Consider the following 72,089-nt stretch of genomic DNA (forward strand, 5'->3'; position numbering starts at 1 on the left):
TTTGTCTTGGAACAGTCGGCTGGTCCCGGTTGAATACTCTCCATTAAACTACGGTTGGAATTATTTAATTTCGGGAGGTCAGTATCAACGTAACTTTGTTCTCTAGAAATAGAGTTCTTCGGGACCATTATCAAGATTAATTACCACCGTTCAATCACGTATTAACGGGTGCTACATGCAGTGAATCTCAGTGTAAGGATGTCTTCTCCGTGACGTGTGAGAATAGAAACAAGTGAACACCAATTCAACATAACATGCAAGAATATGTGCGGTTCGCCACATTGAGATATACGACTTGAGTGAAAGGACATTTGCATGCCACGTGTGATCAGTAAAGACGTCTGTACGAGTTAGTAACACGTAAATCATATAAAGATATCGAGTATGTGCAGAAGCTGGACCTATGTAATTTGAGAACATTTATTCTTTATAACGATACTGTAGTAATTACATGTAGTGTAATATAAAATTAAATAAATATTTAATAAATTATTCTTCGTGTGACAACATATATATTTCCACAATGAAAGTTTCAGTAGCATTATATTTAAGTGATAAGTGATTGGTGTACTTGCAATTACTGAAAGTATGTGTCCAGTAAAATATCCTTGTAAAAAAATTAAATTTGTTATGAAAGTGAAGCCCAGAATATAATATACTTCTTAAGGTGAAGGAATCGAATTTTTGAGTGTTTAATAATTTACAATTAAGCATATCGAGCTCAAGATGCCCACACATGCGCACGTCATACGACTGCACAGCGCAACAACGTCTGCGCAGGTGCCTCACTAACCTAACCAAACCTAACCCAAACCAACAAAAACGGTGTAGTCCGGATCAGTGCAAAATAGTTTCCTGCGCACGAATTTTGGAAGAAACGTATCGATGCTAAGAAATTATTGAAATTTTGTATGGACGTCATGCCACAGGTACGTTAATGATATTCATACTCTATTATGTCTTATTGCTTTTTAGAAATTCGCACGAAGCCATCAAAGTCGTGAGGTGGGGGATGCGCAAAGTCGGCCACGACCACTTATCAATAATGATAATACGCGCTCACACAATCCCCATGTAACACAAATAGTGCTTATATGCGTGTAATACATCATAACACGTCTAAAATTACATAATGTTTTCACAAGAATTATTTCTTGCAAAACTGATGCAGTGTAGATGTTGACGCAAATACGTAGCAGATTCATGCGTAACGATGACCCAATCTAATTAACTATAAATAAGTATCATGTAACGAAAGAATTGGAATAAACATACGTGAATGATAGTACGTCATTAATTAATATAAAACGCCTCACAAAAAAATTGAATATATATCTCTGGTACATTAATTGCAATGCTTGGTGGGCACGGAATTCGTGGCGAACGTCAAACTTGTGGTAACATATTGGTGTCCTATGTCAAATGTCAAAAAATTATATCGATAATATTGCCTCACATTTACTCGAGGACACGACGTACAAACACAAAGACGCAGTCTATCGGAGAAATACGGAACCAAAGATATGACGTGCCATCTGTGATGTCTTCAATGGAAAGAAATCAATACTTTCGAATGGCATCGAGGACCAATCAGAAGTCAGTCAGTACCGATTTTGTCTTGGAACAGTCGGCTGGTCCCATTGGAATAGTCGCCATTAAACTACGGTTGGAATTATTTATTTCGGTCGGTCAGTATCAACGTAACTTTGTGCTCTACAAATAGAGTTCTTCGGGACCATTAACAACATTAATTACCACCGTTCAATCACGTATTAACGGGTGAAACATGCAGTGAATCTCAGTGTAAGGATGTCTTCTCCGTGACGTGTGAAAATAGAAACAAGTGAACACCAATCCAACATAACATGCAAGAATATGTGCGGTTCGCCATATTGAGATGTACGACTTCAGTGAAAGGACATTTGCATGCTTTGTGTGCTCAGTAAAGACGTTTGTACGAGTTAATAACATGTAAATCATATACAGATATCGTGTATGTGCAGAAGCTGGACCTATGTAATTTGAGAACATTTATTCTTTATAACGATACTGTAGTAATTACATGTAGTGTAATATAAAATTAAATAAATATTTAATAAATTATTCTTCGTGTGACAACATATATACTTCCAAAATGAAATGTTCAATAGGATCATATTTAAGTGATAAGTCATTGGTGTACTTTCAATTACTGAGAGTATGTGTCCAATAAAATATCCTTGTAAAAAAATTTAATTAGTTATGAAAGTGAAGCCCAGAATATATAGTACTTCTTAAAGTGACGGAATCGAAGTTTTTAGTGTTTAATAATTTACAATTAACCATATCGAGCTCAAGGTGCCTTCACTTGCGCACGTCATACGACTGCACTGCGCAACAACGTCTGCGCTGGTGCCTCACTAACATAACATAACCTAACCTAACCTAACCTAACCTAACCCAAACCAACCAAAACGGTGTAATCCGGATCAGTGCAAAATAGTTTGCTGCGCTCGAATTTTGGAAAAAACCAATGGATGCTCAGAAATTATTGAAAATTTGTATGGACGTCATGCCACAGGTAAGTTAATGATATTCATACTCTATTATGACTTATTGCTTTTTAGAAATTCGCACGAAGCCATCAAAGTCGTGAGGTGGGAAATGCGCAAAGTGGGCCACGACCACATATCAATAATGATATTACGCGCTCACACAATCCCCATATAACACAAATAGTGCTTATATGCGTGTAATACATCATAACACGTCTAAAATTACATAATGTTTCCACAAGAATTATTTCTTGGAAAACTGATGCAGTGTAGATTTTGACGCAAATACGTAGCAGATTCATGCGTAACTATGAGCCAATCTAACTCACTATAAATAAGTATCATGTAACGAAAGAATTGGAATAAACATACTTGAATGATAGTACGTCATTAATTAATATAAATCGTCTCACAAAAAAATTGAATATAAATCTCTTGTACATTAATTGCAATGCTTGGTGGGCGCGGAATTCGTGGCGCACGTCAAACTTGTGGTAACATATTGGTGTCCTATGTCAAATGTCAAAAAAATATATCGAAAATATTGCCTCACATTTACTCGAGGACACGACGTACAAACACAAAGACGCAGTCTATCGGAGAATTACGGAACCAAAGATATGACGTGCCATCTGTGATGACCTCAATGGAAAGAAATCAATACTTTCGAATGGCATCGAGGACCAATCAGAAGTCAGTCAGCACAGATTTTGTCTTGGAACAGTCGGCTGGTCCCGGTTGAATACTCTCCATTAAACTACGGTTGGAATTATTTGATTTCGGGAGGTCAGTATCAACGTAATTTAACGGTCCAAATTACATCTTCTTCTGAGGTAATTTGATCCTACCATTTAGTTCTTTTATTATTTTATTAGGCTGAATTTCTTTTTACTTTTCGTTTCAAAAATCTAACTTGTTGTTGTGTTTGGAGGGTAATACTGGGATGTTTACTTCTAGTTCATGGCATATACCTAACTGTTTACGACAAAGACGTCCGAGGACCTTCGGTTCCCAGGAGTCTTGTGTTTCTACACCAGGGCAATAAACTGTCGTGAATTGGTTGTAGTCCCAAGTGTCATATTATTATGGCGGAAATGTGTAGAAAGTTAGTTAGACTTGATGATTCATTGTGACTCAGCAGATAATGTTGTTGGACCTTATGCATCAAATAGGTTGAGAAAGGACTCTTCAACAAACTTTCGAGGTAGCCACACGCAAACCCAACAGTTCTGAGATCATCGTCTTGTGGCTAAAGCCAAGTATTATCATCTGCACATCTGTATTTATTCTAAAATAATTAAATTGTGTATAGATAAAGTATTATATTCAGCGATAAAGGAAGCTTCTCGTTGTCGGGAGTTACATACCGTTAACACCCCTGAAGAGAGTCAAGTGATTACCAAGGAGCGAAGCTCTTATTACTTAGCGGCTATAGCAAAAGTGGCATCCCAACGAGGGGCACGAAGTGGTAACGACGGCAACAGATCCAGAGGGCAGCCAGCTGAATATATTCAACAACACCATCACAAAGCAGACTACAGTTACAAACAACGACCACACCAGGAGTCGTACTGTAACACCAACAATGTTCAAGAAGGACAGAGCTGCAAGCTACGAGCGCTCCAGGAGTCCGCATTTAAGAAGATCATCAGATCATCAGCGTCATACGTAAAAGGTTAGTTGGTGAAGTGAGGGAAGAATGGCAACCCGCAGTGAATTAGAATTGTGTCGGGTTGAAGGGTCATTGAAGGAAAATGAAAGACTAGAAACGGGTTTAGGATCGGCTTTAGAATTAGTGGAACAGGAAGAAGTTGCATTAAGAATGAACGATGGGCAGCAGGCCTGTACTAGCATTCCACAGAGTGACTCGCATAGTTATTTCCAAGATATGTTTGCTAAATTAATGAGTGTTATGAAGGCAGACAAATTAGAAGTAATTTCTAGCGTAAAGGGGGAAATTTCTGATATAAGAAAGGAAATTTCAAGTGTATAAAATAAGATTGAGAGTTTACAAAGAAATGTAAATAACATACGAGAAGATGTCAGACTGGAAAACGAAAGGTTGATTAAAAGAGTTGAGAGAGAAAATTCGAAATTAAACAAAGAAATTTAAGATAAATTACATTCAGAATCTGTAAGATTTTCTTGCCAGATCAAACAAGTTAGAGAGGATAATGAAGGGGAGTTAAGAGCTGCTAAACGGAATATGCAGGAATTGTCAAATGATTTACATAATATTTAGACCATCACATCGTTGAGGTGAATTCGGTAACAGGAGAAATAACCAGTAGGGTTATCCAAAATGAGGAACATCTAGGACAAAAGCTAACGAAATTGACTGATGAAGTTCAGGACCTCAGAAATGTTATGGTAAAAGAACAAAAGAAACAAAGTCATCGGCAGGGGGAGCGTTTTGTAGAGATAAACAAGGAATTTGAAAGGGTTAACTGCGTTAACGACAGTAGGTTTGAGAAGTTGAACCTTGATATTAAACATTTAAAAGGTAAGTTGTCAGAATCGACTTCCGTTGTTTGCAATGGAAATTTCTCACGATCAGCTGATGGCAATGCAGCCAGTCAAAGCAGTTTCCACGGCGAGGCTGCTGAAAACTTGGGTAGTCAGGTGTCTGGGTCAATTGATATTTCAGGGAATGCGAGTGATGTGAATTGTAATGTGTGTATGAATGTACCTGTGAGTCATGATACCATGAATGTTCGCCATTACAATGCACATAACTATTTAAGTGCTGCTGATCTATCCCTACCCATGTTTGAAGACAGGGATAAGATCAACGCCATCTACCATTTAAACCAGCTTGATGAATTTATGAAGTTGAAGGGGGTACTAGAATCATTAAAATTGGCTATAGCATTGAAGTCAATATCAGACCCTGTTGCTAAACAGTGGATGTCAGCTGTGGCTCATACATTAAATGACTATGAGCAGTTTAAAGTCGCATTCACTAAAACGTTTTGGTCCAAGACGACACAGAGTCGAGTGAAATGTTCGATATATCAAGACAAATATGAAAAGCAATCAAATCTCTCAATGTCAGGGCACCTGATTAAATATGCTGTTTTGGCTTCATATCTAGGGATGAGTGATGCCTATTTTATTGACGCAATTAAGTTACACTACCCGGTGAACATACAGAGGTGTCTGGTGGGGGTTCCCTTGACTACAGTGCAGGAAGCCATAGACGTTTTGAAGCGCCTTGAAATGCTAGAGTTTAACGAAGCAGGTAGTAAAACAAATATAAGGTCTAATTATCACCAGAACTATAATCCCGATAAGAGGCAGAACCAGAATCATCAGTACGTGAGACAGACGTAAAATGACAGGAGGCAGAATTATTCTGGTTACAGCCACAGCAATAGAAATGGGAACAACAACGGTAGAGGTGCTTATTTTTCTAGAGACAGGGAAGATGACAACCGTAATAAACACGAAGTTTCTTCCTTAAACACTGGTGCCCCACCTTACCACAGTCCGACAAGGCAAACCGATAGGAAGGAACCGCAAGGACCATCCGAGCGTCCGGCGTTAAACTAATATCGAGCGGCGTTACAGATCGAACCCCGTTCGCATCAAAGGCAATAAAAACTTCAGATCCGGACCCAAAGCACAGTGTAGTTTGTGAGGTGGGAGATAAATTTAGAGATGTGATGATTTCCGGTAGTAATAATTATATGGATCCTTTGAATGAATTGGTGATATATTATATTAATGACAGCCATGTATTAAATTGTCCGCAGGTGTCAATTTCATTCGGTGATATCACTACCAATGCTATAATAGATTCAGGCAGCGAAGTTAACCTTTTGACCGAAAGTATTTATAAAGACTTAGTATCTGCAGGAGTGTCCACTTTAAGTTTACCCGTTGCCAACACAGTGTTAGTGACAGCTTTTGGCAATAAGACTCGGCGTATTAAAGATCAGATCTATGTGGAATTTAGTATTGGGGGCGATAGTTTTGAGAGTGTGTTTTTAGTGTCCCCACAACTGACTAGCTCAGTGATTTTAGGTTGCGATTATGCAAATGAGTATGGGATTGTTTTGGATTTCAAAAGGAAATGCTTCCGTTATGAGCTAGATGGAATTTAGAAAGTGCAATTGTTTAATCGAGGTGACCGGTTACGTGATGTGAGCAACGATGGACAGGAGTTGAAGGGAAGTTCTGCTTATAGCAATCATTTGATAGTTCAGGATTCCAACCTAGTTCGAGAAGGAGGAGGAAGTGAAGTTCTAGGGCGAAGGTCCTTGTTTATAGATGCCACAGAAGGTGATAATGTCTACAAGTTTGATAAAGATGAAGAGAATTATGGTAGCCGTTGGGAAGGCGAATTTTTCGACGTAGCAAATAGCCGTCGTTTTTATTGTGATAGTAGTGTGAGACGAGTTGGAGAGGAAGGTCTGATGTATCCAGTTTTGGTGCAGAATACTAGGATAGGTTCCCCTGATCCACGTTCTTTGCAAGCTGTGGACGTAACCGCTCTGATTAATGCAAATGCACACCTCAACAGTCTTCAGAAAGAGAGTTTAATTAAATTGTTGTTGAAGTACCAGGAGTATTTGACTTCGAAACCAGGTATGTGTCGCCGCTTTCAGTACGAGTTCGTACTAAGTGATCTTAAGCCAGTCACGGGTAGTTCAAGAGTGGTCCCTTTCGCTGTCAGGCCAATTATAAGAGAACAAATAGCTCAGATGTTGGATGACGATATTTTAGAGACATGCAAATCTCCGTTCATAAATCCTATCACTATTGTGTATAAAGAAGGGAGAAAACCACGCCTTTGCATAGATGCTAGGAAAATAAATTCTGTTATGGTTCCAGATCGTGAAAGAGTTTACCCTATAGGCGAGTTATTACAGCGTTTTAATGGAGTAAGGTACATGACATCACTAGATCTCACCAGTGCTTTTCTGCAAATTAGCCTTAAAGAAAGTTCACGCCGCTTTACAGCTTTCCTGTTTGATTCAACTGTGTACCAATTCAAACGTGTCCCTTATGGATTCAAAAACTCATTATCAGCATTTGTTAGGGCGTTGAAACTTGTGCTGGGTTCAGATAGTGAGGAGTTTGTTGTGTTTTATGTGGATGATTTATTGGTATTTTCGCGCAGCTTTGAAGACCACCTAAAGCATTTAAACATAGTGATCGGCAGGTTGACTGAGGCAGGATTCACCATAAACGCTGCAAAATGTCGGTTCTGTCAGACTGAAGTTATATTTTTGGGGCACATAATAAGTCAGACCGGTGTGTCTGCAGACCCTGAGCGAGTAGCCGCCATTTTGAAGTATCCTGCACCCCGTAACCAAAAGCACTTGAGGCAGTTCTTAGGGACTTGTAACTTTCATAATAGGTTTATTATCAATTATGCAGGCTACGTAGGCGCTCTCCTTCCATTGTTGAAAAAGGGAAGTAAATGGAAGTGGACAACAGAGATGCAATGTGCTTTTGAGGAACTACGTGCGAGGTTTGCACATACAATACATTTAGTACATCCCAATAATGACCTACCCTACGCCGTATACACTGACGCGTGCAAGTTTAGCATTAGCGCAGTTCTGATGCGGACAGACGAAGCGGGGGTTACCAACATTGTTTCTACAGCTTCAAGGGTGTTGTCATCCACTGAGATGAGGTTCACTACGTGTGAGCAGGAATTGTTAGCCGTGGTATATGCACTCAGAAAATTCAGACTTTATGTTTTTGGGCAAATGGTTACTTTGTGTTCAGATAATAAGGCTTTATCGTTCCTGAAGAAATGTGCTTTGACCTCCAACCGAATTACACGTTGGGTTTTAGAAATTCAAGAATATGACATTGACATCGTACATGTAAAGGGGTCAGACAACGTCCTTGCAGATGTTATGAGTAGAAATCCTGTGGGCTTAACTGAAGAAGAGATCAAGGGAATGGGAAAGCCACGAGGCATGTTAGTAGCAGCCATAAACTTGAATATCGATACCAAGTTAAAGGGGGAATTAAAGAATCTAGCGCATCACCAAGCCAGGGACCCGTACGTAGTTAAGGCCAGAGAGAGACTAGCTTCGGGGGCGGCAACCTATTTGGACAAGTACATGCTAAGAAATGAAGTCCTATACCAAAAAGGTATAAACTACCCGTATTGGAGGCCCGTTCTTCCTAGCAGCCTGGAAGATCGTGTGATCAACTTTGTACATACTTCATCGGGTCATCATGGTACTGATCGATGCATTGCACAAATAGCTCATACTTTTTACCTGAGAGATTTAGGCCGAAAGGTTCGCAAATACGTCGCACACTGCGACATCTGTCAGCGCGTAAAACATCCTAACAGGAGTTACGAGGTAGAATCTAGGTCACATATGCCATCTAAACCTGGTGAGCTAATGTCTTTGGACCTGTACGGCGCTCTGCCTACAGGACGTGGAGGAGTGAAGTACATTCTGGTATGTCTGGATGTATTTTCGAAACACGTGAAACTTTATCCGATTAAATCAGCGACTACGAGAGCTTGTTTGAATAAGTTGACTCATTATTTCCGTCAAGTAGTCCAGCCTAAATCAATCCTTTCCGACCATGGCACCCACTTTACCTCACCATCGTGGAAGAAAGCCCTTTCCAACATAAACATTTCCGTCAGATATTCTCCAATTAGCTATCCTCAGAGCAACCCCACAGAGAGAATAATGAGAGAATTAGCTAAATATTGCAGGATATATTGTAATATCACTCAGAGAAAATGGCCTGAATTAATTCCTCTTATCGAGAATTGGTTAAATTCATCCGTAAGTGGGACGACAGGTTACACACCAGTGGAACTAATGTTTGACGAGCCGAAGCCGGACATGTTCGAGAAAATTTTTGTTAAATCCCCAGATCAGAAGCCACCAGCGGAAAGTTTGGAAATTAAGGTTCTCCGGTCATACGTTAAAATGAAAGCAAAGGCACTGGAAAGAAAGAAAAAGAGGAAAATGGGAATCGCAAAGTGGAATCCTCAGCTGTCAGATAAAGTGCTTGTGCGTTGTCAACCTGTTTCAAACGCTGCACAAGGTGTTACGGGCAAGTTCATTCGTCCGTACGAAGGCCCGTACGTGATAACGAGAATCATTCCACCTTCGGTGTATGAAATCTCAGGGAATAATGGGAAAGTCAGAGGACAATTCAATAAACATTCATTGAAGCCAGATTTGGAGAAAATCAGCACTGACTGATTTGAATGCACGCGGTTGACTAAATTTCTTGGAAATCAGTAGTCACTGTTTGTAATAAATTTGGGCTCAATAATCATTTAACTATTGTAACAGCTGTAGTATGGAGTTTAATATTCAAAATTATACCAATATAAGTGCATTGTAAGAGCAGAACAATTGAATATTGTTGTCAAATCCTACCAGTAATATATTATTATTAGAAGTAACTCATAATTAACGCTTAAGAAATTGTTTAGTGAACGGATAACTGTTATGTTGTAATGATCAAGACAACTATGTGAAGGTCAAGTAACCTAAAGGATTTATATATGTATGACTACTATAATTGTTAAGTGTTCATTTCATTTTGTGTATGTATCAAGTAGTTATATTTTGTAATGTGTTTTATTTTTTTGGTTTTTTTCATGTAATATGGTGTAATTGAGATGAAGCTCTAGCGGCAAGAAGATATAATCTCGGACATTTCTGATAGAAAGTGACCAAAATTATACATGGGGAGGTTGTAACGGTCCAAATTACATCTTCTGCTGAGGTAATTTGAACCTACCATTTAGTTCTTTTATTATTTTATTAGGCTGAATTTCTTTTAACTTTTCGTTTCAAAATTCTAACTTGTTGTTGTGTTTGGAGGGTAATACTGGCATGTTGACTTCTAGATCATGGCATATACCTAACTGTTTAAGACAAAGACGTCCGAGGACCTTCGGTTCCCAGGAGTCTTGTGTTTCTACACCAGGGCAATAAACTGGTGTGAATTGGTTGTAGTCTCAAGTGTCATACTTCAACATTTATGGCATAAATGTGTAGAAAGTCAGTTAGACTTTATGATTCATTGTGACCCAGCAGATAATGTTGCTGGAACTTACGCATTAAATAGGTTGAGAGGGGACACTTCAACAAACTTTTGAGGCAGCCGCACGCAAACCCAACAGTTCTGAGATCATCGTCTTGTGGCTAAAGCCAAGTATTATCATATGCACATCTGCAATTATTCTTAAATAATTAAATTGTGTATAAATAAAGTATTATATTCAGCGATAAAGGAAGCTTCTAGTTGTCGGGAGTTACATACCGTTAACACCCCTGAAAAGAGTCAAGTGATTACCAAGGAGCGAAGCTCTTATTACTGAGCGGCTATACAATGTATGTCCAAGGGTTTGGAGGATAGAGACATTTTAATTTTTCGAGATTATTCGAAAGTCAATTTCTGAAAAGGCAAATATCTCCCGATCTGTAGGAATCTGAGAAACATAAATAATGTCACTTTGAGGGAACGTATATGTCATCGTCATGTCAGAGTCACGTCAATGTATGTCCAAGGGTTTGGAGGATAGAGACATTTTAATGTTTCGATATTATTCGAAAGTCAATTTTGAAAAGGCAAATATATCCCGATCTGTAGGAATCTGAGAGAAAAAGTTATGTCACTTTGAGGGAACGTATATGTCAACTTCATGTCAGAGTCACGTCAATGAATGTCCAAGGGTTTGGAGGATAGAGACATTTTAATTTTTAGATATTATTCGAAAGTCAATTCTTGAAAAGGCAAATATATCCCGATCTGTAGGTATCTGAGAGAAAAAGTTATGTCACTTTGAGGGAACGTATATGTCAACTTCATGTCAGAGTCACGTCAATGAATGTCCAAGGGTTTGGAGGATAGAGACATTTTAATTTTTCGATATTATTCGAAAGTCAATTCTTGAAAAGGCAAATATATCCCGATCTGTAGGAATCTGAGAGAAAAAGTTATGTCACTTTGAGGGAACGTATATGTCAACTTCATGTCAGAGTCACGTCAATGTATGTCCAAGGGTTTAAAGGATAAAGACATTTTAATTTTTCGAGATTATTCGAAAGTCAATTTTTGTAAAGGCAAATATTTCCCGATCTGTAGCAATCTGATACAAAACTTATGTCACTTTGAGGGAACGTATATGTCATAGTCATGTCAGAGTCACGTCAATGTATGTCCAACGGTTTCGAGGATAGAGACATTTTAATTTATCGAGATTATTCGAAAGACAATTTTTGAAAAGGCAAATATCTCCCGATCTGTAGGAATCTGAGAGATAAACCTTATGTCACTTTGAGGGAACGTGTATGTCAACTTCATGTCAGAGTCACGTCAATGTGTGCCCATGGGTTTGGAGGATAGAAACATTTAAATTTTTCGAGGTTACTCGAAAGACATTTTTTGAAAAGGCAAATATCTCCCGATCTGTAGGAATCTCCGAGACAAAACTTATGTCTCTTTGAGGGAACATATATGTCATCGTCATGTCAAGGTCACGTCAATGTATGTCCAAGGGTTTGGATGATAGAGACATATTAATTTTTTCGAGATTATTCCAAAGCCAATTTTTGAAAAGGCAAATATCTCCCGGTCTGTAGGAATCTGAGAGACAACCCTTATGTCACTTTTTAGGGAACGCATATGTAAACTTCATGTCAGAGTCACGTCAATGTATGTAAAAGGGTTTGGAGGATAGAGACATTTGAATTTTTCGAGATTATTCGAAAGTCAATTTTTAAAAGGCAAATATCTCCCGATCTGTAGGAATATGAGACAAAACTTATGCCACTTTGAGGGAACGTATATGTCAACTTCATGTCAGATTCTCGTCAATGTATGTCCAAGGGTTTGGAGGATAGAGACATTTTAATTTTTCGAGATTATTCGAAATTCAATTATTAAAAGGCAAATATCTCCCGATCAGTATTAATCTGAAAGACAAAGCTTTTGTCACTTTGAGGGAACGTATATGTCAACTTCCTGTCAGAGTCACGTCAATGTATGTCCAAGGGTTTGGAGGATAGAGACATTTGAATTTTTCGAGATTATTCGAAAGTCAATTTTTAAAAGGCAAATATCTCCCGATCTGTAGGAATCTGAATTACAAAACTTATATCACATTGAGGGAACTTATATGTCAAATTCCTGTCAGAGTCACGTCAATGTATGTCCAAGGGTTTGGAGGATAGAGACATTTAAATTTTTCGAGATTATTCGAAAGTCAATTATTAAAAGGCAAATATCTCCTGATCTGTAGGAATGTGAGAGACAAAACTTATGTCACATTGAGGGTACGTATATGTAAACTTCCAGTCAGAGTCACGTCGATGTATGTCCAACGGTTTGGAGGATAGAGACATTTTAATTTTTCGAGATTATTCGAAAGACAATTTTTGAAAAGGCAAATATCTCTCGATCTGTAGGAATCTGAAAGACAAAGCTTATGTCACTTTGAGGAAATGTATATGTCAGAGTCAAATCAGAGTCACGTCAATGTATGTCCAAGGGTTTGGAGGATAGAGACATTTTAAATTTTCGAGATTATTCGAAAGTCAATTTTTGAAGAGGCAAATATTTCTCGATCTGTAGGAATCTGAGACAAAACTTATGTCACTTTGAGGGAACGTATATGTCAACTTCATGACGCAGTCACGTCAATGTATGTCTAAGGGTTTGAAAGATAGAGACATTTTAATTTATCGAGATTATTGGAAAGTCAATTTTTGAAAAGGCAAATATCTTCCGATCTGTAGGAATCTCAGAAACAAAACTTATGTCACTTTGAGGGAACATATATGTCATCGTCATGTCAGAGTCACGTCAATGTATGTCCAAGGGTTTGGAGGATAGAGACATTTTAATTTTTCGAGATTATTCGAAATTCAATTTTTGAAAAGGCAAATATCTCCCGATCTGTAATAATCTGAGAGACAAAACTTATGTCGCTTTGAAGGAACGTATATGTCAACTACAATGTCAGAGTCACGTAAATGTATGTCCAAGGGTTTGGAGGATAGAGACATTTTAATTTTTCGAGATTATTCGAACGTCAATTTTTGAAAAGGCAAATATCTCTCGATCTGTAGGAATCTGAAAGACAAAACTTATGTCACTTTGAGGGAATGTATATGTCAGAGTCAAGTCAGAGTCACGTCAATGTATGTCCAAGGGTTTGGAGGATGGAGACATTTTAATTTTTTGAGATTATTCGAAAGTCAATTTTTGAAAAAGCAAATATCTCCCGATCTGTAGGAATCTGAGAGACAAACCTTATGTCACTTTGAGGGAATGTATATGTCAACTTCATGTCAGAGTCACGTAAATGTATGTCCAAGAGTTTGCAGGATAGAGACATCTTAATTTTTCGAGGTTATTCGAAAGTCAATTTTTGTGAAGGCAAATATCTCCCGATCTGTAGGAATCTAAGAGACAAAACTTATGTCACTTTGAGGGAAAGTATATGTCAACTTCATGTCAGAGTCACTTAAATGTATGTCCAACGGTTTGGAGGATAGAGACATTTAAATTTTTCGAGATTATTCGAAACTGAAATTTTTAAAAGGCAAATTTCTCCCGATATGTAAGAATCTGAGGGACAAAACTTATGTCACTTTGAGGTAACGTATATGTCAACTTCATGTCAGAGTCACGTAAATGTATGTCCAAGGGTTTGGAGGATAGAGACATTTTAATTTTTCGATATTATTCGAAAGTCAATCCTTGAAAAGGCAAATATTTCCCGATCTGTAGGAATCTGAGAGAAAAGTTATGTCACTTTGAGGGAACGTATATGTCAACTTCCTGTCAGAGTCACGTCAATGTATGTCCAAGGGTTTAAAGGATAAAGACATTTTAATTTTTCGAGATTATTCGAAAGTCAATATTTGTAAAGGCAAATATTTCCCGATCTGTAGCAATCTGATACAAAACTTATGTCACTTTGAGGGAACGTATATGTCAACTTCATGTCAGAGTCACGTCAATGTATGTCCAACGGTTTCGAGGATAGAGACATTTTAATTTATCGAGATTATTCGAAAGACAATTTTTGATAAGGCAAATATCTCCCGATCTGTAGGAATCTGAGAGATAAACCTTATGTCACTTTGAAGGAACGTGTATGTCAACTTCATGTCAGAGTCACGTCAATGTGTGCCCAAGTGTTTGGAGGATAGAAGCATTTAAATTTTTCGAGGTTACTCGAAAGTCAATTTTTGAAAAGGCAAATATCTCCCGATCTGTAGGAATCTCCGAGACAAAACTTATGTCTCTTTGAGGGAACATATATGTCATCGTCATGTCAAGGTCACGTCAATGTATGTCCAAGGGTTTGGAGGATAGAGACAAATTAATTTTTTCGAGATTATTCCAAAGTCAACTTTTGAAAAGGCAAATATCTCCCGATCTGTAGGAATCTGAGAGACAACCCTTATGTCACATTTTAGGGAACGCATATGTAAACTTCATGTCAGAGTCACGTCAATGTATGTCCAAGGGTTTGGAGGATAGAGACATTTGAATTTTTCGAGATTATTCGAAAGTCAATTTTTAAAAGGCAAATATCTCCCGATCTGTAGGAATCTGAATTACAAAACTTATATCGCTTTGAGGGAACTTATATGTCAAATTCCTGTCAGAGTCACGTCAATGTATGTCCAAGGGTTTGGAGGATAGAGACATTTAAATTTTTCGAGATTATTCGAAAGTCAATTTTTAAAAGGCAAATATCTCCCGATCTGTAGGAATCTGAATTACAAAACTTATATCACTTTGAGGGAACTTATATGTCAAATTCCTGTCAGAGTCACGTCAATGTATGTCCAAGGGTTTGGAGGATAGAGACATTTGAATTTTTCGAGATTATTCGAAAGTCAATTTTTGAAAAGGCAAATATCTCCCGATCTGTAGGAATCTGAGAGACAAAACTTATGTCACTTTGAGGGAACGTATATGTCAACTTCATGTCAGAGTCACGTCAATGTATGTCTAAGGGTTTGAAGGATAGAGACATTTTAATTTTTCGATATTATTCGAAAGTCAATTTTTGAAAAGGCAAATACCTTCCGATCTGTAGGAATCTCAGAAACAAAACTTATGTCACTTTGAGGGAACATATATGTCATCGTCATGTCAGGGTCACGTCAATGTATGTCCAAGGGTTTAGAGGATAGAGACATAGAAATTTTACGAGATTATTCGAAAGTCAATTTTTGAAAAGGCAAATATCTCCCGATCTGTAGGATTCTGAGAGACAAATCCTATGTCACTTTGAGGGAACGTATATGTCAATTTCATGTCAGAGTCACGTCAATGTATGTCCAACGGTTTGGAGGATAGAGACATTTTAATTTATCGAGATTATTCGAAAGACAATTTTTGAAAAGGCAAATATCTCCCGATCTGTAGGAATCTGAGAGATGAACCTTATGTCACTTTGAGGGAACGTGTATGTCAACTTCATGTCAGAGTCACGTCAATGTGTGCCCAAGGGTTTGGAGGATAGAAACATTTAAATTTTTCGAGGTTACTCGAAAGTCAATTTTTGAAAAGGCAAATATCTCCCGATCTGTAGGAATCTCCGAGACAAAACTTATGTCTCTTTGAGGGAACATATATGTCATCGTCATGTCAAGGTCTTGTCAATGTATGTCCAAGGGTTTGGAGGATAGAGACATATTAATTTTTTCGAGATTATTCCAAAGTCAATTTTTGAAAAGGCAAATATCTCCCGATCTGTAGGAATCTGAGAGACAACCCTTATGTCACTTTTTAGGGAACGCATATGTAAACTTCATGTCAGAGTCACGTCAATGTATGTAAAAGGGTTTGGAGGATAGAGACATTTTAATTTTTCGAGATTATTAGAAAGTCAATTTTTGAAAAGGCAAATATCTCCCGATTTGTAGGAATCTGAGAGACAAAACTTATGTCACTTTGAGGGAACGTATATGTCATCGTCATGTCAGGGTCACGTCAATGTATGTCCAAGGGTTTAGAGGATAGAGACATTTTAATTTTTCGAGATTATTCGAAAGTCGATTTTTGAAAAGGCAAATATCTCCCGATCTGTAATAATCTGAGAGATAAAACTTAAGTCACTTTAAGGGAACGTATATGTCAACTTCATGTCAGAGTCTCGTCAATGTAAGTCGAAGGGTTTGGAGGATAGAGACATCTCAATGTTTGGAGATTATTCGAAAGTCAATTTTTGAAAATGCAAATATCTCCCGATCTGACGGAATCTCAGCAACAAAACTTATATCACTTTAAGGGATCGTATATGTCAACTTCATGTCAGAGTCACGTCAATATATGTCCAAGGGTTTGGAGGATAGAGACATCTAAATGCTTGGAGATTATTCGAAAGTCAATTTCTGAAAATGCAAATATCTCCCGATCTGTAAGAATCTCAGCGACAAAACTTATATCACTTTAAGGGAACGTATATGTCAACTTCATGTCAGAGTCACGTCAATATATGTCCAAGGGTTTGGAGGATAGAGACATTTTAATTTTTCGAGATTATTCGAAAGTCAATTCTTGAAGAGGCAAATATCTCCCGATCTGTAGGAATCTGAGAGACAAAACTGATGTCACTTTGTGGGAACGCATATGTCATCGTCATGTCAGAGTCTTGTCAATGTATGTCCAAGGGTTTAGATGATAGAGACATCTTAATTTTTCGAGATTATTCGAAAGTCAATTTTTGAAAAGGCAAATATCTCCCGATCTGTAGGAATCTGAGACAAAACGTATGTACTTTGAGGGAATGTATATGTCGGAGTCAAGTCACAGTCACGTCAATGTATGTCCAAGGTTTTGGAGGATAGAGACATTTTAATTTTTCGAGATTTTCCGAAAGTCAATATTTGAAAAGGCAAATAATTCCCGATCTGTAGGAATCTGAGACAAAACTTATGTCACTTTGAGGGAACGTATATGTCAACTTTATGTCAGAGTCACGTCAATGTATGTCTAAGGGTTTGAAGGATAGAGACATTTTAATTTTTCGAGATTATTTGAAAGTCAATTTTTGAAGAGGTAAATATCTTCCGATCTGTAGGAATCTCAGAAACAAAACTTATGTCACGTTGAGGGAACATATATGTCATCGTCATGTCAGGGTCACGTCAATGTATGTCCAAGGGTTTAGACGATAGAGACAGAAATTTTACGAGATTATTCGAAAGTCAATTTTTGAAAAGGCAAATATCTCCCGATCTATAGGATTCTGAGAGACAAATCCTATGTCACTTTGAGGGAACGTAAATGTCAACTTCATGTCAGCGTCACGTCAATGTATGTCCAAGTGTTTGGAGGATAGAGACATTTTAATTTTTCGAGATTATTCGAAAGTCGATTTTTTAAAAGGCAAATATCTCCCGATCTGTAGGAATCTGAGACAAAACTTATGTCACTTTGAAGGAACGTATATGTCAACGTCAAGTCAGAGTCACGTCAATGTATGTCCAAGGGTTTGGAGGATAGAGACATTTTAATTTTTCGAGATTATTCGAAAGTCAATTTTTGAAAAGGCAAATATCTCCCGATCTGTAGGAATCTCAGCAACAAAACTTATATCACTTTAAGGGAACGTTTATGTGAACTTCATGTCAGAGTCACGTCAATATATGTCTAAGGGTTTGGAGGATAGAGACATTTAAATTTTTCGAGATTATTCCAAAGTCAATTATTGAAGAGGCAAATATCTCCCGATCTGTAGGAATCTGAGAGACAAAACTGATGTCACTTTGTGGGAAGGTATATGTCATCGTCATGTAAGAGTCTTGTCAATGTATGTCCATGGGTTTGGAGGATAGAGACATTTTAATTTTTCGAGATTATTCGAAAGTCAATTTTTGAAAAGGCAAATATCTCCCGATCTGTAGGAATCTGAGACAAAACTTATGTACTTTGAGGAAATGTATATGTCAGAGTCAAGTCAGAGTCACGTCAATGTATGTCCAAGGGTTTGGAGGATAGAGACATTTTAATTTTTCGATATTTTTCGAAAGTCAATTTTTGAAAAGGCAAATATCTCCCGATCTGTAGGAATCTGAGAGACAAAACTTATGTCACTTTGAGGGAACGTATATGTCAACTTTATGTCAGAGTCACGTCAATGTATGTCTAAGGGTTTGAAGGATAGAGACATTTTAATTTTTCGTGATTATTCGAAAGTCAATTTTTGAAAAGGTAAATATCTTCCGATCTGTAGGAATCTCAGAAAGAAAACTTATGTCACTTTGAGGGAACATATATGTCATCGTCATGTCAGGGTCACGTCAATGTATGTCCAAGGGTTTAGAGGATAGAGACATAGTAATTTTACGAAATTATTCGAAAGTCAATTTTTGAAAAGGCAAATATCTCCCGATCTGTAGGATTCTGAGAGACAAATCCTATGTCACTTTGAGGGAACGTATATGTCAACTTCATGTCAGAGACACGTCAATGTATGTCCAAGGGTTTGGAGGATAGAGACATTTAAATTTTTCGAGATTATTCGAAAGTCAATTTTTGAAAAGGCAAATATCTCTCGATCTGTAGCAATCCGAGAGACAAACCTTATGTCACTTTGAGGGAACGTATATGTCAACGTCATGTCAGAGTCACGTCAATGTATGTCCAAGGGTTTGGAGGATAGAGGCATTTTAATTTTTCGAGATTATTCGAAAGTCAATTTTTGAAAAGGCAAATATCTCCCGATCTGTAGGAATCTGAGAGACAAAACTTATGTCACTTTGAGGGAACGTATATGTCAACTTCATGTCAGAGTCTCGTCAATGTAAGTCGAAAGGTTTGGAGGATACAAATATCTTAATGTTTCGAGATTATTCTAAAGTCAATTTTTGAAAAGGCAAATATCTCCCGATCTGTAGGAATCTGAGAGACAACCCATATGTCACTTTTTAGGGAACGCATATGTAAACTTCATGTCAGAGTCACGTCTATGTATGTAAAAGGGTTTGGAGAATAGAGACATTTGAATTTTTCGAGATTATTCGAAAGTCAATTTTTAAAAGGCAAATATCTCCCGATCTGTAGGAATCTGAGACAAAACTTATGCCACTTTGAGGGAACGTATATGTCAACTTCATGTCAGATTCTCGTCAATGTATGTCCAAGGGTTTGGAGGATAGAGACATTTTAATTTTTCGAGATTATTCGAAATTCAATTTTTAAAAGGCAAATATCTCCCGATCAGTAGGAATCTGAAAGACAAAGCTTATGTCACTTTGAGGGAACGTATATGTCAACTTCCTGTCAGAGTCACGTCAATGTATGTCCAAGGGTTTGGAGGATAGAGACATTTGAATTTTTCGAGATTATTCGAAAGTCAAATTTTAAAAGGCAAATATCTCCCGATCTGAAGGAATCTGAGACAAAACTTATGCCACTTTGAGGGAACGTATATGTCAACTTCATGTCAGATTCTCGTCAATGTATGTCCAAGGGTTTGGAGGATGGAGACATTTGAATTTTTCGAGATTATTCGAAAGTCAATTTTTAAAAGGCAAATATCTCCCGATCTGTAGGAATCTGAATTACAAAACTTATATCACTTTGAGGGAACTTATATGTCAAATTCCTGTCAGAGTCACGTCAATGTATGTCCAAGGGTTTGGAGGATAGAGACATTTAAATTTTTCGAGATTATTCGAAAGTCAATTTTTAAAAGGCAAATATCTCCCGATCAGTAGGAATCTGAAAGACAAAGCTTATGTCACTTTGAGGGAACGTATATGTCAACTTCCTGTCAGAGTCACGTCAATGTATGTCCAAGGGTTTGGAAGATAGAGACATTTTAATTTTTCGAGATTATTCGAAAGTCAATTTTTGAAAAGGCAAATATCTATCGATCTGTAGGAATCTGAAAGACAAAGCTTATGTCACTTTGAGGAAATGTATATGTCAGAGTCAAATCAGAGTCACGTCAATGTATGTCCAAGGGTTTGGAGGATAGAGACATTTTAATTTTTCGAGATTATTCGAAAGTCAATTTTTGAAAAGGCAAATATTTCCCGATCTGTAGGAATCTGAGACAAAACTTATGTCACTTTGAGGGAACGTATATGTCAACGTCAAGGCAGAGTCACGTCAATGTATGTCCAAGGGTTTAATTTTTCGAGATTATTCGAAAGTCAATTTTTGAAAAGGCAAATATCTCCCGATCTGTAGGAATCTGAGAGACAAAAGTTATGTCACTTTGAGGGAACGTATATGTCAACTTCATGTCAGAGTCACGTCAATGTATGTCTAAGGGTTTGAAGGATAGAGACATTTTAATTTTTCGAGATTATTCGAAAGTCAATTTATGAAAAGGCAAATATCTTCCGATCTGTAGGAATCTTAGAAACAAAACTTATGTCACTTTTTAGGGAACGCATATGTAAACTTCATGTCAGAGTCACGTCAATGTATGTAAAAGGGTTTGGAGGATAGAGACATTTGAATTTTTCGAGATTATTCGAAAGTCAATTTTTAAAAGGCAAATATCTCCCGATCTGTAGGAATCTGAGACAAAACTTATGCCACTTTGAGGGAACGTATATGTCAACTTCATGTCAGATTCTCGTCAATGTATGTCCAAGGGTTTGGAGGATAGAGACATTTTAATTTTTCGAGAATATTCGAAATTCAATTTTTAAAGGCAAATATCTCCCGATCAGTAGGAATCTGAAAGACAAAGCTTATGTCACTTTGAGGGAACGTATATGTCAACTTCCTGTCAGAGTCACGTCAATGTATGTCCAAGGGTTTGGAGGATAGAGACATTTGAATTTTTCGAGATTATTCGAAAGTCAATTTTTAAAAGGCAAATATCTCCCGATCTGAAGGAATCTGAGACAAAACTTATGCCACTTTGAGGGAACGTATATGTCAACTTCATGTCAGATTCTCGTCAATGTATGTCCAAGGGTTTGGAGGATAGAGACATTTGAATTTTTCGAGATTATTCGAAAGTCAATTTTTAAAAGGCAAATATCTCCCGATCTGTAGGAATCTGAATTACAAAACTTATATCACTTTGAGGGAACTTATATGTCAAATTCCTGTCAGAGTCACGTCAATGTATGTCCAAGGGTTTGGAGGATAGAGACATTTAAATTTTTCGAGATTATTCGAAAGTCAATTTTTAAAAGGCAAATATCTCCCGATCAGTAGGAATCTGAAAGACAAAGCTTATGTCACTTTGAGGGAACGTATATGTCAACTTCCTGTCAGAGTCACGTCAATGTATGTCCAAGGGTTTGCAGGATAGAGACATTTTAATTTTTCGAGATTATTCGAAAGTCAATTTTTGAAAAGGCAAATATCTATCGATCTGTAGGAATCTGAAAGACAAAGCTTATGTCACTATGAGGAAATGTATATGTCAGAGTCAAATCAGAGTCACGTCAATGTATGTCCAAGGGTTTGGAGGATAGAGACATTTTAATTTTTCGAGATTATTCGAAAGTCAATTTTTGAAAAGGCAAATATTTCCCGATCTGTAGGAATCTGAGACAAAACTTATGTCACTTTGAGGGAACGTATATGTCAACGTCAAGGCAGAGTCACGTCAATGTATGTCCAAGGGTTTAATTTTTCGAGATTATTCGAAAGTCAATTTTTGAAAAGGCAAATATCTCCCGATCTGTAGGAATCTGAGAGACAAAAGTTATGTCACTTTGAGGGAACGTATATGTCAACTTCATGTCAGAGTCACGTCAATGTATGTCTAAGGGTTTGAAGGATAGAGACATTTTAATTTTTCGAGATTATTCGAAAGTCAATTTATGAAAAGGCAAATATCTTCCGATCTGTAGGAATCTTAGAAACAAAACTTATGTCACTTTTTAGGGAACGCATATGTAAACTTCATGTCAGAGTCACGTCAATGTATGTAAAAGGGTTTGGAGGATAGAGACATTTGAATTTTTCGAGATTATTCGAAAGTCAATTTTTAAAAGGCAAATATCTCCCGATCTGTAGGAATCTGAGACAAAACTTATGCCACTTTGAGGGAACGTATATGTCAACTTCATGTCAGATTCTCGTCAATGTATGTCCAAGGGTTTGGAGGATAGAGACATTTTAATTTTTCGAGAATATTCGAAATTCAATTTTTAAAGGCAAATATCTCCCGATCAGTAGGAATCTGAAAGACAAAGCTTATGTCACTTTGAGGGAACGTATATGTCAACTTCCTGTCAGAGTCACGTCAATGTATGTCCAAGGGTTTGGAGGATAGAGACATTTGAATTTTTCGAGATTATTCGAAAGTCAATTTTTAAAAGGCAAATATCTCCCGATCTGAAGGAATCTGAGACAAAACTTATGCCACTTTGAGGGAACGTATATGTCAACTTCATGTCAGATTCTCGTCAATGTATGTCCAAGGGTTTGGAGGATAGAGACATTTGAATTTTTCGAGATTATTCGAAAGTCAATTTTTAAAAGGCAAATATCTCCCGATCTGTAGGAATCTGAATTACAAAACTTATATCACTTTGAGGGAACTTATATGTCAAATTCCTGTCAGAGTCACGTCAATGTATGTCCAAGGGTTTGGAGGATAGAGACATTTAAATTTTTCGAGATTATTCGAAAGTCAATTTTTAAAAGGCAAATATCTCCCGATCAGTAGGAATCTGAAAGACAAAGCTTATGTCACTTTGAGGGAACGTATATGTCAACTTCCTGTCAGAGTCACGTCAATGTATGTCCAAGGGTTTGCAGGATAGAGACATTTTAATTTTTCGAGATTATTCGAAAGTCAATTTTTGAAAAGGCAAATATCTATCGATCTGTAGGAATCTGAAAGACAAAGCTTATGTCACTATGAGGAAATGTATATGTCAGAGTCAAATCAGAGTCACGTCAATGTATGTCCAAGGGTTTGGAGGATAGAGACATTTTAATTTTTCGAGATTATTCGAAAGTCAATTTTTGAAAAGGCAAATATTTCCCGATCTGTAGGAATCTGAGACAAAACTTATGTCACTTTGAGGGAACGTATATGTCAACGTCAAGGCAGAGTCACGTCAATGTATGTCCAAGGGTTTAATTTTTCGAGATTATTCGAAAGTCAATTTTTGAAAAGGCAAATATCTCCCGATCTGTAGGAATCTGAGAGACAAAAGTTATGTCACTTTGAGGGAACGTAAATGTCAACTTCATGTCAGAGTCACGTCAATGTGTGTCTAAGGGTTTGAAGGATAGAGACATTTTAATTTTTCGAGATTATTCGAAAGTCAATTTAAGAAAAGGCAAATATCTTCCGATCTGTAGGAATCTTAGAAACAAAACTTATGTCACTTTGAGGGAACATATATGTCATCGTCATGTCAGGGTCACGTCAATGTATGTCCAAGGGTTTAGAGGATAGAGACATAGTAATTTTACGAGATTATTCGAAAGTCATTTTTTGAAAAAACAAATATCTCCCGATCTGTAGGATTCTGAGAGACAAATCCTATGTCACTTTGAGGGAACGTATATGTCAACTTCATGTCAGAGTCACGTCAATGTATGTCCAAGGGTTTGGAGGATAGAGACATTTCAATTTTTCGAGATTATTCGAAATTCAATTTTTGAAAAAGCAAATATCTCCCGATCTCTAGGAATCTGAGAGACATAACTGATGTCGCTTTGAAGGAACGTATATGTCAACTTCAATGTCAGAGTCACGTAAATGTATGTCCAAGGGTTTGGAGGATAGAGGCATTTTAATTTTTCGAGATTATACGAACGTCAATTTTTGAAAAGGCAAATATCTCTCGATCTGTAGGAATCTGAAAGACAAAACTTATGTTTCTTTGAGGGAATGTATATGTCACAGTCAAGTCAGAGTCACGTCAAAGTATGTCCAAGGGTTTGGATGATAGAGACATTTTAATTTTTCGAGATTATTCGAAAGTCAATTTTTGAAAAAGCAAATATCTCCCGATCTGTAGGAATCTGATAGACAAAACTTATGTCACTTTGAGGGAAGGTATATGTCAACTTCATGTCAGAGACACTTAAATGTATGTCAAAGGGTTTGGAGGATAGAGACATCTTGATTTTTCGAGGTTATTCGAAAGTCAATTTTTGTGAAGGCAAATATCTCCCGATCTGTAGGAATCTAAGAGACAAACCTTATGTCACTTTGAGGGAACGTGTATGTCAACTTCATGTCAGAGTCACGTCAATGTGTGTCCAAGGGTTTGGAGGATAGAGACATTTAAATTTTTAGAGATTATTCGAAAGTCAATTTTTGAAAAGCAAATATCTCCCGATCTGTAGGAATCTGAGAGACAAAACTTATGTCACGTTGAGGGAACGTATATGACAACTTCATCTCAGAGTCACGTCAATGTATGTCTAAGGGTTTGAAGGATAGAGACATTTTAATTTTTCGAGATTATTCGAAAGTCGATTTTTGAAAAGGCAAATATCTCCCGATCTGTAGGAATCTGAGAGACAAAACTTATGTGACTTTAAGGGAACGTATATGTCAGAGTCAAGTCAGAGTCACGTCAATGTAAGTCGAAGGGTTTGGAGGATAGAGACATCTAAATGCTTGGAGATTATTCGAAAGCCAATTTGTGAAGAGGTAAATATCTTCCGATCTGTAGGAATCTCAGAAACAAAACTTATGTCACTTTGAGGGAACATATATGTCATCGTCATGTCGGGGTCACGTGAATGTATGTCCAAGGGTTTAGAGGATAGAGACATTTTAATTTTTCGAGATTATTCGAAAGTCGATTTTTGAAAAGGCAAATATCTCCCGATCTGTAATAATCTGAGAGATAAAACTTAAGTCACTTTAAGGGAACGTATATGTCAACGTCAAGTCAGAGTCACGTCAATGTATGTCCAAGGGTTTGGAGGATAGAGACATTTTAATTTTTCGAGATTATTCGAAAGTCAATTTTTGAAAAGGCAAATATATCCCGATCTGTAGGAATCTCAGCAACAAAACTTATATCACTTTAAGGGAACGTTTATGTCAACTTCATGTCAGAGTCACGTCAAAATATGTCTAAGGGTTTGGATGATAGAGACATTTTAATTTTTCGAGATTATTCCAAAGTCAATTATTGAAGAGGCAAATATCTCCCGATCTGTAGGAATCTGAGAGACAAAACTGATGTCACTTTGTGGGAAGGTATATGTCATCGTCATGTAAGAGTCTTGTCAATGTATGTCCATGGGTTTGGAGGATAGAGACATTTTAATTTTTCGAGATTATTCGAAAGTCAATTTTTGAAAAGGCAAATATCTCCCGATCTGTAGGAATCTGAGACAAAACTTATGTACTTTGAGGGAATGTATATGTCAGAGTCAAGTCAGAGTCACGTCAATGTATGTCCAAGGGTTTGGAGGATAGAGACATTTTAATTTTGCGAGATTTTTCGAAAGTCAATTTTTGAAAAGGCAAATATCTCCCGATCTGTAGGAATCTGAGAGACAAAACTTATGTCACTTTGAGGGAACGTATATGTCAACTTTATGTCAGAGTCACGTCAATGTATGTCTAAGGGTTTGAAGGATAGAGACATTTTAATTTTTCGAGATTATACGAAAGTCAATTTTTGAAAAGGTAAATATCTTCCGATCTGTAGGAATCTCAGAAAGAAAACTTATGTCACTTTGAGGGAACATATATGTCATCGTCATGTCAGGGTCACGTCAATGTATGTCCAAGGGTTTAGAGGATAGAGACATAGTAATTTTACGAAATTATTCGAAAGTCATTTTTTGAAAAGGCAAATAACTCCCGATCTGTAGGATTCTGAGAGACAAATCCTATGTCACTTTGAGGGAACGTATATGTCAACTTCATGTCAGAGTCACGTCAATGTATGTCCAAGGGTTTGGAGGATACAGACATTTAAATTTTTCGAGATTATTCGAAAGTCAATTTTTGAAAAGGCAAATATCTCCCGATCTGTAGCAATCCGAGAGACAAAACTTATGTCACTTTGAGGGAACGTATATGTCAACGTCATGTCAGAGTCACGTCAATGTATGTCCAAGGGTTTGGAGGGTAGAGGCATTTTAATTTTTCGAGATTATTCGAAAGTCAATTATTGAAAAGGCAAATATCTCCCGATCTGTAGGAATCTGAGAGACAAAACTTATGTCACTTTGAGGGAACGTATATGTCAACTTCATGTCAGAGTCTCGTCAATGTAAGTCGAAAGGTTTGGAGGATACAAACATCTTAATGTTTCGAGATTATTCTAAAGTCAATTTTTGAAAATGCAAATATCTCCCGATCTGTAGGAATCTCAGCGAAAAAACTAATGTCACTTTAAGGGAACGTATATGTCAACTTCATGTCAGAGTCACGTCAATATATGTCCAAGGGTTTGGAGGATAGAGACATTTTAATTTTTCGAGATTATTCGAAAGTCAATTCTTGAAGAGGCAAATATCTCCCGATCTGTAGGAATCTGAGAGACAAATCTCATGTCAGTTTGAGGGAACATATATGTCATCGTCATGTAAAAGTCACGTCAATATAAGTCCAAGGGTTTGCAGGATTGAGAACTTTTAATTTTTGAAGGGCATTCGAAAGTCAATTTTTCAAAGGCATATATCTGCCGATCTGCAGGAAACTCAGAGAGAAAACTTATATCAGTTTGAGGTATCATATATGTCATCGTCATGTCAAAGTCACTTCAATGTAAGTACAACGGTTTGCAGGATAGAGAACTTTTAATTTGTGAAGGTTATTCGGAAGTCAATTTTTCAAAGGCATATATCTCCCGATATGTAGGAAACTGAGAGACAACAATCATGTCAGTTTCAGGTAACGTAAATGTCATCGTCATATCAGAGTCACGTCAATGTAAGTCCAAGTGTTTGCAGGATAGAGAACTTTTAATTTTTCAGGGGTATACGAAACTCACTTTTTCAAAGGCATATATCTCCCGATATCTACGAAACTGAGAGACGCAACTCATGACAGTTTGAGGTTACGTATATATCATCGTCACGTCAGAGTCACGTCAATGTTAATCCAAGTGTTTGCAGGATAGAGAACTTTTAATTTTTGAAATTTATTCGAAAGTTAATTTTTCAAAGGCATATATCTCCCGATCTGTAGGAACCTGAAGGTCAAAACTGATGTCAGTTTAAGGTAACAGATATGTCATCTTCATTTCAAAGTGACGTCATTGTAATTCCAAGGGTTTGCAGGATAGAGAACTTTTAATTTTTGAAAGTTATCCGAAAGTCAATGTTTCAAAGGCATATTTTTTTTTTTTTTTTTTTAATATAATATAATATATTTGGTTTAGACTATATACAGAGATCTGTGGCCGCCTAACACCAGGTTTTCACGGCCACAGTCCTTACATACGTAGCACTATTAGCACTACTGCTTACTACAACTATTCACTAATGCTACTCTACATGACTATTCCTTAATCCCTAATACTATTTACATAACTCTTTCTTATTGTTCTCGTGCCTTCTATCTCAGTGGCAGTTCTAAATTCCTAATTTTGACCTGTCTTTTACATCTTACTTTGTACAGAAATTTCCCTACATCCCTGACCTCCGTGTCATTCGTAGTGCTTAAAATTTTCTTGAAGGCCAACTCTTCGCCAACGGTGAACCACTTGTTCCTCAGGAGCTGTTCCCTCCACCTCCCGGTTTCCGTACACTTTAATAGTATGTGAATCTCGCTTTCTGTCGCCCCACATAAAGGGCATATTTTCCCATCCATGCCCCCCCTCATCCCTCTCAGCTTCCAAATACCCGCTCTGAACCATGCCCATCCCTCTCTCTCCACCCTCGTACAGCAACCAATGTAGCCCTGTTTACCCCACCCTGATTTCATCTCCCCGTACAACGCCAGAGATCTCTTTTCTCTAATTTTAGCAAAAACGTTCTGTCTTTCTATGGCGTTGCACCTTTCCTTTAAAATTTCCCACGTCCTGCCCACACTTCTTCCTTGCGGATCCTGCCAAATATACCCCAACCCTAATTTATCTAATTCCTCTTTTACCCCCTTAGCCCATCCCCCAATTTTCAAGTTCAGTACCTGCCAGTCGTAGCATCTCCTTACTAAATCATCCCTGTCCATTTGCAAAATCCTTAACCAAAATTTTGTGACCAACCCTAAAACCTTGCTCCTCCTGCTGTCTCTCCCCAGTTCCACTTCGGCTACCCCATTTGCTCCGACCCTTGGTATCCCTAGGACCTTCTTACAAAATCTCCCGTGGATTACATCAACTTCTTTCCATCCCTCCTCTAATCCCCATATTTCCGCCCCATACATCATTCTCGATTCACATACCATCTCGTATACATTTTCTAAAATATTTATCCTCATATGTGGCATTCTGGCTAAGCACTTATCTATCGCCACTAAGGCCTGCTTCCCTTTCGCCACTACTTTAGCCTTTTGTTTAGCCCACCCTCCTGTGCTTTCCAGGGTCACACCCAGGTAGCATATTTCCTTCACTGTTTCTATTATTTTGCCATTCATAAACCACCTCTCATCCTTTCTCAATTTCCCTCCCCTCTTGCATACCAACACTTTCGTCTTCTCCAAGTTGCATTTCAAGTTCCATTCCTTGCAGTACTTCGCCACTTGGTTGATTCCCTTCTGCAAGCCGTTCACCGTAAACGACCCAAATGCTAAATCATCCGCAAACAACAACCCCGGAATTGATTCATCCCCTATCACAGGCGCGTGTATGTTTCCTTCCTGGATATAGTCGATAACATCATCAATAAAAATGTTAAACAAATAGGGGCTCAGACTGCACCCTTGCCTAACACCTCTACTTTGTTCAACCAGGTCCGTCACTTCGTTTTCTCCACACTTCACACAAAATTTGGTTCCCTCATACATTCTCTTGATACATTCAACCATTCCTCCACTCACTCCCTTCCGTCTCATTTTAAACCATAAGGCCTTCCTATCAATCGCGTCAAAGGCTTTTTCCAGGTCCACCAAACACCAGTATATACGGCCTCTTTTAACGCTTAGATACCTGTCAATTGCGGTTTTGATAATAAAGATATTATCTGTGGTTCTTTTCCCTTTTACGAATCCCGCTTGGTACCTTGACAGGATCTTATTACCTACTAGCCAGTCTCTCAGCCTACCAGCCAAGGCGCTAGAAAATATCTTGCTTATCACCGTCAGAAGCGAAATGCCTCTGTAACTATTAGGCTCATTCTTCTTACCCTTCCCTTTGTAAATTGGACTGATAACTGCAACTCCCCACTCTGCTGGGAAATCTTTCCCCTTCTTAATTTTATTAAACAAAGTTGTTAAAGTTTCAGTTCCTCCTTCCACGGTGCAAAACATTTTCCACATCTCGACTGGTATCCCATCGACGCCAGTGGCTTTCCCATTTTTCATTTTTGATATACTTTGCCTAATTTCTTCTGCCGTAAAGTCCCTATCCAGTTCCTCTATGTATTGGGAGCCCAGCAATTGCGTTGGGTAAACCAATCGCCCTTCAGCTGCCCTAGCGAACAGATCATGGAAGTGGTTCACCCACGCAGTTGGATTTACCTCATTCCTAAAAACTTTTTTCGCCACTATGTCCCTTATGGACTCCCATACTTTCTTTATCTCTTTATGCCTTACCAAATCGTTTATTCTTTCAGACTCCTTCTCTTGCCAAACCCGCTTCTTTTCCTTCATTATCTCCTCGTACATTTTTCTAGCTTCCCAATACCTTGCTCTACTCGCTTCGTCGTTTCTCGCCTTAAACTCTCTCAAGGCCCATCTGGCTAGTCGTTTGTTTTCCCTGCACTCCTCGTCGAACCAATGACTTCCCCCTCTATGCTTAACCCCTGTCCACCCCATTTTGATCCCCGCTCTCTTCACCATGGAGTACAACATATCTACCATCTTATTAACCTCCCCCTCCTGAGCCATGACCTGTATTTCATGCATGCATAAAACACTCCTATTATCCCTCAAAGCCTCCATGAAGTAATCTTTCCAGCTTTCCTTCCATTTGTATCTAACTATCTTTCGCTTCGGCCCTGCGACCTCTGTGTCCTTAACTACCTCTCCCTCTTCTTCGCGCCTAATTATTATGGTTAACGGCATATGACTACTAAGAATTTCCGTCCCTACTCTGAAATCCACCACTTCCCCCACCAACCCCTCCGACAACAGAGCATAGTCTATGACACTCTTCCCCAGCTGGCTGACATAAGTAAACTCCCCCTCCGTGTCCTCGCCGTATTTTCCATTCAGCATTTCTAGAAGGTTCCTTTCACAGAAATCGACGAGCTTCCTTCCTTCCTCATTACACATTCGGTCTTTACTCGATCTACCGCAAAACAGATTTTCATAGCCCTTGTCCACCTCATTAAAGCAGCCCCACGTGTGTGGCAGGTTTATCTGCTTTGTCCCCACCCGACTGTTCATGTCCCCCACTATTAAAAATTCCGTCTCCACGAACCGGTCCCTCAACATCTTCAAGTCCTCCTCCAACTCGGTTGTAAAATTGGGATTAAACCACCTTGAGCTTTGGGGCGCATTATACACAAAGCCCATACATATCTGGACCTGCACGCCATTGTGCCCTCTCACTCCTACCCATATTACCTCCTTCATGCCCGTCCTTATCTCAATCACCTTTCTGCTCATTCCCTCCCTTGTATAGATTACTAGTCCCCCCGGATTCCTACCGAATCTTGCGATTCTTCTTCTTTCTTTCCAAAAGCTGACAAACCCTTTAATTTCAAAAACCTCGCTTCCCGCCCAGCTCTCCGCAATCCCCACAATATCATGGCCACTCAGAAAATCTAAGAAATCCTTTGTGCCCATTTTACACTTAAGCCCCTCCACATTCCAGAATCCTACCCTTAACAAACCTGCCACACTAACGCGGGCCTATGTTGAGCCACTTCTAACCCTCGCTCCTCCACCTCCTCCTCCTCCCTCCCTGCCGGACACGTCACTCGGCTTCGTGAGCCAGCTCCTCAGGTTGTATTGCCTGCAGACTCTCTCACTCCGTGGTTCCGTTGTCAAGCCGTTGTCCTCCGCGCGGTCAGCTGGCCTCGCCCGCCTCGCAGAGGCTGCACCTCCCTGCGGCGTTAACTTTATAACTTGCGACGCGGTGTCCGTCCTCACCCTGCAGCCCAACCCAGCGTGCATAGTTTCGGTCGGTTTTTCCCGTGTAACGGTGCTCCTTTGCAGGGTATTGGCATCCGATCCACTGCTACCCGTTTTCCGAGGAGTCCTTCCCTCGGCGCTAGCCGACCTTCTGACCGCAGGGGTGTCCACCCCGCTGTCCCGCGTTTCCAATTGCATGTTCCTTGAAAGGTATTCCAGGGCGTAGGCCCGCCCGTCCACCACCAGTTTATCCTTCTTCAAAAAAGCTCTGTGCCCTCTCCTCTTAGCATCTCGTAAATAGGGAATCAGCTCCCTCCTACACTTTCTTATTTCTGGAGCAAAATCCTCGTCTACACTTAATGTGAAGCCACTCAGGTGCTTAGTGTTCCGGAGTACCTCTAGCTTAGAAGCGAACGTGGTAAATTTCACCAATATCGGGCGCTCACCTCTGCTTCGACCCAACCGGCCTACGTAATCGATGTTCCCTCTCGGGATCTCTAGTTTCATCGTTTCCTTGAGGAACTTGCATACCGTATCCAGCGTGTCGAAGTAGCCCTCCTCTCTTTTCTCCACCAACCCGAATATAAGGATATTGTTCTTCCGATTCCCTTCTTCCAGCTGCCTAGCTTTATCGTCCATCCTCTGCTGCCGTTCCTCCCACTCTTTCACTACCCGGGTTATCTTCTTGTAATCCCTGATCACTTCATTTATTGACGCGCTTAGCGTCTCCAATTTCGGTCCTAAGTCCTTCGTCCCATTCCTCAAGTCACCTATTTCCTGGTTGTGCTTCTCCAAAAGCTCCTTGATAGCTTTCGTCTCCCAAGCTTGGCTTTTAACATGGGATAATATCTGGTCGATCTTGTCCTGTTCGGTTGGCGGCCCCGGGTTTAGTTCCACTCCTCCAATCACCAGAAGAGTCGCTACTACCAGACCCAGGAACCACGTCTGTTGCCCTGCCAACTCAACTTTCCGGCTCCCTTCTGCGTGAATCCTCGCTTTCCTGGCTGCAAAAGCGCCAACTCTGGCCCTGTAACTTTCTAAGGTGACACCCATTGTTCCTTGAGCTGTAGAAACACGTCCGCTCGCCTCCGTAGCTAATGTAAGACTCTCAAAGGCATATATCTCCCGATCTGTAGGAAACTGAGATACACAACTCATGTCAGTTTGAGGTAACGTATATAACATCGTCATGTCAGAGTCACGTCCTTGTAAGTACAAGGGTTTGGAGGATAGTGACTTTTCAATGTTTCAAGGGTATTCGAAACTCACTTTTTCAAAGGCATATATCTCCCGATCTGTATGAATCTGAGAGACAAAACTTATGTCACTTTCGAGGTAACGTATATGTCATAGTCATGGCAGGGTCACGACAATGTAAGTACAAGGTGTTGGAAGATAGAGACCTTTTAATTCTTCAAGGGTATTCGAAAGTCAACTTAAAAAGGAATATATCTCCCGATCTGTAGGAATCTGAGAGACATAACTCATGTATTTTTTTTAAACTATATGTCATCGCCATGTCAGAGTCCTGTGAATGTAAGTCCAAGAGTTTGAAAATAGAGAACTTTTAATTTTTCAAGGTTATTCGAAATTCAATTTTTCATAGTCTTGACAAAGAATACTTTTAAATGGAGACTTTGCTGCATCATTTAATATCGGTCTATGTCCACTTTTGTGTCAGGTTTGTTTAGCTTTTTTTTCAACTTATATTATGTTTTCGTTGCGTCTGCTGATAAACAAGACTAATATTGCAACATTGAATATGTTCATGCCAAAATGACTCAAGTGCAAGGTTACCGTATTATAAAGTTTTTTCCGAAAAGAACTATTTTCAGCATTAAAAATAGTTTCGCAGATGAACTCCGAAGTCTAGCGGTCGGAATTGGCACTTATACTTTAACACCAAGAAACCAACGTAGTTATTAAGTTTCTTTCATGCAACTGCATTATACATCTTGAGCAAAAGTTACATTACAATTTAAAAGAATTAATGATGTTTTATTTAGGTAAAGTACTCGAAAACAAATTTCTCTACAACCTTGGGCAAAAATTCAAATTTCCCAACGTACTTCTGGAGTTTCCAGGCTTTTCCCTAAAAGACGTGCAGATCCTATGAATTATTATTGGCGGATTACAATCGTAGGAAGCGTGCTTTTTGCTGTTCTGTATATGATGAAACGCATTCATCGACCGCTGCAGAACGTCCTTACCAAATAAGATTTGAGGAGCAGTCTCCTAGCAGTGTATTCAATATTATGTGGCATTCGCAGTTCAAGAGGATGAAGAATTCTTCGGGAACATACCGTGTTTACTGAAGAAACTACGTTTCATGAAAGTGGTTAGTAAACATTTCTAACCATGCGGGGATCAGAATCGCCCGGGTTCGTAGTTGAACATGATCACCGCTTTCCGAAACTGAACAGCTATAAACAAAAACTTTGATGTTGGACCACTGTTGTAAAGCAATCTATTTTCCAATACGTGGTCTGAATAAAAACCTTTTAAATCTATACTGTAATTTGCAGTCGCCCTTCAACGTTCGTGCCGCTTGATTTCAACTTTAGTCAAACGCCGCACACAGTTTTTATTAAAAAGCTGTTTATCAATCTCCTACTCACCACTCCTACGAGATGACCTCGAAGATACTTGTCTTCTTAGCGCATGGAGACCGCACGCATAAGAACAAAGACTGCAGACCAACCAAGTCCTCACAATAGCAAATTATGAACGACACACGCAAAACAGTCAAACTGGGCACCAGAACAGCATTCAGCACAAGGCATACGTAAGAAACAGATGAGTCTTCACAGCCAATATGTCTTTTTAAGAAATGTAGACTATTTCACAAGAATAAAATGCACATCACTTGGCTTGTAAATCTTAATTTGTGGCAATGACATTAAAGAATCTATACACATCGCAGTATTGATCCCGAAGATTATAAATGTTACGAATAAAATCACAGATAATATCCAACTGACAACGAAATGACATAGTCAGCACATCATCAATATTATTAAATTAAAATTAAAACTGTTTTCGAAGGAATTGTGAATACCTTTCAGAAGTTTATTTGGCCATGTGTCGGACAGTTTCACTTGCAATGGTCAAATGAACATTAGTTCTTTCGTAACAGACCCTTTTATACATATCTGAAACTAAAGAAATTTTGTGATCTTGTTTCAGCTCAAAAGTTCCCTAACCAAACTCATGATTTTAATTTGGTTTTAATGCACGTTTACAATGAACCACGGTTAGCCCATGTTACATTTTGTGGCGACTTCAGTGGATACAAAACCAGTTACTTGTATCACCTAAACTGACAACAGTCTATTAGTCTTAACAAATTGCTTTACTGTAGTAATGATCTTCATGTATTCATTGAAAATAAGGACATAACGTGTTAAAACCTTTCATCTTGCGTATCATGTCATTAAATATGATTTATAATTAGGATCACACAGCAAATTAAATATTCAAAGTAAAATGTTTCGTAAACCAACTTCACAACTCTTCTTTAATATTGGCAATGGTTTCTCGAAAATCTCTCACTGTTTATGGAAGTCACAATCACACGCCACGTGTCAAATCCTGAGCCCCTATCGTCAACACCAATAACGGTGAACCAGCAGGCTTACATCCTACGGCCACAACCTGCGACAAGCGACTGTGACACTGCTCAGAACCGGCGAGCAACTGAGGGGAACGCGCATCGCGAACAGAGACACCGCGCACAGTTACGGGAATTGTCTGAAGATGAATAGGTCTCCGATTTAAGAAGTTTCAAAACGTCGCCGTGTAGAAAGAATATCACAACTGAAGATTTGTGTCTTCTGGGTTGTTGCGCTGTGTAGTCTGGTAGATGTTAACCAACGTTTCAGAGGTCATATTGCCTTCGTCATCAGGGCGATGATTCGTTGGTAAACATCTACCATACTACACGGCGCAACAACCCAGAAGGCAGAAATCTTCATACTCATCGCTCTGATGATGGCGGCAGTATGACCTCTGAAACGTTGGTTAACATCGACCAGACTACACAGCGTAACAACCCAGAAGACAGAAATTGTCATACTCATCGCCCTGATGATGGAGGCAGTATGACCTCTGAAACGTTGGTAAACATCTACCAGACTACACAGCACAACAACCCAGAAGACAGAAATCTTCATACTCTGATGACGGAGGCAGTATGACCTCTGAAACGTTGGTAAACATCTACCAGACTACACGGCGCAACAACCCAGAAGACAGAAATCTTCATACTCATCGCCCTGATGACGGAGGCAGTATGACCTCTGAAACGTTGGTTAACATCGACCAGACCACACAGCGCAACAACCCAGAAGACAGAAATCTTCATACTCACCGCTGTAAAAAGCTGAAATCTTACAATATCACACCTTCTTTAGGGCATTTATCCGATCGAGATACGCTTTTCATTTCATCATAACATATTTTAATTTCATCCATCCCTCATTCTACCCATGTTCACTATTTCGCTATTCTTTTACGTGCATATGACCCACTAACTTATTTTAATCGATCTTGTTTGAGAATGGTCCCCACCACAGTTACATGATCCTACTCCACTTTCCTTACAGGGTGTTAAAAAAATGGTATTTAGAACACATGACTGGCTCATTAATCGACGAATGAATAACGACCCCAAGGTCTGAAACTGGAGATACAGAGTTTTAACAGCCAATAACAAAGTACTTAATGACAAGGCAATCCAACGTAAGGGACAAGTAATCTTCACATAACTTTATGCGTGCGTGCGTGTGAAAATACGGTTAATGTAATTATTTACGCAGCTTCTTAGAAAGGGCCCAGCATGTTTCGATCCTAGTGGGTCAACTTCAGTGACATTTACTGATTATAAGAACGTGAACAGGAAGTTCTTCAATACCTTCATTTGTGCGACTTCCTTCGTGCCACATTTCTTTAGTGTTCTGTTTGACGATAGGTCCATACGAACAGGATCCTTCCATCTCTTTCTCGGACTGGGACCTGTTCATATACGTTCTTGGCAGATGATCCAGAAGTGGTTTGCCATTGCCTTCTTCTGTGTGTGAATGGAGTAATTGTTGGGATTCCACGGAGGAAAACTCCGTGTTGCCTAGACCACGGCCTTGCCCAACACAAGTTATAAATTAGGGCACCGCCGGGAATCAAACCCTAGGCCTCAGGATTACAAGGCCAGCGTTCTAACGGCTAGACGACCGTGCGACATACTAAAATAAAATTTCCAATACTTCACACCAGTAAAGTCGTCATTCGCAGATGGCTGTCTTCTGGGTTGTTGCGCTTTGTAGTCTGGTAGTAGTTCAACGACGTTTTCAGAGGTCCTTGCTGCCTCCATCATCACCATCATTATTTATACGAAGCACTATCCAGAAACAGAAGCACAGTTTGCATTTTCATAAGCCCTTGTTACGTAGTCAAAGTTTTCGTCTCTTTTGATTACCGACATCCCAGTCTGGCGCGTGCGGTCAGAAGGGCACTGAACACAAATATCCAGCCCTTGCATGGTACATATATGAAATATCGCCTGCTGCAACTTTTTACGGCCATATGTATGCATGATTGTGGGATGTGTTCGTATAACACATTCTCTGTCCAAGAGCTGTCAAGATGAATACTGAAGCTGTATAACTTTCGATTGAAAGAACACATTTCTAGGCTCGTTCAGACTGAAAAGTTTCAAAAATGCTCCTGATGGCTTCTCCGTGTTTCCCTGTCTCTTTGTCAACAAATCGAGAATTGCAATATGTATTTTAATTACATTGATATTGGCAAATTAGAGACATTCTAGTCTTAGCTAATGCGAAGGTTTCGATAGCAAGTGGACAGGTATGAGATTTGTGTCACAACACAATTTTTGTGTTTTTTTATTATTGTTTTTCTGCGTCATCTCAGCTCGAGAAACATTAGACTGACTCCGGTAGTACAGTGAAATCTATAGCCATCGTTCCTCGAACTAACGTTTTACCGCAAGCATCGTCGGTCTTGTTCGGTCCCAGATACATCCCATATAGAATAATGTTACATTTTCCCGTTTCTATCGTTCCTCGAACTATCATGTATTTCCTATGGTGACAGCCAAATAAATTCCAGATGTACAAGATTTACAGAGGTTGGACCTGTTTAAATGTGACGATAGTGTGGATATGTATACAAAATGAATATATTTTTAACAAACAGGATATTTGTAATATCTCGATACATTTCAAAATAAAATTTTAACATTTGTATTCTATTACGTCTTAATGCTTTTTAAAAAAAAGCACGAAGGCATCAAATTCGTGAGGTGGAGGTTGCGCAAAGTCGGATACGACCAGTTATCAATAATGATATTACGCGCAAACACAATCCCCATTTAACACAAATAATGCTTATATGCGTGTAGTACATCATAATACGTCTAAAATTACATGTTTCCAGAAGAATTATTTCCTGCAAAATTGATGCAGTGTAGATGTTGACGCAAATACGTTAAAGATTCATGCGTAACGATGACCAAATCTAACTCACTATAAATAAGTATCATGTAACGAAAGAATTGGAAAAAACATACGTGAATGTTAGTACGCCATTAATTAATATAAATCGATTCACAAAAAAAATTGAATATAAATCTCTGGTACATTAATTGCAATGCTTGGTGGGCGCGGAATTCGTGGCGCTCGTCAAACTTGTGGTAACATATTGGTGTCCTATGTCAAATGTCAAAAAATATATCGAAAATATTGCCTCACATTTACTCGAGGACACGACGTACAAACACAGAGACGCAGTCCATCGGAGAAATACGGAAACAAAGATATGATGTGCCACCTGTGATGACCTCAATGGAAAGAAATCAATACTTTCAAATATCATCGAAGACCAATCGGAAGTCAGTCAGTACAGATTTTGTCTTGGAACAATCGTCTAGTCCCGGTTGAATACTCTCCATTAAACGGCGGTTGGAATTATTTGATTTCGGTCGGTCAGTATCAACGTAAATTTGTGCTCTAGAAATAGAGTTCTTCGGGACCATTAACAAGATTAATTACCACCGTTCAATCACGTATTAACGGGTGTTACATGCAGTGAATCTCAGTGAAAGGATGTCTTCTCTGTGACGTGTGAGAATAGAAACAAGTGAACACCAATCCAACATAACATGCAAGAATAAGTTCGGTTCGACACATTGAGATATACGACTTCAGTGAAAGGACATTTGCATGCCATGTGTGCTCAATAAAGACGTTTGTACGAGTTAGTAACACGTAAATCATATACAGATATCGCGTATGTGCAGTAGCTGGAACTACGTAATTTGAAAACATTTATTCTTTTTAACGATGACTGGGGTCACTGTAGTAATTACATGTAAGTAATTTAAAATTAAATAAATATTTTAATAAATTCTTCTTTGGTGTGACAACATATATACTTCCACAATGAAACATTCAATAGCATCATATTTAAGTGATAAGTCATTGGTGTACTTGCAATTACTGAAAGTATGTGTCCAATAAAATATCCTTGTAAAAAAATTTAATTAGGTATGAAAGTGAAGCCCAGAATATAATATACTTCTTAAGGTGACGGAATCGAATTTTTGAGTATTTAATAATTTACAATTAACCATATCGAGCTCAAGCTGTTCTCACATGCGCACGTCATACGACTGCACTGCGCAACAACGTCTGCGCAGGTGCCTCGCTAACCTAATCTAACCCAAACCAACGAAAACGGTGTAATCCGCATCAGTGCAAAATAGTTTCCTGCGCACGAATTTTGGAAAAAACGTATCGATGCTCAGAAATTATTGAAATTTTGCTTGGACGTCATGCCACAGGTAAGTTAATGATATACATACTCTACTATGTCTTATTGCTTTTTCGAAATTCGCACGAATCCATCAAAGTCGTGAGGTGGATGATGTGCAAAGTCGGCCACGACCACTTATCAATAATGATATTACGCGCTCACACAATCCCCATATAACACAAATAGTGCTTATATGCGTGTAATACATCATAACACGTCTAAAATTACATAATGTTTCCACAAGAATTATTTCCTTCAAAATTGATGCAGTGTAGATGTTGACGCAAATACGTAGCAGATTCATGCGTAAAGATGACACAATCTAACTCACTATAAATAAGTATCATATAACGAAAGAATTGGAATAAAAATACGTGAATGATAGTACGCCATTAATTAATATAAATCGCCACACAAAAGGAATTGTATATAAATCTCTGGTATATTTATTGCAATGCTTGGTGGGCTTGGAATTCGTGGCGCACGTCAAACTTGTGGTAACATATTGGTGTCCTATGTCAAATGTCAAAAAATATAACGAAAATATTGCCTCACATTTACTCGAGGACACGACGTACAAACACAGACACGCAGTCCATCGGAGAAATACGGAACCAAAGATATGACGTGCCATCTGTGATGATTTCAATGGAAAGAAATCAATACTTTCGAATGGAATCGAGGACCAATCGGAAGTCAGTCAGTACAGATTTTGTCATGGAACAGTCGGCTGGTCCCGGTTGAATACTCTCCTTTAAACGGTGGTTGGAAATATTTGATTTCGGTCGGTCAGTATCAACGTAAATTTGTGCTCCAGAAATAGAGTTCTTCGGGACCATTAACAAGATTAATTACCACCGTTCAATCACGTATTAACGGTTGCTACATGCAGTGAATCTCAGTGAAAGGATGTCTTCTCCGCGACGTGTGAGAATAGAAACAAGTGAACACCAATCCAACATAACATGCAAGAATAAGTGCGGTTCGGCCAATTGAGATATACGACTTCAGTGAAAGGACATTTGCATGCCATGTGTGCTCAGTAAAGACGTTTGTACGAGTTAATAACTCGTAAATCATATACAGATATCGCGTATGTGCAGAAGCTGGAACTACGTAATTTGAAAAAAATTATTCTTCATAACGATTACTGGGGTCACTGTTGTAATTACATGTAGAGTAATTTAAAATTAAATAAATATTTTAATAAATTCTTCTTTGGTGTGACAACATATATACTTCCACAACGAAATATTTAATAGCATCATATTTAAGTGATAAGTCATTGGTGTACTAGCAAATACAGAAAGTATGTGTCCAACGTATATGTCAACTTCATGTCAGAGTCTTGTCAATGTATGTCCGAGAGTTTGGAGGATAGAGACATTTTAATTTTTCGAGATTATTCGAAAGCCAATTTTTGAAATGGCAAATATCTCCCGATCTGTAGGAATCTGAGAGACAAAACTTATGTGACTTTGAGGGAACGTATATGTCAACTTCGTGTCAGAGTCACGTCAATGTATGTCCAAGGGTTTGGAGGATAGAAATATTTTAATTATTCGAGATTATTCGAAAGTCAATTTCTTAAAAGGCAAATATCTCCCGATCTGTAGGAATCTGAGAGACAAAACGTATGTCACCTTGAGGGAACGTATATGTCAACTTCATTTCAGATTCACGTCAATGTGTGTCCAAGGGTTTGGAGGATAGAGACATTTAAATTTTTCGAGATTATTCGAAAGTCAATTTTTGAAAAGGCAAATATCTCCCGATCTGTAGGAATCTGAGAGACAAACCTTATGTCACTTTGAGAAAACGTATATGTCATCGTCATGTCAGAGTCACGTCAATGTAAGTCGAAGGGTTTGGAGGATAGAGACATTTTAATTTTTCGAGATTATTCGAAAGTCAATTTTTGAAAAGGCAAATATCTCCCGATCAGTAGGAATCTGAGAGACAAAACGTATGTCTCTTTGAGGGAACGTATATGTCAGCTTGATGTCAGAGTCACGTCATTGTATGTCCAAGGGTTTGGAGGATAGAGATATTTAAATTTTTCGAGATTATTCGAAAATCAATTTATGAAAAGGCAAATATCTCCCAATCTGTAGGAATCTGAGAGACAAAACTTATGTCACTATGAGGGAACGTATATGTCAGCTTCATGTCAGAGTCACGTCAATGTATGTCCAAGGGTTTGGAGGATAGAGACATTTTAATTTTTCGAGATTATTCAAAAGTAAATTTATGAAAAGGCAAATATCTCCCGATCTGTAGGTATCTGAGAGACAAAACTTATGTCACTTTGAGGGAACGTAAATGTCATCGTCATGTCAGAGTCACGTCAATGTATGTCCAATTGTTTGGAGGATAGAGACATTTTAATTTTCGAGATTATTCGAAAGTCAATTTTTGAAAAGGCAAATATCTCCCGATCTGTAGGAATCTGTGAGACAAACCTTATGTCACTTTGTGGGAACGTATATGTCAACTTCACATCAGAGCCACGTCAATGTATGTCCAAGGGTTTGGAGGTTAGAGACACTCAAATTTTTCGAGATTATTCGAAAAACAATTTTTGAAAAGGCAAATATCTCCCGATCTGTAGGTATCTGAGAGACAAAACTTATGTCACTTTGAGGGAACGTATATGTCAACTACATGTCAGAGTCACGTCTATGTACGTCCAAGGGTTTGGAGGATAGAGACATTTTAATTTTTCGAGATTATTCTAAAGTCAATTTTTGAAAAGGCAAATATCTCCCGATCTGTAGGAATCTGAGAGACAACACTTTTATCACTTTGAGGGAACGTAAATGTCATCGTCATGTCAGAGTCACGTCAATGTATGTCCAAGGGTTTGGAGGATAGAGACATTTTAATTTTCGAGATTATTCGAAAGTCAATTTTTGAAAAGGCAAATATCTCCCGATCTGTAGGAATCTGTGAGACAAACCTTATGTCACTTTGTGGGAACGTATATGTCAACTTCACATCAGAGCAACGTCAATGTATGTCCAAGGGTTTGGAGGATAGAGACACTCAAATTTTTCGAGATTATTCGAAAAACAATTTTTGAAAAGGCAAATATCTCCCGATCTGTAGGTATCTGAGAGACAAAACTTATGTCACTTTGAGGGAACGTAAATGTCATCGTCATGTCAGAGTCACGTCAATGTATGTCCAAGGGTTTGGAGGATAGAGACATTTTAATTTTCGAGATTATTCGAAGTCAATTTTTGAAAAGGCAAATAACTCCCGATCTGTAGGAATCTGTGAGACAAACCTTATGTCACTTTGTGGGAACGTATATGTCAACTTCACATCAGAGCCACGTCAATGTATGTCCAAGGGTTTGGAGGATAGAGACACTCAAATTTTTCGAGATTATTCGAAAGACAATTTTTGAAAAGGCAAATATCTCCCGATCTGTAGGTATCTGAGAGACAAAACTTATGTCACTTTGAGGGAACGTATATGTCAACTACATGTCAGAGTCACGTCTATGTACGTCCAAGGGTTTGGAGGATAGAGACATTTAAATTTTTCGAGATTATTCTAAAGTCAATTTTTGAAAAGGCAAATATCTCCCGATCTGTAGGAATCTGAGAGACAAAACTTATGTCACTTTGAGGAAACGTAAATGTCATCGTCATGTCAGAGGCACGTCAATGTATGTCAAAGGGATTGGAGGATAGACACATTTTAATTTTTCGAGATTATTCGTAATTCAATTTTTGAAAAGGTAAATATCTCCCGATCTGTAGGAATCTGAGATACAAACCAAATGTCACTTTGAGGGAACGTATATGTCAACTTCATGTCTGAGTCACGTCAATGTATGTCCAAGGGTTTGGAGGATAGAGACATTTTAATTTTTCGAGATTATTCGAAAGTCAATTTGTGGAAAGGCAAATATCTCGCGATATGTAATAATCTGAGAGACAAAACTTATGTCACTTTAAGGGAACGTATATGTAAACTTCATGTCTGAGTCACGTCAATGTATGTCCAAAGTTTTGGAGGATAGAGACATTTTAATTTTTCGAGATTATTCGAAAGTCAATTTGTGAAAAGGCAAATATCTCCCGATCTGTAGGAATCTGGGAAACAAAACTTATGTCACTTTAAGGGAAGGTATATGTCAACTTCATGTCAGAGTCACGTGAATGTATGTCCAAGTGTTTGGAGGATAGAGACATTTCAGTTTTTCGAGATTATTCGAAATTCAATTATTGAAATGGCAAATATCTCCCGATCTGTAGAATCTGAGAGACAAAACTTATGTCACTTTGAGGGAAAGTACTTGTCATAGTCATGTCAGAGTCACGTCAATGTATGTCCAAGGGTTTGGAGGATATAGACATTTAAATTTTTCGAGATTATTCGAAAGTGAATTATTCAAAGGCAAATATCTACCGATCTGTAGGAATCTGAGAGACTAAACTTATGTCACTTTGAGGGAACGCATATGTCATCGTCATGCCAAAGTCACGTCAATTTATGTCCAAGGCTTTGGAGAATAGAGAAAATTTAACTTCTTCGAGATTATTCGAAAGTCAATTTTTGAAAAGTTAAATATCTCCCGATCTGTATTAATCTGAGAAACAAAACATATGTCACTTTTAGGGAACGTATATGTGATCGTCATATCAGAGTCAAGTCAATGTAAGTCCAAGAGTTTGGAGGATAGAGACATTTTAATTTTTCGAGATTATTCGAAAGTCAATTTCTGAAAAGGCAAATATCTCCCGATCTGTAGGAATCTGAGAGACAAAACTTATGTCACTTTGAGGGAACCTATAAGTCAACTTCATGTCAGAGTGACGTCAATGTATGTCCAAGGGTTTGGAGGATAGAGACATTTTAATTTATCGAGATTATTCGTAAGTCAATTTTTGAAAAGGCAAATATCTCCCGATCTGTAGGAATCTGAGAGACAAAACTTATGTTATTTTGAGGGAACCTATATGTCAACTTCATGTCAGGGTCACGTCAATGTATGTCCAAGGGTTTGGAGGATAGAGACATTTTAATGTTTCGAGATTATTCGTAAGTCAATTTTTGAAAAGGTAAATATCTCCCGATCTGTAGGAATCTGAGAGACAAACCAAATGTCACTTTGAGGGAACGTATATGTCAACTTCATGTCTGAGTCACGTCAATGTATGTCCAAGGGTTTGGAGGATAGAGACATTTAAATTTTTCGAGATTATTCGAAAGTCAATTTCTGAAAAGGCAAATATCTTCTGATCTGTAGGAATCTGAGAGACAAAACTTATGTCACTTTGAGGGAACGTATATGTCAACTTTATGTCAGGGTCATGTAAATGTATGTCCAAGAGTTTGGTCAATAGAGACATTTTAATTTTTCGAGATTATTCGAAAGTCAATTTGTGAAAAGGCAAATATCTCCCGATCTGTAGGAATCTGGGAAACAAAACTTATGTCACTTTAAGGGAAGGTATATGTCAACTTCATGTCAGAGTCACGTGAATGTATGTCCAAGTGTTTGGAGGATAGAGACATTTCAGTTTTTCGAGATTATTCGAAATTCAATTATTGAAATGGCAAATATCTCCCGATCTGTAGAATCTGAGAGACAAAACTTATGTCACTTTGAGGGAAAGTACTTGTCATAGTCATGTCAGAGTCACGTCAATGTATGTCCAAGGGTTTGGAGGATATAGACATTTAAATTTTTCGAGATTATTCGAAAGTGAATTATTCAGAGGCAAATATCTACCGATCTGTAGGAATCTGAGAGACTAAACTTATGTCACTTTGAGAAAACGTATATGTCATCGTCATGTCAGAGTCACGTCAATGTAAGTCGAAGGGTTTGGAGGATAGAGACATTTTAATTTTTCGAGATTATTCGAAAGTCAATTTTTGAAAAGGCAAATATCTCCCGATCAGTAGGAATCTGAGAGACAAAACGTATGTCTCTTTGAGGGAACGTATATGTCAGCTTGATGTCAGAGTCACGTCATTGTATGTCCAAGGGTTTGGAGGATAGAGATATTTAAATTTTTCGAGATTATTCGAAAATCAATTTATGAAAAGGCAAATATCTCCCAATCTGTAGGAATCTGAGAGACAAAACTTATGTCACTATGAGGGAACGTATATGTCAGCTTCATGTCAGAGTCACGTCAATGTATGTCCAAGGGTTTGGAGGATAGAGACATTTTAATTTTTCGAGATTATTCAAAAGTAAATTTATGAAAAGGCAAATATCTCCCGATCTGTAGGTATCTGAGAGACAAAACTTATGTCACTTTGAGGGAACGTAAATGTCATCGTCATGTCAGAGTCACGTCAATGTATGTCCAATTGTTTGGAGGATAGAGACATTTTAATTTTCGAGATTATTCGAAAGTCAATTTTTGAAAAGGCAAATATCTCCCGATCTGTAGGAATCTGTGAGACAAACCTTATGTCACTTTGTGGGAACGTATATGTCAACTTCACATCAGAGCCACGTCAATGTATGTCCAAGGGTTTGGAGGTTAGAGACACTCAAATTTTTCGAGATTATTCGAAAAACAATTTTTGAAAAGGCAAATATCTCCCGATCTGTAGGTATCTGAGAGACAAAACTTATGTCACTTTGAGGGAACGTATATGTCAACTACATGTCAGAGTCACGTCTATGTACGTCCAAGGGTTTGGAGGATAGAGACATTTTAATTTTTCGAGATTATTCTAAAGTCAATTTTTGAAAAGGCAAATATCTCCCGATCTGTAGGAATCTGAGAGACAACACTTTTATCACTTTGAGGGAACGTAAATGTCATCGTCATGTCAGAGTCACGTCAATGTATGTCCAAGGGTTTGGAGGATAGAGACATTTTAATTTTCGAGATTATTCGAAAGTCAATTTTTGAAAAGGCAAATATCTCCCGATCTGTAGGAATCTGTGAGACAAACCTTATGTCACTTTGTGGGAACGTATATGTCAACTTCACATCAGAGCAACGTCAATGTATGTCCAAGGGTTTGGAGGATAGAGACACTCAAATTTTTCGAGATTATTCGAAAAACAATTTTTGAAAAGGCAAATATCTCCCGATCTGTAGGTATCTGAGAGACAAAACTTATGTCACTTTGAGGGAACGTAAATGTCATCGTCATGTCAGAGTCACGTCAATGTATGTCCAAGGGTTTGGAGGATAGAGACATTTTAATTTTCGAGATTATTCGAAGTCAATTTTTGAAAAGGCAAATAACTCCCGATCTGTAGGAATCTGTGAGACAAACCTTATGTCACTTTGTGGGAACGTATATGTCAACTTCACATCAGAGCCACGTCAATGTATGTCCAAGGGTTTGGAGGATAGAGACACTCAAATTTTTCGAGATTATTCGAAAGACAATTTTTGAAAAGGCAAATATCTCCCGATCTGTAGGTATCTGAGAGACAAAACTTATGTCACTTTGAGGGAACGTATATGTCAACTACATGTCAGAGTCACGTCTATGTACGTCCAAGGGTTTGGAGGATAGAGACATTTAAATTTTTCGAGATTATTCTAAAGTCAATTTTTGAAAAGGCAAATATCTCCCGATCTGTAGGAATCTGAGAGACAAAACTTATGTCACTTTGAGGAAACGTAAATGTCATCGTCATGTCAGAGGCACGTCAATGTATGTCAAAGGGATTGGAGGATAGACACATTTTAATTTTTCGAGATTATTCGTAATTCAATTTTTGAAAAGGTAAATATCTCCCGATCTGTAGGAATCTGAGATACAAACCAAATGTCACTTTGAGGGAACGTATATGTCAACTTCATGTCTGAGTCACGTCAATGTATGTCCAAGGGTTTGGAGGATAGAGACATTTTAATTTTTCGAGATTATTCGAAAGTCAATTTGTGGAAAGGCAAATATCTCGCGATATGTAATAATCTGAGAGACAAAACTTATGTCACTTTAAGGGAACGTATATGTAAACTTCATGTCTGAGTCACGTCAATGTATGTCCAAAGTTTTGGAGGATAGAGACATTTTAATTTTTCGAGATTATTCGAAAGTCAATTTGTGAAAAGGCAAATATCTCCCGATCTGTAGGAATCTGGGAAACAAAACTTATGTCACTTTAAGGGAAGGTATATGTCAACTTCATGTCAGAGTCACGTGAATGTATGTCCAAGTGTTTGGAGGATAGAGACATTTCAGTTTTTCGAGATTATTCGAAATTCAATTATTGAAATGGCAAATATCTCCCGATCTGTAGAATCTGAGAGACAAAACTTATGTCACTTTGAGGGAAAGTACTTGTCATAGTCATGTCAGAGTCACGTCAATGTATGTCCAAGGGTTTGGAGGATATAGACATTTAAATTTTTCGAGATTATTCGAAAGTGAATTATTCAAAGGCAAATATCTACCGATCTGTAGGAATCTGAGAGACTAAACTTATGTCACTTTGAGGGAACGCATATGTCATCGTCATGCCAAAGTCACGTCAATTTATGTCCAAGGCTTTGGAGAATAGAGAAAATTTAACTTCTTCGAGATTATTCGAAAGTCAATTTTTGAAAAGTTAAATATCTCCCGATCTGTATTAATCTGAGAAACAAAACATATGTCACTTTTAGGGAACGTATATGTGATCGTCATATCAGAGTCAAGTCAATGTAAGTCCAAGAGTTTGGAGGATAGAGACATTTTAATTTTTCGAGATTATTCGAAAGTCAATTTCTGAAAAGGCAAATATCTCCCGATCTGTAGGAATCTGAGAGACAAAACTTATGTCACTTTGAGGGAACCTATAAGTCAACTTCATGTCAGAGTGACGTCAATGTATGTCCAAGGGTTTGGAGGATAGAGACATTTTAATTTATCGAGATTATTCGTAAGTCAATTTTTGAAAAGGCAAATATCTCCCGATCTGTAGGAATCTGAGAGACAAAACTTATGTTATTTTGAGGGAACCTATATGTCAACTTCATGTCAGGGTCACGTCAATGTATGTCCAAGGGTTTGGAGGATAGAGACATTTTAATGTTTCGAGATTATTCGTAAGTCAATTTTTGAAAAGGTAAATATCTCCCGATCTGTAGGAATCTGAGAGACAAACCAAATGTCACTTTGAGGGAACGTATATGTCAACTTCATGTCTGAGTCACGTCAATGTATGTCCAAGGGTTTGGAGGATAGAGACATTTAAATTTTTCGAGATTATTCGAAAGTCAATTTCTGAAAAGGCAAATATCTTCTGATCTGTAGGAATCTGAGAGACAAAACTTATGTCACTTTGAGGGAACGTATATGTCAACTTTATGTCAGGGTCATGTAAATGTATGTCCAAGAGTTTGGTCAATAGAGACATTTTAATTTTTCGAGATTATTCGAAAGTCAATTTGTGAAAAGGCAAATATCTCCCGATCTGTAGGAATCTGGGAAACAAAACTTATGTCACTTTAAGGGAAGGTATATGTCAACTTCATGTCAGAGTCACGTGAATGTATGTCCAAGTGTTTGGAGGATAGAGACATTTCAGTTTTTCGAGATTATTCGAAATTCAATTATTGAAATGGCAAATATCTCCCGATCTGTAGAATCTGAGAGACAAAACTTATGTCACTTTGAGGGAAAGTACTTGTCATAGTCATGTCAGAGTCACGTCAATGTATGTCCAAGGGTTTGGAGGATATAGACATTTAAATTTTTCGAGATTATTCGAAAGTGAATTATTCAGAGGCAAATATCTACCGATCTGTAGGAATCTGAGAGACTAAACTTATGTCACTTTGAGGGAACGCATATGTCATCGTCATGCCAAAGTCACGTCAATTTATGTCCAAGGCTTTGGAGAATAGAGAAAATTTAACTTCTTCGAGATTATTCGAAAGTCAATTTTTGAAAAGTTAAATATCTCCCGAGCTGTATTAATCTGAGAAACAAAACATATGTCACTTTTAGGGAACGTATATGTGATCGCCATATCAGAGTCAAGTCAATGTAAGTCCAAGAGTTTGGAGGATAGAGACATTTTAATTTTTCGAGATTATTCGAAAGTCAATTTCTGAAAAGGCAAATATCTCCCGATCTGTAGGAATCTGAGAGACAAAACTTATGTCACTTTGAGGGAACCTATAAGTCAACTTCATGTCAGAGTGACGTCAATGTATGTCCAAGGGTTTGGAGGATAGAGACATTTTAATTTATCGAGATTATTCGTAAGTCAATTTTTGAAAAGGCAAATATCTCCCGATCTGTAGGAATCTGAGAGACAAAACTTATGTTATTTTGAGGGAACCTATATGTCAACTTCATGTCAGGGTCACGTCAATGTATGTCCAAGGGTTTGGAGGATAGAGACATTTTAATGTTTCGAGATTATTCGTAAGTCAATTTTTGAAAAGGTAAATATCTCCCGATCTGTAGGAATCTGAGAGACAAACCAAATGTCACTTTGAGGGAACGTATATGTCAACTTCATGTCTGAGTCACGTCAATGTATGTCCAAGGGTTTGGAGGATAGAGACATTTAAATTTTTCGAGATTATTCGAAAGTCAATTTCTGAAAAGGCAAATATCTCCTGATCTGTAGGAATCTGAGAGACAAAACTTATGTCACTTTGAGGGAACGTATATGTCAACTTTATGTCAGGGTCATGTAAATGTATGTCCAAGAGTTTGGTCAATAGAGACATTTTAATTTTTCGAGATTATTCGAAAGTCAATTTGTGAAAAGGCAAATATCTCCCGATCTGTAGGAATCTGGGAAACAAAACTTATGTCACTTTAAGGGAACGTATGTGTCAACTTCATGTCAGAGACACGTGAATGTATGTCCAAGTGTTTGGAGGATAGAGACATTTCAGTTTTTCGAGATTATTAGAAATTCAATTTTTGAAAAGGCAAATATCTCCCGAGCTCTAAGAATCTGAGAGACATAACTTATGTCACTTTGAGGAAACGTATATGTCAACTTCATGTCAGAGTCACGTCAATGTATGTCCAAGGGTTTGGAGGATAGAGACATTTTAATTTTTCGTGATTATTCGAAAGTCAATTATTGAAAAGGCAATTATCTCCCGATCTCTATTAATCTGAGAGACAAAACTTATGTCACTTTGAGGGAACGTATATGTCAACTTCATGTCAGAGTCACGTCAATGTATGTCCAAGGGTTTGGAGGATAGAGACATTTTAATTTTTCGAGATTATTCGAAAGTCAATTTATGAAAAGGAAATATCTCCCCATCTGTAGGAATCTGAGAGACAACACTTATATCACTTTGAGGGAACGTAAATGTCATCGTCTTGTCAGAGTCACGTCAATGTATGTCCAAGGGTTTGGAGGATAGAGACATTTTAATTTTCGAGATTATTCGAAAGTCAATTTTTGAAAAGGCAAATATCTCCCGATCTGTAGGTATCTGAGAGACAAAACTTATGTCACTTTGAGGGAACGTATGTGTCAACTACATGTCAGAGTCACGTCTATGTACGTCCAAGGGTTTGGAGGATAGAGACATTTTAATTTTTCGAGATTATTCTAAAGTCAATTTTTGAAAAGGCAAATATCTCCCGATCTGTAGGAATCTGAGAGACAAAACTTATGTCACTTTGAGGAAACGTAAATGTCATCGTCATGTCAGAGGCACGTCAATGTATGTCCAAGGGTTTGGAGGATAGACACATTTTAATTTTTCGAGATTATTCGTAATTCAATTTTTGAAAAGTTAAATATCTCCCGATCTGTAGGAATCTGAGATACAAACCAAATGTCACATTGAGGGAACGTATATGTCAACTTCATGTCTGAGTCACGTCAATGTATGTCCAAGGGTTTGGAGGATAGAGACATTTTAATTTTTCGAGATTATTCGTAAGTCAATTTGTGGAAAGGCAAATATCTCGCGATATGTAATAATCTGAGAGACAAAACTTATGTCACTTTAAGGGAACGTATATGTAAACTTCATGTCTGAGTCACGTCAATGTATGTCCAAAGGTTTGGAGGATAGAGACATTTTAATTTTTCGAGATTATTCGAAAGTCAATTTGTGAAAAGGCAAATATCTCCCGATCTGTAGGAATCTGGGAAACAAAACTTATGTCACTTTAAGGGAAGGTATATGTCAACTTCATGTCAGAGTCACGTGAATGTATGTCCAAGTGTTTGGAGGATAAAGACATTTCAGTTTTTCGAGATTATTTGAAATTCAATTATTGAAAAGGCAAATATCTCCCGATCTGTAGAATCTGAGAGACAAAACTTATGTCACTTTGAGGAAACGTATATGTTAACTTCATGTCAGAGTCACGTCAATGTATGTCCAAGGGTTTGGAGGATAGAGACATTTTAATTTTTCGAGATTATTCGAAAGTCAATTATTGAAAAGGCAATTATCTCCCGATCTCTATTAATCTGAGAGACAAAACTTATGTCACTTTGAGGGAACGTATATGTTAACTTCATGTCAGAGTCACGTCAATGTATGTCCAAGGGTTTGGAGGATAGAGACATTTTAATTTTTCGTGATTATTCGAAAGTCAATTTTTCAAAAGGCAAATATTTCCCGATCTGTAGAAATCTGAGAGACAAAACTTATGTCACTTTGAGGGATAGTTTATGGCATAGTCATGTGAGAGTCACGTCAATGTATGTCCAAGGGTTTGGAGGATATAGACATTTCAATTTTTCGAGATTATTCGAAAGTGAATTATTCAAAGGCAAATATCTACCGATCTGTAGGAATCTGAGAGACTAAACTTATGTCACTTTGATGGAACGCATATGTCATCGTCATGCCAGAGTCACGTCAATTTCTGTCCAAGGCTTTGGAGAATAGAGACAATTTAAATTCTTCGAGATTATTCGAAAGTCAATTTTTGAAAAGTTAAATATCTCCCGATCTGTATTAATCTGAGAAACAAAACATATGTCACTTTTAGGGAACGTATATGTGATCGTCATGTCAGAGTCACGTCATTGTAAGTCCAAGAGTTTGGAGGATAGAGACATTTTAATTTTTCGAGATTATTCGAAAGTCAATTTTTGTAAAGGCAAATATCTCCCGATCGGAAGGAATCTGAGAGACAAAACGTATGTTACTTTGAGGGAACCTATATGTCAACTTCGTGTCAGAGTCACGTCAATGTATGTCCAAGGGTTTGGAAGATAGAGACATTTTAATTTATCGAGATTATTCGAAAGTAAATTTCTGAAAAGGCAAATATCTCGCGATCTGTAATAATCTGAGAGACAAAACTTATGTCACTTTAAGGGAACTTATATGTCAACTTCATGTCAGAGTCATGTCAATGTATGTCCAAGGGGTTGGAGGATAGAGACATTTTAATTTTTCGAGATTATTCGAAAGTCAATTTTTGAAAAGGCAAATATCTCCCGATCTGTAGCAAACTGAGAGACAAAACTTATACACTTTGAGGGAACGTATATGTCAACTTCATGTGAGAGTCTCGTCAATGTATGTCCAAGGGTTTGGAGGATAGAGACATTTTAATTTTTCGAGATTATTCGAAAGTCAATTTTTGAAAAGGCAAATATCTCCCGATCTGTAGCAAACTGAGAGACAAAACTTATGTCACTTTGAGGGAACGTATATGTCAACTTCATGTGAGAGTCTCGTCAATGTATGTCCAAGGGTTTCTAGGATAGAGGCATTTTAATTTTTCGAGATTATTCGAAAGTCAATTTTTGGAAAGGCAAATATCTCCCGATCTATAGTAATCTGAGAGACAGAACTTATGTCACTTTGAGGGAACTTACTTGTCATAGTCATGTCAGAGTCACGTAAATGTATGTCCAAGGGTTTGGAGGATAGAGACATTTAAATTTTTCGAGATTATTCGAAAGTCAATTTGTGAAAAGGCAAATATCTCCCGATCTGTAGAATCTGAGAGACAAACCTTATGTCACTTTGAGGGAACGTACTTGTCATAGTCATGTCATAGTCACGTAAATGTATGTCCAAGGGTTTGGGGGATAGAGAAATTTTAATTTTTCGAGATTATTCGAAAGTCAATTTTTGAAAAGGCAAATATCTCCCGATCTGTAGCAATCTGAGAGACAAAACTTATGTTTCTTTGAGGGAACCTATATGTCAACTTCATGTGAGAGTCTCGTCAATGTATGTCCAATGGTTTGGAGGATAGAGACATTTGAATTTTTCGATATTATTCGAAAGTCAATTTTTGAAAAGGCAAATATCTCCCGATCTGTAGGAATCTGAGAGACTAACCTTATGTCACTTTGAGGGAACGCATATGTCAACTTTGCGTCAGAGTGACGTCAATGTATGTCCAAGGGTTTGGAGGATAGAGACATTTAAATTTTTAGAGATTATTCGAAAGTCAATTTTTGTAAAGGCAAATATCTCCCGATCGGAAGGAATCTGAGAGACAAAACGTATGTTACTTTGAGGGAACCTATATGTCAACTTCATGTCAGAGTCACGTCAATGTATGTCCAAGGGTTTGGAGAATAGAGACATTTTAATTTTTCGAGATTATTCGAAAGTAAATTTCTGAAAAGGCAAATATCTCCCGATCTGTAGGAATCTGAGAGACAGAACTTATGTCACTTTGAGGGAACGTATATGTCAACTTTATGTCAGTGTCTCGTAAATGTATGTCCAAGAGTTTGGAGGATAGAGACATTTTAATTTTTCGAGATTATTCGAAAGTTAATTTGTGGAAAGACAAATATCTCGCGATCTGTAATAATCTGAGAGACAAAACTTATGTCACTTTAAGGGAACTTATATGTCAACTTCATGTCACAGTCATGTCAATGTATGTCCAAGGGGTTGGAGGATAGAGACATTTTAATTTTTCGAGATTATTCGAAAGTCAATTTTTGAAAAGGCAAATATCTCCCGATCTGTAGAATCTGAGAGACAAAACTTATGTCACTTTAAGGGAACGTACTTGTCATAGTCATGTCAGAGTCACGTAAATGTATGTCCAAGGGTTTGGAGGATAGAGACATTTTAATTTTTCGAGATTATTCGAAAGTCAATTTTTGAAAAGGCAAATATCTCCCGATCTGTAGCAAACTGAGAGACAAAACTTATGTCACTTTGAGGGAACGTATATGTCAACTTCATGTGAGAGTCTCGTCAATGTATGTCCAAGGGTTTGGAGGATAGAGACATTTTAATTTTTCGAGATTATTCGAAAGTCAATTTTTGAAAAGGCAAATATCTTCCGATCTGTAGCAAAATGAGAGACAAAACTTATGTCACTTTGAGGGAACGTATATGTCAACTTCATGTGAGAGTCTCGTCAATGTATGTCCAAGGGTTTCTAGGATAGAGGCATTTTAATTTTTCGAGATTATTCGAAAGTCAATTGTTGGAAAGGCAAATATCTCCCGATCTATAGTAATCTGAGAGACAGAACTTATGTCACTTTGAGGGAACTTACTTGTCATAGTCATGTCAGAGTCACGTAAATGTATGTCCAAGGGTTTGGAGGATAGAGAAATTTAAATTTTTCGAGATTATTCGAAAGTCAATTTTTGAAAAGGCAAATATCTCCCGATCTGTAGCAATCTGAGAGACAAAACTTATGTTACTTTGAGGGAACCTATATGTCAACTTCATGTCAGAGTCACGTCAATGTATGTCCAATGGTTTGGAGGATAGAGACATTTTAATTTATCGTGATTATTCGAAAGTCAATTTTTGCAAAGGCAAATATCTCCCGATCTGTAGGAATCTGAGAGACAAACCAAATGTCACTTTGAGGGAATGTATATGTCAACTTCATGTCAGAGTCACGTCAATGTATGTCCAAGGGTTTGGAGGATAGACACATTTTAATTTTTCGAGATTATTCGAAAGTCAATTTTTGAAAAGGCAAATATCTCCCGATCTGTAGAATCTGAGAGACAAAACTTATGTCACTTTCAGGGAACGTACTTGTCATAGTCATGTCAGAGTCACGTAAATGTATGTCCAAGGGTTTGGGGGATAGAGAAATTTTAAATTTTCGAGATTATTCGAAAGTCAATTTTTGAAAAGGCAAATATCTCCCGATCTGTAGGAATCTGAGAGACAAACCAAATGTCACTTTGAGGGAACGTATATGTCAACTTCATGTCAGAGTCACGTCAATGTATGTCCAAGGGTTTGGAGTATAGACACATTTAAATTTTTCGAGATTATTCGAAAGTCAATTTTTGAAAAGGCAAATATCTCCCGATCTCTAGGAATCTGAGAGACAAAACTTATGTCACTTTGAGGGAAAGTATATGTCAACTTCATGTGAGAGTCTCGTCAATGTATGTCCAAGGGTTTGGAGGATAGAGGCATTTTAATTTTTCGAGATTATTCGAAAGTCAATTTTTGGAAAGGCAAATATCTCCCGATCTATAGTAATCTGAGAGACAAAACTTATGTCACTTTGAGGGAACTTACCTGTCATAGTCACGTCAGAGTCACGTAAATGTATGTCCAAGGGTTTGGAGGATAAAGACATTTTAATTTTTCGAGATTATTCGTAAGTCAATTTTTAAAAAGGCAAATATCTCCCGATCTGTAGGAATCTGATAGACAAACCAAATGCCACTTAGAGGGAACGTAAATGTCAACTTCATGTCTGAGTCACGTCAATATATGTCCAAGGGTTTGGAGGATGGAGACATTTTAATTTTTCGAGATTATTCGAAAGTCAATTTCTGAAAAGGCAAATATCTCCCGATCTGTAGGAATCTGAGAGACAAAACTTATGTCACTTTGAGGGAGCCTATTTGTCTAATTCAGGTCAGAGTCACGTAAATGTATGTAAAAGGGTTTGGAGGATAGAGACATTTAAATTTTTTGAGATTATTCGAAAGTCAATTTGTGAAAAGGCAAATATCTCCCGATCTGTAGGCATCCGAGAGACAAAACTTATGTCACTTTAAGGGAACGTATATGTCAACTTTATGTCAGAGTCACGTCAATATATGTCCAAGTGTTTGGAGGATAGAGACATTTGAATTTTTCGAGATTATTCCTAGGTCAATTTGTGAAAAGGCAAATATCTCCCAATCTGTAGGAATCTGAGGGACAAAACGTATGTCACTTTGAGGGAATGTATATGTCAACGTCATGTCAGAGTCATGTCAATGTATGTAAGAAGGGTTTCGAGGATAGAGACATTTCAATTTTTTGAGATTATTCGAAATTCAATTTTTGAAAAGGCAAATATCTCCCGATCTATAGTAATCTGAGAGACAAAACTTATGTCACTTTAAGGGAACTTACCTGTCATAGTCATGTCAGAGTCACGTCAATGTATGTCCAATGGTTTGGAGTATAGAGACATTTTAATTTTTCGTGATTATTCGAAAGTCAATTTTTGAAAAGGCAAATATCTCCCGATCTGTAGGAATCTGAGAGACAATCCAAATGTCACTTTGAGGGAATGTATATGTCAACTTCATGTCAGAGTCACGTCAATGTATGTCCAAGGGTTTGGAGGATAGACACATTTAAATTTTTCGAGATTATTCGAAAGTCAATTTTTTAAAAGGCAAATATCTCCCGATCTGTAGAATCTGAGAGACAAAACTTATGTCACTTTTAGGGAACGTATTTGTCATAGTCATGTCAGAGTCACGTAAATGTATGTCCAAGGGTTTGGGGGATAGAGAAATTTTAATTTTTCGAGATTATTCGAAAGTCAATTTTTGAAAAGGCAAATATCTCCCGATCTGTAGGAATCTGAGAGACAAATCATATGTCACTTTGAGGGAACGTATGTGTCAACTTCATGTCAGAGTCACGTCAATGTATGTCCAAGGGTTTGGAGGATAGACACATTTTAATTTTTCGAGATTATTCGAAAGTCAATTTTTGAAAAGGCAAATATCTCCCGATCTCTAGGAATCTGAGAGACAAAACTTATGTCACTTTGAGGGAACCTATAAGTCAACTTCATGTCAGAGTGACGTCAATGTATGTCCAAAGGTTTGGATTATAGAGACATTTTAATTTTTCGAGATTATTCGTAAGTCAATTTTTGAAAAGGTAAATATCTCCCGATCTGTAGGAATCTGAGAGACAAACCAAATGTCACTTTGAGGGAAAGTATATGTCAACTTCATGTCAGATTCACGTCAAAGTATGTCCAAGGGTTTGGAGGATAGAGGCATTTTAATTTTTCCAGATTATTCGAAAGTCAATTTCTGAAAAGGCAAATATCTCCCGATCTGTAGGAATCTGAGAGACAAGACTTATGTCACTTTGAGGGAACGTATATGTCAACTTCATGTCAGAGTCAACTCAATGTATGTCCAAGGGTTTAGAGGATAAACACATTTAAAATTTTCGATATTATTCCAAAGTCAATTTTTGAAAAGGCAAATATATCCCGATCTGTATTAATCTGAGAGACAACACTTATGTCACATTGAGGGAAGGTATTTGTCAACTTCATGTCAGAGTCACGTCAATGTATGTCCAAAGGTTTGGAGGATAGATATATTTTAATTTTTCGAAATTATTCGAAAGTCAATTTTTTAAAAGGCAAATATCTCCCGATCTGTAGGAATCTGAGAGACAAAACTTATGTCACTTTGAGGGAACGTATATGTCAACTTCATGTCAGAGTCACGTCAAAGTATTTCCAAGGGTTTGGAGGATAGAGACATTTAAATTTTTCGAGATTATTCGAAAATCAATTTTTGAAAAGGCAAATATCTCCCGATCTGTAAGAATCTGAGAGACAAACCTGATGTCACTTTGAGATAACGAATATGTGAACTTCATGTCAGAGTCACGTCAATGTATGTCCAAGAGTTTGGAGGATAGAGACATTTTAATTTTTCGAGATTATTCGAAAGTCAATTTTTGAAACGGCAAATATATCCCGATCTGTTAGAATCTGAGAGACAAAACTTATGTCACTTTGAGGGAAAGTATATGTCAAATTCATGTCAGAGTCACGTCAATGTATGTCCAAGTGTTTGGAGGATAGAGATATTTTAATTTTTCGAGATTATTCGAAAATCAATTTTTTAAAAGGCAAATATCTCCCGATCTGTAGGTATCTGAGAGACAAAACTTATGTCACTTTGAGGAAACGTATATGTCACTTCACGTCAGATTCACGTCAAAGTATGTCCAAGGGTTTGGAGGATAGAGGCATTTTAATTTTTCGAGATTATTCGAAAGTCAATTTTTGAAATGGCAAATATCTCCCGATCTGTAGGAATCTGAGAGACAAAACTTATGTCGCTTTGAGGGAACGTATATGTCAACTTCGTGTGAGAGTCACGTCAATGTATGTTCTAGGGTTTAGAGGATAAACACATTTTAATTTTTCGATATTATTCCAAAGTCAATTTTTGAAAAGGCAAATATATCCCGATCTGTAGGAATCTGAGTGACAACACTTATGTCACTTTGAGGGAACGTATATGTCAACTTCATGTCAGAGTCATGTCAATGTATGTCCAAGGGTTTGGAGGATAGAGATATTTTAATTTTTCGAGATTATTCGAAAGCCAATTTTTTAAAAGGCAAATATCTCCCGATCTGTAGGAATCTGAGAGACAAAACTTATGTCACTTTGAGGGAACGTATATGTCAACTTCATGTCAGAGTCACGTCAATGTATGTCCAAGAGTTTGGAGGATAGAGACATTTTAATTTTGCGAGATTATAAGAAAGTCAATTTTTTAAAAGGCAAATATCTCCCGATCTGTAGGAATCTGAGAGACAAAACATATGTCACTTTGAAGTAACGTATATGTCAACTTCATGTCAGAGGCACGTCAATGTATGTCCAAGGGTTTGGAGGATAGAGATATTTTAATTTTTCGAGATTATTCGAAAGTCAATTTTTGAAAAGGCAAATATCTCCCGATCTGTTAGAATCTGAGAGACAAAACTTGTGTCACTTTGAGGTAACGTATATGTCAACTTCATGTCAGAGGCACGTCAATGTATGTCGAAGGGTTTGGTGGATAAAGATATTTTAATTTTTCGAGATTATTCGAAAGTCAATTATTGAAAAAGGCAAATATCTCCCGATCTGTAGGAATCTGACAGACAAAACTTATGTCACTTTGATTTAATGTATATATCAACTTCATGTCAGAGGCACGTCAATGTATGTCCAAGGGTTTGGAGGATAGAGATTTTTAATTTTTCGAGTTTATTCGAAAGTCAATTTTTGAAAAGGCAAATATCTCCCGATCTGTAGGAATCTGAGAGACAAAACTTATGTCACTTTGAGGGGACGTATATGTCAACTTCATGTCAGATTCACGTCAATGTATGTAAAAGGGTTTGGAGTATAGAGACATTTTAATTATTTGATATTATTCGAAAGTCAATATATGAAAAGGCAAATATCTCCCGATCTGTAGGAATCTGAGATACAAAACTTATGTCACTTTGAGGGAACGTATATGTCAACTTCATGATAAAGTCACGTCAATGTATGTCCAAAGGTTTGGAGGATAGAGATATTTTAATTTTTCGAGATTATTCGAAAGTCAATTTTTTAAAATTCAAACATCTCCCGATCTGAACGAATCTGAGAGACAACACTTATGTCACTTTGAGGGAACGTATATGTCAACTTCATGTCAGAGTCACGTCAATGTATGTCCAAGAGTTTGGAGGATAGAGACATTTTAATTTTTCGAGATTATTCGAAAGTCAATTTATGAAAAGGCAAATATCTCCCGATCTGTAGGAATCTGAGAGACAAAACTTATGCCACTTTGAGGGAACGTATATATCAACTTCATATCAGGGTCACGTCAATGTATGTCCAAGGGTTTGGAGGATAGAGACATTTTAATTTTTCGAGATTATTCGAAAGTCAATTTCTGAAAAGGCAAATATCTCCCGATCTGTAGGAATCTGAGAGACAAACCTGATGTCACTTTGAGGGAACGTATATGTCAACTTCATGTCAGAGTCTAGTCAATGTATGTCCAAGGGTTTGGAGGATAGACAAATTTAAATTTTTCGAGATTATTCGAAAGTCAATTTTTGAAAAGGCAAATATCTCCCGATCTGTAGGAATATGAGAAACAAAACTTATGTCACTTTGAGGGAACGTATATGTCAACTTCATGTCAGAGTCACGTCAATGTATGTCCAAGGGGTTGGAGGATAGAGATATTTCAATTTTCGAGATTATTTGATAGTCAATTTTTGAAAAGGCAAATATCTCCCGATCTCTAGGAAACTGAGAGACAAACAATATGTCACTTTGGGGGAACGTATATGTCAACTTCATGTCAGACTCACGTCAATGTGTGTCCAAGTGTTTGGAGGACAGAGGCATTTTAATTTTGCAAGATTTTTCGAAAGTCAATTTTTGAAAAGGCAAATATCTCCCGATCTGTAGAATCTGAGAGACACCACTTATGTCACTTTGAGGGAACCTATAAGTCAACTTCATGTCAGAGTGACGTCTATGTATGTCCAAGGGTTTGGAGGATAGAGACATTTTAATTTTTCGAGATTATTCGTAAGTCAATTTTTGAAAAGGTAAATATCTCCCGATCTGTAGGAATCTGAGAGACAAACCAAATGTCACTTTGAGGGAACGTATATGTCAACTTCATGTCTGAGTCACGTCAATGTATGTCCAAGGGTTTGGAGGATAGATAAATTTTAATTTTTCGAGATTATTCCAAAGTCAATATTTAAAGGCAAATATCTCCCTATCTGTAGGAATCTGATAAACAAAACATATGTCACTTTTAGGGAACGTATATGTGATCGTCATGTCAGAGTCACGTCAATGTAAGTCCAAGAGTTTGGAGGATAGGGACATTTTAATTTTTCGAGATTATTCGAAAGTTAATTTTTGAAAAGGCAAATATCTCCCGATCGGTAGGAATCTGAGAGACGAAACTTATGTCACTTTGAGGGAACGTATATGTCAACTTCACGTCAGAGTCACGTCAATGTATGTCCAAGGGTTTGGAGGATAGAGACATTTTAATTTTTCGAGATTATTCTAAAGTCAATTTTTGAAAAGGCAAATATCTCCCGATCTGTAGGAATCCCAGATACAAAACTTATGTCACTTTGAGAGAACGTATATGTCAACTTCACGTAAGAGTCACGTGTATGTACGTCCAAGGGTTTAGTGGATAGAGACATTTAAATTTTTCGAGATTATTCGAAAGTAATTTTTTGAAAATTCAAATATCTCCCGATCTGTAGGAATCCCAGAGACAAAACTTATGTCACTTTGAGGGAACGTATATGTCAACTTCATGTCAGAGTCATGTCAATGTATGTCCAAGGGTTTGGAGGATAGAGACATTTTAATTTTTCGAGATTATTCGAAAGTCAATTTTTGAAAAGGCAAATATCTCCCGATCTGTAGGAATCTGAGAGACAAAACGTATGTTACTTTGAGGGAAAATATAAGTCAACTTCATGTCAGAGTGACGTCAATGTATGTCCAAGGGTTTGGAGGATAGAGACATTTTAATTTTTCGAGATTATTCGTAAGTCAATTTTTGAAAAGGTAAATATCTCCCGATCTGTAGGAATCTGAGAGACAAACCAAATGTCACTTTGAGGGAACGTATATGTCAACTTCATGTCTGAGTCACGTTAATGTATGTCCAAGGGTTTGGAGGATAGAGACATTTTAATTTTTCGAGATTATTCGAAAATCAATTTGTGGAAAGGCAAATATCTCGCGATCTGTAATAATCTGAGAGACAAAACTTATGTCACTTTAAGGGAACGTATATGTAAACTTCATGTCAGAGTCACGTCAATGTATGTCCAAAGGTTTGGAGGATAGAGACATTTGAATTTTTCGAGATTATTCGAAAGTCAATTTGTGAAAAGGCAAATATCTCCCGATCTGTAGGAATCTGGGAAACAAAACTTATGTCACTTTAAGTGAACGTATATGTCAACTTCATGTCAGAGTCACGTCAATGTATGTCCAAGGGTTTGGAGGATAGAGACATTTAAATTTTTCGAGATTATTCGAAAGTCAATTTATGAAAAGGCAAATATTTCCCGATCTGTAGAATCTGAGAGACAAACCTTATGTCACTTTGAGGGAACGTACTTGTCATAGTCATGTCAGTCACGTAAATGTATGTCGAAGGGTTTGGGGGATAGAGAAATTTTAATTATTCGAGATTATTCGAAAGTCAATTTTTGAAAAGGCAAATATCTCTCGATCTGTAGCAATCTGAGAGACAAAACTTATGTTACTTTGAGGGAACCTATATGTCAACTTCATGTAAGAGTCACGTCAATGTATGTCCAATGGTTTGGAGGATAGAGACATTTTAATTTTTCGTGATTATTCGAAAGTCAATTTTTGAAAAGGCAAATATCTCCCGATCTGTAGGAATCTGAGAGACAAACCAAATGTCACTTTGAGGGAATGTATATGTCAACTTCATGTCAGAGTCACGTCAATGTATGTCCAAGGGTTTGGAGGATAGACACATTTTAATTTTTCGAGATTATTCGAAAGTCAATTTTTGAAAAGGCAAATATCTCCCGATCTGTAGAATCTGAGAGACAAAACTTATGTCACTTTTAGGGAACGTACTTGTCATAGTCATGTCAGAGTCACGTAAATGTATGTCCAAGGGTTTGGGGGATAGAGAAATTTTAATTTCTCGAGATTATTCGAAAGTCAATTTTTGAAAAGGCAAATATCTCCCGATCTGTAGGAATCTGAGAGACAAACCATATGTCACTTTGAGGGAACGTATATGTCAACTTCATGTCAGAGTCACGTCAATGTATGTCCAAGGGTTTGGAGGATAGACACATTTTAATTTTTCGAGATTATTCGAAAGTCAATTTTTGAAAAGGCAAATATCTCCCGATCTCTAGGAATCTGAGAGACAAAACTTATGTCACTTTGAGGGAACGTATATGTCAACTTCATGTGAGAGTCTCGTTAATGTATGTCCAAGGGTTTGGAGGATAGAGGCATTTTAATTTTTCGAGATTATTCGAAAGTCAAATTTTGGAAAGGCAAATATCTCCCGATCTATAGTAATCTGATAGACAAAACTTATGTTACTTTGAGGGAACGTATATGTGAACTTCATGTCAGAGTCACGTCAATGTATGTCCAAGGGTTTGGAGGATAAAGACATTTTAATTATTTGAGATTATTCGAAAGTCAATTTTTGAAAAGGCAAATATCTCGCGATCTGTAAAAATCTGAGAGACAAAACTTATGTCACTTTGAGGGAGCCTATTTGTCACCTCCAGGTAAGAGTCACGTAAATGCATGTAAAAGGGTTTGGAGGAGAGAGACATTTAAATTTTTTGAGATTAGTCGAAAGTCAATTTGTGAATAGGCAAATATCTCCCGATCTGTAGGCATTTGAGAGACAAAACTTATGTCACTTTAACGGAACGTATATGTCAACTTTATGTCAGAGTCACGTCAATATATGTCCAAGTGTTTGGAGGATAGAGACATTTGAATTTTTCGAGATTATTCCTAGGTCAATTTGTGAAAAGGCAAATATCTCCGAATCTGTAGGAATCTGAGGGACAAAACGTATGTCACTTTGAGGGAATGTATATGTCAACGTCATGTCAGAGTCATGTCAATGTATGTATGAAGGGTTTCGAGGATAGAGACATTTCAGTTTTTCGAGATTATTCGAAAGTCAATTTTTGAAAAGGCAAATATATCCCGATCTGTTAGAATCTGAGTTACAAAACTTATGTCACTTTGAGGGAAAGTATATGTCAAATTCAAGTCAGAGTCACGTCAATGTATGTCCAAGTGTTTGGAGGATAGAGATATTTTAATTTTTCGAGATTATTCGAAAGTCAATTTTTTAAAAGGCAAATATCTCCCGATCTCTAGGAATCTGAGAGACATAACTTATGTCACTTTGAGGAAACGTATATGTCAACTTCACATCAGAGTCACGTCAATTTATGTCCAAGGCTTTGGAGAATAGAGACATTTAAATTTTTCGAAATTATTCGAAAGTCAATTTTTGAAAAGTTAAATATCTCCCGATCTGTAGGAATCTGAGAAACAAAACATATGTCACTTTTAGGGAACGTATATGTGATCGTCATGTCAGAGTCACGTCAATGTAAGTCCAAGAGTTTGGAGGATAGAGACATTTTAATTTTTCGAGATTATTCGAAAGTCAATTTTTGAAAAGGCAAATATCTCCCGATCGGTAGGAATCTGAGAGACGAAACTTATGTCATTTTGAGGGAACGTATATGTCAACTTCACGTCAGAGTCACGTCAATGTATGCCGAAGGGTTTGGAGGATAGAGACATTTTAATTTTTCGTGATTATTCGTAAGTCAATTTTTGAAAAGGTAACTATCTCCCGATCTTTAGGAATCTGAGAGACAAACCAAATGTCACTTTGAGGGAACGTATATGTCAACTTCATGTCTGAGTCACGTCAATGTATGTCCAAGGGGTTAGTGGATAGAGACATTTAAATTTAAGGAGATTATTCGAAAGTAAATTTGTGAAAAGGCAAATATCTCCCGATCTGTAGGAATCCCAGAGACAGAACTTATGTCACTTTGAGGGAACGTATATGTCAACTTCATGTCAGAGTCATGTCAATGTATGTCCAAGGGTTTGGAGGATAGAGACATTTTAATTTTTTGATATTATTCGAAAGTCAATTTATGAAAAGGCAAATATCTCCCGATCTGTAGGAATCTGAGAGACAAAACGTATGTTACTTTGAGGGAACCTATAAGTCAACTTCATGTCAGAGTGACGTCAATGTATGTCCAAAGGTTTGGAGGATAGAGACATTTTAATTTTTCGAGATTATTCGTAAGTCAATTTTTGAAAAGGTAAATATCTCCCGATCTGTAGGAATCTGAGAGACAAACCAAATGTCACTTTGAGGGAACGTATATGTCAACTTCATGTCAGATTCACGTCAAAGTATGTCCAAGGGTTTGGAGGATAGAGGCATTTTAATTTTTCGAGATTATTCGAAAGTCAATTTCTGAAAAGGCAAATATCTCCCGATCTGTAGGAATCTGAGAGACAAGACTTATGTCACTTTGAGGGAACGTATATGTCAACTTCATGTCAGAGTCAACTCAATGTATGTCCAAGGGTTTAGAGGATAAACACATTTAAATTTTTCGATATTATTCCAAAGTCAATTTTTGAAAAGGCAAATATCTCCCGATCTGTAGGAATCTGAGAGACAAAACTTATGTCACTTTGAGGGAACGTATATGTCAACTTCATGTCAGAGTCGCGTCAATGTATGTCCAAGGGTTTGGAGGATAGAGACATTTAAATTTTTCGAGATTATTCGAAAATCAATTTTTGAAAAGGCAAATATCTCCCGATCTGTAAGAATCTGAGAGACAAACCTGATGTCACTTTGAGGTAACGTGTATGTGAACTTCATGTCAGAGTCACGTGAATGTATGTCCAAGAGTTTGGAGGATAGAGACATTTTAATTTTTCGAGATTATTCGAAAGTCAATTTTTGAAAAGGCAAATATATCCCGATCTGTTAGAATCTGAGTTACAAAACTTATGTCACTTTGAGGGAAAGTATATGTCAAATTCAAGTCAGAGTCACGTCAATGTATGTCCAAGTGTTTGGAGGATAGAGATATTTTAATTTTTCGAGATTATTCGAAAGTCAATTTTTTAAAAGGCAAATATCTCCCGATCTGTAGGTATCTGAGAGACGAAACTTATGTCACTTTGAGAAAACGTATATGTCACTTCACGTCAGATTCACGTCAAAGTATGTCCAAGGGTTTGGAGGATAGAGGCATTTTAATTTTTCGAGATTATTCGAAAGTCAATTTTTGAAATGGCAAATATCTCCCGATCTGTAGGAATCTGAGAGACAAAACTTATGTCGCTTTGAGGGAACGTATATGTCAACTTCGTGTGAGAGTCACGTCAATGTATGTCCTAGGGTTTAGAGGATAAACACATTTTAATTTTTCGATATTATTCCAAAGTCAATTTTTGAAAAGGCAAATATATCCCGATCTGTATGAATCTGAGTGACAACACTTATGTCACTTTGAGGGAACGTATATGTCAACTTCATGTCAGAGTCATGTCAATGTATGTCCAAGTGTTTGGAGGATAGAGATATTTTAATTTTTCGAGATTATTCGAAAGTCAATTTTTTTAAAGGCAAATATCTCCCGATCTGTAGGAATCTGAGAGACAAAACTTATGTCACTTTGAGGGAACGTATATGTCAACTTCATGTCAGAGTCACGTCAATGTATGTCCAAGAGTTTGGAGGATAGAGACATTTTAATTTTTCGAGATTATTCGAAAGTCAATTTTTGAAAAGGCAAATATCTCCCGATCTGTTAGAATCTGAGAGACAAAACTTATGTCACTTTGAGGTAACGTAAATGTCAACTTCATGTCAGAGGCACGTCAATGTATGTCCAAGGGTTTGGAGGATAGAGATATTTTAATTTTTCGAGATTATTCGAAAGTCAATTTTTGAAAAGGCAAATATCTCCCGATCTGTTAGAATCTGAGAGACAAAACTTATGTCACTTTGAGGGAAAGTATATGTCAAATTCATGTCAGAGTCACGTCAATGTATGTCCAAGTGTTTGGAGGATAGAGATATTTTAATTTTTCGAGATTATTCGAAAGTCAATTTTTTAAAAGGCAAATATCTCCCGATCTGTAGAATCTGAGAGACAAAACTTATGTTACTTTGAGGAAACGTATATGTGAACTTCATGTCAGAGTCACGTCAATGTATGTCCAAGGGTTTGGAGGATAAAGACATTTTAATTTTTCGAGATTATTCGAAAGTCAATTTTTGAAAAGGCAAATATGTCGCTCTCTGTAAAAATCTGAGAGACAAAACTTATGTCACTTTGAGGGAGCCTATTTGTCTAATTCAGGTCAGAGTCACGTAAATGTATGTAAAAGGGTTTGGAGGATAGACAAATTTTAATTTTTCGAGATTATTCGAAAGTCAATTTTTGAAAAGGCAAATATCTCCCGATCTGTAGAATCTGAGAGACTAAACTTATGACACTTTCAGGGAACATACTTGTCATAGTCATGTCAGAGTCACGTAAATGTATGTCCAAGGGTTTGGGGGATAGAGAAATTTTAATTTTTCGAGATTATTCGAAAGTCAATTTTTGAAAAGGCAAATATCTCCCGATCTGTATAAATCTGAGAGACAAACCAAATGTCACTTTGAGGGAACGTATATGTCAACTTCATGTGAGAGTCTCGTCAATGTATGTCCAAGGGTTTGGAGGATAGAGACATTTAAATTTTTCGAGATTATTCGAAAGTCAATTTTTGAAAAGGCAAATATCTCCCGATCTGTAGAATCTGAGAGACAAACCATATGTCACTTTGAGGAAACGTACTTGTCATAGTCATGTCAGAGTCACGTAAATGTATGTCCAAGGGTTTGCGGGATAGAGAAATTTTAATTTTTCCAGATTATTCGAAAGTCAATTTTTGAAAAGGCAAATATCTCCCGATCTGTAGCAATCTGAGAGACAAAACTTATGATACTTTGAGGGAACCTATATGTCAACTTCATGTCAGAGTCACGTCAATATATGTCCAAGAGTTTGGAGGATAGAGACATTTTAATTTTTCGAGATTATTCGAAAGTCAATTTTTGAAAAGGCAAATATCTCCCGATCTGTAGAATCTGAGAGACTAAACTTATGACACTTTCAGGGAACATACTTGTCATAGTCATGTCAGAGTCACGTAAATGTATGTCCAAGGGTTTGGGGGATAGAGAAATTTTAATTTTTCGAGATTATTCGAAAGTCAATTTTTGAAAAGGCAAATATCTCCCGATCTGTATAAATCTGAGAGACAAACCAAATGTCACTTTGAGGGAACGTATATGTCAACTTCATGTGAGAGTCTCGTCAATGTATGTCCAAGGGTTTGGAGGATAGAGACATTTAAATTTTTCGAGATTATTCGAAAGTCAATTTTTGAAAAGGCAAATATCTCCCGATCTGTAGCAATCTGAGAGACAAAACTTATGATACTTTGAGGGAACCTATATGTCAACTTCATGTCAGAGTCAGGTCAATGTATGTCCAAGGGTTTGGAGGATAAAGACATTTTAATTTTTCGAGATTATTCGAAAGTCAATTTTTGAAAAGGCAAATATCTCCCGATCTGTAGGAATCTGAGAGACAAACCTTATGTCACTTTGAGGGAACGTATATGTCAACTTCATGTGAGAGTCTCGTCAATGTATGTCCAAGGGTTTGGAGGATAGAGGCATTTAAATTTTTAGAGATTAATCGAAAGTCAATTTTTAAAAGGTAAATATCTCCCGATCTGTAGGAATCTGAGAGACTAACCTTATGTCACTTTGAGGGAACGTATGTGTCAACTTCATGTGAGAGTCTCGTCAATGTATGTCCAAGGGTTTGGAGGATAGAGGCATTTTAATTTTTCGAGATTATTCGAAAGTCAAATTTTGGAAAAGGCAAATATCTCCCGATCTATAGTAATCTGATAGACAAAACTTATGTTACTTTGAGGGAACGTAATTGTGAACTTCATGTCAGAGTCACGTCAATGTATGTCCAAGGGTTTGGAGGATAAAGACATTTTAATTTTTCGAGATTATTCGAAAGTCAATTTTTGAAAAGGCAAATATCTCGCTATCTGTAAAAATCTGAGAGACAAAACTTATGTCACTTTGAGGGAGCCTATTTGTCTAATTCAGGTCAGAGTCACGTAAATGTATGTAAAAGGGTTTGGAGGATAGACACTTTTTAATTTTTCGAGATTATTCGAAAGTCAATTTTTGAAAAGGCAAATATCTCCCGATCTGTAGAATCTGAGAGACAAAACTTATGACACTTTCAGGGAACATACTTGTCATAGTCATGTCAGAGTCACGTAAATGTATGTCCAAGGGTTTGGGGGATAGAGAAATTTTAATTTTTCGAGATTATTCTAAAGTCAATTTTTGAAAAGGCAAATATCTCCCGATCTGTAGGCAGTCGAGAGACAAAACTTATGTCACTTTAAGGGAACGTATATGTCAACTTTATGTCAGAGTCACGTCAATATATGTCCAAGTGTTTGGAGGATAGAGACATTTGAATTTTTCGAGATTATTCCTAGGTCAATTTGTGAAAAGGCAAATATCTCCCAATCTGTAGGAATCTGAGGGGCAAAACGTATGTCACTTTGAGGGAATGTATATGTCAACGTCATGTCAGAGTCACGTCAATGTATGTAAGAAGGGTTTCGAGGATAGAGACATTTCAGTTTTTCGAGATTATTCGAAATTCAATTTTTGAAAAGGCAAATATCTCCCGATCTCTAGGAATCTGAGAGACATAACTTATGTCACTTTGAGGAAACGTATATGTCAACTTCATGTCAGAGTCACGTCAATGTATGTCCAAGGGTTTGGTGGATAGAGACATTTTAATTTTTCGAGATTATTCGAAAGTCAATTATTGAAAAGGCAATTATCTCCCGATCTCTAGGAATCTGAGAGACAAAACTTATGTCACTTTGAGGGAACGTACTTGTCATAGTCATGTCAGAGTCACGTCAATGTATGTCCAAGGGTTTGGAGGATAGATAAATTTTAATTTTTCGAGATTATTCCAAAGTCAATATTTAAAGGCAAATATCTCCCGATGTGTAGGAATCTAAGAAACTAAACTTATGTCACTTTGAGGGAACGCATATATCATCGTCATGCCAGAGTCACGTCAATTTAAGTAAAAGGCTTTGGAGAATAGAGACATTTTAATTTTTTCGAGATTATTCGAAAGTCAATTTTTGAAAAGTTAAATATCTCCCGATCTGTAGGAATCTGAGAAACAAAACATATGTCACTTTTAGGGAACGTATATGTGATCGTCATGCCAGAATCACGTCAATTTATGTCCAAGGCTTTGGAGAATAGAGACATTTTAATTTTTTCGAGATTATTCTAAAGTCAATTTTTGAAAAGGCAAATATCTCCCGATCGGTAGGAATCTGAGAGACGAAACTTATGTCACTTTGAGGGAACGTATATGTCAACTTCACGTCAGAGTCACGTCAATGTATGTCCAAGGGTTTGGAGGATATAGAAATTTTAATTTTTCGAGATTATTCTAAAGTCAATTTTTGAAAAGGCAAATATCTCCCGATCTATAGAAATCTGTGAGACAAAACTTATGTAAATTTGAGGGAACTTACTTGTCATAGTCATGTCAGAGTCACGTAAATGTATGTCCAAGGGTTTGGAGGATAGAGACATTTAAATTTTTCGAGAATATTCGAAAGTCAATTTGTGAAAAGGCAAATATCTCCCGATATGTAATAATCTGAGATACAAAACTTATGTCACTTTAAGTGAACGTATATGTCAACTTCATGTCAGAGTCACGTCAATGTATGTCCAAGGGTTTGGAGGATAGAGACATTTAAATTTTTCGAGATTATTCGAAAGTCAATTTTTGAAAAGGCAAATATCTCCCGATCTGTAGAATCTGAGAGACAAAACTTATGTCACTTTCAGGGAACATACTTGTCATAGTCATGTCAGAGTCACGTAAATGTATGTCCAAGGGTTTGGGGGATAGAGAAATTTTAATTTTTCGAGATTATTCGAAATTCAATTTTGGAAATGGCAAATATCTCCCGATCTGTATAAATCTGAGAGACAAACCAAATGTCACTTTGAGGGAACGTATATGACAACTTCATGTCAGAGTCACGTCAATGTATGTCCAGGAGGATATACACATTTTAATTTTTCGAGATTATTCGAAAGTCAATTTTTGAAAAGGCAAATATCTCCCGATCTCTAGGAATCTGAGAGACAAAACTTATGTCACTTTGAGGGAACGTATATGTCAACTTCATGTGAGAGTCTCGTCAATGTATGTCCAAGGGTTTGGAGGATAGAGGCATTTTAATTTTTCGAGATTATTCGAAAGTCAATTTTTGGAAAGGCAAATATCTCCCGATCTATAGTAATCTGAAAGACAAAACTTATGTCACTTTAAGGGAACTTACCTGTCATAGTCATGTCAGAGTCACGTTAATGTATGTCCAATGGTTTGGAGGATAGAGACATTTTAATTTTTCGTGATTATTCGAAAGTCAATTTTTGAAAAGGCAAATATCTCCCGATCTGTAGGAATCTGAGAGACAAACCAAATGTCACTTTGAGGGAATGTATATGTCAACTTCATGTCAGAGTCACGTCAATGTATGTCCAAGGGTTTGGAGGATAGACACATTTTAATTTTTCGAGATTATTCGAAAGTCAATTTTTAAAAGGCAAATATCTCCCGATCTGTAGAATCTGAGAGACAAAACTTATGTCACTTTTAGGGAACGTACTTGTCATAGTCATGTCAGAGTCACGTAAATGTATGTCCAAGGGTTTGGGTGATAGAGAAATTTTAATTTTTCGAGATTATTCGAAAGTCAATTTTTGAAAAGGCAAATATCTCCCGATCTGTAGGAATCTGAGAGACAAACCTTATGTCACTTTGAGGGAACGTATGTGTCAACTTCATGTGAGAGTCTCGTCAATGTATGTCCAAGGGTTTGGAGGATAGAGGCATTTTAATTTTTCGAGATTATTCGAAAGTCAAATTTTGGAAAAGGCAAATATCTCCCGATCTATAGTAATCTGATAGACAAAACTTATGTTACTTTGAGGGAAC

The 72,089-nt window shown here is 37.4% G+C and overlaps 2 protein-coding genes across 2 annotated transcripts; both read right to left on the reverse strand.

The window, feature by feature from the left end:
* Window positions 1-10,629: 10,629 nt before the first annotated feature.
* Window positions 10,630-31,323, reverse strand: LOC147871096 (uncharacterized). Its single transcript, XM_087341224.1, has 2 exons — window positions 28,640-31,323; window positions 10,630-10,690 (listed from the first exon to the last, which is right to left on the reverse strand). The coding sequence occupies exons 1-2, from the start codon at window positions 31,321-31,323 to the stop codon at window positions 10,630-10,632; spliced, it is 2,745 nt and encodes a 914-aa protein (XP_087197350.1).
* Window positions 31,324-31,389: 66 nt separating this feature from the next.
* Window positions 31,390-35,318, reverse strand: LOC147871097 (uncharacterized). The gene is made up of 2 exons (XM_087341225.1): window positions 34,230-35,318; window positions 31,390-32,751 (listed from the first exon to the last, which is right to left on the reverse strand). The coding sequence occupies exon 2, from the start codon at window positions 32,662-32,664 to the stop codon at window positions 31,390-31,392; it is 1,275 nt and encodes a 424-aa protein (XP_087197351.1). The 5' UTR covers window positions 32,665-32,751; window positions 34,230-35,318.
* Window positions 35,319-72,089: the final 36,771 nt, after the last annotated feature.

Source organism: Zootermopsis nevadensis, unplaced genomic scaffold (genome assembly GCF_977971745.1).
Source record: "Zootermopsis nevadensis isolate Lab colony 2312 unplaced genomic scaffold, Znev_1.0 Znev_ptg000066l, whole genome shotgun sequence".
NCBI lineage: Eukaryota > Metazoa > Arthropoda > Insecta > Blattodea > Termopsidae > Zootermopsis > Zootermopsis nevadensis.

Coding starts and splice junctions, on each gene's coding strand:
- LOC147871096 (XM_087341224.1), bottom strand. CDS start 31,323: ATGGGCACAAAGGATTTCTTAGATTTTCTGAGTGGCCATGATATTGTG. Junction 10,691..28,639: donor AGGAGGAGCAAGGTTTTAGG/GTTGGTCACAAA, acceptor ACTTGGCTTTAG/CCACAAGACGATGATCTCAG.
- LOC147871097 (XM_087341225.1), bottom strand. CDS start 32,664: ATGGGTGTCACCTTAGAAAGTTACAGGGCCAGAGTTGGCGCTTTTGCA.